General features: G+C 34.7%; 4 protein-coding genes across 6 annotated transcripts; 2 read left to right on the forward strand and 2 right to left on the reverse strand.

The window, feature by feature from the left end:
• Positions 1-20382: 20382 nt before the first annotated feature.
• On the forward strand, positions 20383-30274 carry LOC140822914 (protein SLOW WALKER 2). Its single transcript, XM_073183888.1, has 16 exons — positions 20383-21195; positions 21665-21737; positions 22055-22174; positions 22346-22421; positions 22718-22786; positions 22869-22949; positions 24048-24119; positions 25095-25187; positions 25376-25528; positions 25830-25913; positions 26035-26178; positions 26667-26756; positions 27000-27082; positions 27151-27522; positions 28533-28755; positions 29424-30274. The coding sequence occupies exons 1-16, from the start codon at positions 20529-20531 to the stop codon at positions 30042-30044; spliced, it is 3021 nt and encodes a 1006-aa protein (XP_073039989.1). The 5' UTR covers positions 20383-20528; the 3' UTR covers positions 30045-30274.
• Positions 30275-30373: 99 nt separating this feature from the next.
• On the reverse strand, positions 30374-35602 carry LOC140822916 (hexosyltransferase GAUT11-like). Of its 3 annotated transcripts, XM_073183890.1 has the most exons (3): positions 35508-35602; positions 35002-35342; positions 30374-32515 (listed from the first exon to the last, which is right to left on the reverse strand). In XM_073183890.1, the coding sequence occupies exons 2-3, from the start codon at positions 35155-35157 to the stop codon at positions 31067-31069; spliced, it is 1605 nt and encodes a 534-aa protein (XP_073039991.1). In that variant the 5' UTR covers positions 35158-35342; positions 35508-35602; the 3' UTR covers positions 30374-31066. The 3 variants fall into 3 exon arrangements, with proteins under 3 accessions (XP_073039991.1, XP_073039990.1, XP_073039992.1); XM_073183889.1 differs by having other exon boundaries at positions 35002-35557; XM_073183891.1 differs by lacking the exons at positions 35002-35342; positions 35508-35602 and adding an exon at positions 34423-34995.
• An 18859-nt stretch (positions 35603-54461) lies between these two features.
• On the forward strand, positions 54462-61021 carry LOC140822918 (cleavage stimulation factor subunit 50). Its single transcript, XM_073183894.1, has 14 exons — positions 54462-54710; positions 55196-55279; positions 55390-55514; positions 56314-56386; positions 56509-56592; positions 56669-56755; positions 56936-57006; positions 58846-58897; positions 59009-59066; positions 59200-59300; positions 59391-59545; positions 59703-59811; positions 60335-60391; positions 60642-61021. Exons 1-14 carry the CDS (start codon positions 54594-54596, stop codon positions 60792-60794), a joined length of 1326 nt encoding a protein of 441 aa, XP_073039995.1. The 5' UTR covers positions 54462-54593; the 3' UTR covers positions 60795-61021.
• A 226-nt stretch (positions 61022-61247) lies between these two features.
• On the reverse strand, positions 61248-64707 carry LOC140822917 (small ribosomal subunit protein mL104 (rPPR9)). Its single transcript, XM_073183892.1, has 2 exons — positions 63013-64707; positions 61248-61607 (listed from the first exon to the last, which is right to left on the reverse strand). The coding sequence occupies exon 1, from the start codon at positions 64640-64642 to the stop codon at positions 63059-63061; it is 1584 nt and encodes a 527-aa protein (XP_073039993.1). The 5' UTR covers positions 64643-64707; the 3' UTR covers positions 61248-61607; positions 63013-63058.
• Between the last annotated feature and the right edge of the window lie 4885 nt (positions 64708-69592).

The raw sequence follows: 69592 nt of genomic DNA on the forward strand, positions 1-69592 counted from the left end.
TACGAGAAATCCGTTCGTCAGATTTTCAATCTGACTTCGGTACCGTATTTCTAGCAACGACAGCTACAACTAGACGTAAGTTTTGTTACGTTTAGACATGATTTGAATTTAAGATGTTGCCAGAATTGAATATGATTCAGATATGGTATTTCTACTGCCGTAGATATTATATAATTGAAGTCAGATTAAAGAACAGACTGGTTATGTAATTGTTATGATTTTCGAAAGATATTGACCGAGATTCTATATCAGAATTGTGTTAATATTCAGATTATAAATTGTAGTGACACAAATTATGGGTTCGAGAATTATATTTGTGATGTTCAGATTGACGGGGTTATTCAGATTGTATCGTTATGCCGTCGAAACATCAGTTGATTTAGACTGTTCAGATTCAGATTTGATTTAGATTGTATTTTGTTCAGACATTGATCAGATTATATACTGAATTGAGTATTGATCAGAACAGATTGTGAATTGAATTACACATTGGTACATTGTATTTGATATTGTCATTTCAGACTTGATATGGACAGATTCGACTTCGAGACTTCGTCTTCGTCAGATCGGGACGACAAAGGTATAATTCATGTGATATTTGGGAAGATATAACTCAAATCAGATCTTATTTGAGTTTCCCAACTAAATCACATACTAGACTTATTGTTTATCTTTTGATATGATTATGATTTGTTTATAGAATTGTATTCGAATATTTTGAGATAATTATGCATTGTTTACAGATGGTTATGCATTGCATTTGAGATAGGAAAGTTTGACAGAAACAGTCAGACTTTTAGATGTTCGGTGTATCGTTACATAGGAGCAGACATCGTCCTATTGTAGATTATTCGATACAGATATGACCGAAGTCTAGGAATAAGACGTACGTCACCCCGATTGGGAGGGTATAGTGACAGACAGTGACGTCTTATTCACCTCGGGATCCCTAGAGTTATAGTTGAGTCGAGTCCAGACATGATTTGACTAGAACTGCATGTGTTTATAGATGTGGTTTCATAGACTATGAAACCCATGTTTATTGCTTTCAGTTATGATAGCATGTTTATATGATTTGATTTAAATTGAATGTTTATCTGAATTGAGTTGCATGCTTATGTTGATTTGATTTCATAGATTATGAAATCTATTATTTTTGAATATGTTTATGATAGCATGTTTTATGATTTAAATTGTTTCTATACATGTTTACCATGTTTTATACTGAGATTTATTCTCACCGGAGTTATCCGGCTGTTGTTTTGTTTTGTATGTGTACATGACAACAGGTGGGGCTGGATCAGGGTCAAGAAGACGATAAGAGAAGACGAGTTAGCGTGGTGATTCCGACTTACTGTAGATTTGGTTTATTACTTGAACTTAGTAATCGAACCTTAGACTTAGATTGTACATTATTGTACCTTTATACTGAAATGTAGTTTTATATAGATATGTATATCGTGTAGATGTCATTACCTTCTGCACTTTATTTTAAAAAGAAAAATTTTTAGACCCTGTTTATCTTAATTGATAATTAAATCCCAACGATGATTAAGAAGATGATTAGCGTCCGGGTCCCCACAACAGGTGATATCAGAGCAATAGATCCTTTAGATTGAGATAGTCAGAATTGATAGATCCTTTAGAATGAGATAGTAGAGAATGAGCGGGGTAGATTAAATTGTCTTCCTTGCATGTGATTGCTAGCATGAGATTTATATCAATGTTGACTTGCATGATGTGTGCTAGCATGATTTACTGCTTTCCCTATTACATGTTGTTTGTAGCTGAGTTGATTGCAGCATGTAATTGTTAAGCCTGAATCCGAACCGAGTCTGGATCAGAGATATATGAATAGAGGAGGATTGAGACAGATTGTATAGATTGTGTATTAATTTGTTTGATATTCAGATATACCGCCTCGGAGATTTCCAGAAAGGGGTAGTACTTCAACTGAACAGATATATGCATCAGAAACTCAGATAGAAGCCAAGATGAGGGAATTTCAGTTATTACAACTGCCGATTCTGAGTGGTACCGAGACATCTGAAGATTGTCAGAACTGGTTTGATGATATAGAAATCTTGTTCGATTTACTTGATTGTACAGATGAACTAGAGAGTTAAAATGGTACCTTATCAGTTACGAGAAGTCGCCAGGAGTTGGTGGATTACCAGTAGAAGAATGTGGGAACAGAGAGGTACAGTGATTTCGTGGGAAATAGTCAGAACTGAATTTTATCGACGATTTTTCTCAGCCTCGTACCGAGAGGACAAGAAAGCAGAGTTTGAGAATTTGAGTCAAGATCAGTTGAATATTGATGAATATACCGCCAAATTCTCTACTCTACTGCATTTTGCTCCTCATTTAGCTGGAAATGATGAAGCTATAGTAAATCAGTTCATCAGAGGGTTGAATTCGGAGGTAGTTGCATTTATGAATTTGCAGCGACCTTACCATTTTGCTGACATCTTGAATAGCGCGAAGAGAGCTGAGGCGAGTCTGATTAGACAGCTAGGGAGGTTGTGTGTGAAACAACCCCAGACACAGCAATCCCCTCTCCGATTTGATCGAGGCAGTACGAGTGGAAAGCAAGATTTGCTGAAAGCTCGGAAGAAACCATTCAAAAAACTAGAAAGCGGTTCATATAGCTCCAGCGTTTCTGGTCCAAGCCATACTGGAGTGTATTGCAGGAGTTGCGGAGGGAGACATCCCACCGAGCAATGACAGGGAGTGACTGGCAGATGCAATATTTGTGGACAGTCGGGACACTTTGCTAAAGTGTGTCCCCAGAAGCGTTCCCGAAGATTGTAGGGAACATAGTTCAATTGAAAACACAGATCCAGAATTCATAACAGGTACTATTCTTTATGATTCTATTGCATATGTATTGATATATACTAATGCATTTGTTAAGAATATCTTTGACTGAGTTGCATGGAAATATGCTGTATCTGTTGGATTTGTATGTACTGTAGTATTGACGTCCTTGCTTGTTGATGAAATATTGATATCAGAGATTTCTGTATATATTGTATACTACAGTAAGATGAGAATGAAATCAAGATAGATTATTATGTACTTGTGTTTTCTGATTTGAACGCATTATTGATATGTATATGCTGAACAAGTACAGACATATTATAGAATTTTTTCAGAAATGGTAAGAGTTAGATCAGAGATGACTGATCAGTGGAGATACCACGATAAGGATTCTAGATTTAGAATTCCTTTGATATCTGTATTGTATATGACTCGATTAATACAGAAAGGAACAGATTGTATCCCTATGTATTTAGTAGATCTACTGAAATCGAGCCTAGCATTGGCAGATTTGCCAGTGATATATGAGTGGGCTGATATTTGCCTAGATGAGATTTCAGATTTATGTGATCTCAAAAAGATAGACTTCAGAATTGAATGGGGATTAGGTATGGTTTGTATGTTAGATTTAGTACAGAATGATATTGAATATACAGAATAATAAATACCGAATTGAAAGAGTTGAATATCTGGAGATGGTAGTGAATATTCTGAGAATTAGAATTATTGTATACAGAAATTATTCAGATAAGAATTCCGCTGGAAACAGATTGTATTCAGAGTAGGTGATATCTGAAATTAGTATACAGATTGATTTTGACACAGTTGCGGTTATGATCAGTGACTGAAAGATATGGAGATCAGAAATGTCAGAAATGTCATAAATGTAGTTTGTCTGATTTGGCAGATTATTTTATTCGACTGTTGCTTTATATCTGCTGAGTATTGTTATTGTTCTAAATCAGTATTTGAGACATCTTATATTGTTTTGGGGAGCATATTTTATTTGCAGATAAGATATAGCAGTTGATCAGAATGACATGAAGATATTTACCAGAAATCATTGTTTTATGAGTTCATTGAACTCACTAGATCTGTATAGGTTACTGATATTTTGTATCTGATTTGTTATTACTGTTGTTTTGAATCCGTATATGATACAGATTGTTGTGAACCGTTGAGAATATATACAGTTCAATTGTATCAGAGTTGTTTTCGAAAGGTACAACTATTCAGAAATGTGATCAGAATGTTCAGAACTTGATTTCGACAATCAGAATAGTGTATCGATCAGAGTAACAGATATATGATTCTGTGTTTTGTATTAGGATTGATTATCTTGTGATATCAGAATGTTTCAGTATTGTATAACAGAATTGATATTGGTAGTCAGAGCTGAATATCAGGTAGGTAATTTTTTTTTTTTTACTTTTTATGTTATTAACTGATTTGTTTATATCAGTAGTTCGAAGTTGAAATCACAGATAATGTCAGAAATGCGCTGTAGTGACTTCAGTTGTCATGTTTGTGACTGAGAATGTATGATATTCGAACAGACAGTTTTGATATAAACAGATTTAGCCAGTTGTGACAGATTTGTACTGAAATTTTGGCAGAAATTGTACTGAATTGTACGAATTGTCAACAAATGAAGACAGAAATCAGAAGATTATTACAGATGTGTATATTTCTGAATAGAAATGGGAGATGCATTTCTATGGCGTTCGTAATGAAATTACCGCCATTTTCTCCAGATTGAATTATGATATGATTGTGATTGACAGATTAGTCAATCTATATCTATTAGTTTGTACAAGATGTCGGACAAACAGGTACCAGATGACAAAGATCGTTGTCATAGAAATGGTCAGATGGAACAAAATGTTTAAGTAGATTATATCAAATTGTGATTGTACTTGATTGTGTACTTGTGGCAGAATATACCATAAGTTTTCTCATATATGATCTACCGACTGACAGTTAGTCAGAGGGTACTATCCAGATATTGGAAGATATTCCAGGAGCTGCAGTGCTGGATGCTAGCACTGACTGATAGGACATATGGTCGCTGGGTTATTGTATTCAGATTATCAGATGAATAGTGAGATAGTTACAAATGACATATTGTACAGTGAGTACTGCAGATTTCCTTGGTATAAGGATAATATCTCGGAGATACCTGAGATAAGATCTGATACGGTCAAAGAGGTGACAAAGAAAATGTAGCTAATTCAGAAAAGAATGAAGATAGTTCAGACCAGACAGACTTCATATGCCGACGTCGGATGGTGACGATTGGTATTCGACACTGAAGATTGAATACACCCTTGACTGGGATAAACAGACTTGATAACAACTGATAATAATGAGTTGTTATGAACTGTAGTTTGATATATATATATATATATATATATATATATATATACGGATGTTGTATAGCCAATATTGCGAGATTGATTTTATCAGAGTTATTGTGGAAGCCAGAATCTGATATGGGATTAAGATTTCAGAATGATTTCATAGAGATAAGTTTCTGATTTAAACTCTATATACATTTCTTCTAATATATCTGAATTGATTAATTACGAGTTCGAGGACGAACTCAGATCTAAGAGGGGGAGAAATGTAATGCCCGAAATTTAATCATTATAATCAGACGTTGATTATTGACATGATTAAGGTTACAAGAACTCAAATGACGAGGCCGGGCGTCGTGGCATGGTTAGCCAAGAATTTGGACAGAACCTTCGGCGCTCGAGCGGTAGAAAAAGACCGCCCGAGCGCCAATGCATCGCAAATTGATCTTTGGACAGAACGTGTGGCGCCCGAGCGGTAGAAAATGACCGCTCGAGCGCCAGGGAATTGTAAGATAAGTAACCGGACAGAAGGTTCGGCGCCCGGGCTGGTAACTCTTGACCGCCCGAGCGCCACCTGGAAATCATGAAGTGCGCCACTTGCTTTCATGCATGTCATGGATGTATATATACATATATATACACATGCAAATCCTTCAGAATATTCAGAAGAGAATCGAAAAATTGGGGAAAGGCTTTGTTCTTGAGTTTTGGAAATTAAGTACGAGAAATCCGTCCGTCAGATTTTGAATCTGACTTCGGTACCGTATTTCTAGCAACGACAGCTACAACTAGACGTAAGTTTTGTTACGTTTAGACATGATTTGAATTTAAGATGTTGCCAGAATTGAATATGATTCAGATATGGTATTTCTACTGCCGTAGATATTATATAATTGAAGTCAGATTAAAGAACAGACTGGTTATGTAATTGTTATGATTTTCGAAAGATATTGACCGAGATTCTATATCAGAATTGTGTTAATATTCAGATTATAAATTGTAGTGACACAAATTATGGGTTCGAGAATTATATTTGTGATGTTCAGATTGACGGGGTTATTCAGATTGTATCGTTATGCCGTCGAAACATCAGTTGATTTAGACTGTTCAGATTCAGATTTGATTTAGATTGTATTTTGTTCAGACATTGATCAGATTATATACTGAATTGAGTATTGATCAGAACAGATTGTGAATTGAATTACACATTGATACAGTGTATTTGATATTGTCATTTCAGACTTGATATGGACAGATTCGACTTCGAGACTTCGTCTTCGTCAGATCAGGACGACAAAGGTATAATTCATGTGATATTTGGGAAGATATAACTCAAATCAGATCTTATTTGAGTTTCCCAACTAAATCACATACTAGACTTATTGTTTATCTTTTGATATGATTATGATTTGTTTATAGAATTGTATTCGAATCTTTTGAGATAATTATGCATTGTTTATAGATGGTTATGCATTGCATTTGAGATAGGAAAGTTTGACAGAAACATTCAGACTTTTAGACTGTTCGGTGTATCGTTACATAGGAGCAGACATCGTCCTATTGTAGATTATTCGATACAGATATGACCGAAGTCTAGGAATAAGACGTACGTCACCCCGATTGGGAGGGTAGGTGACAGACAGTGACGTCTTATTCACCTCGGGATCCCTAGAGTTATAGTTGAGTCGAGTCCAGACATGATTTGACTAGAACTGCATGTGTTTATAGATGTGGTTTCATAGACTATGAAACCCATGTTTATTACTTTCAGTTATGATAGCATGTTTATATGATTTGATTTAAATTGAATGTTTATCTGAATTGAGTTGCATGCTTATGTTGATTTGATTTCATAGATTATGAAATCTATTATTTTTGAATATGTTTATGATAGCATGTTTTATGATTTAAATTGTTTCTATACATGTTTACCATGTTTTATACTGGGATTTATTCTCACCGGAGTTATCCGGCTGTTGTCTTGTTTTGTATGTGTACATGACAACAGGTGGGGCTGAATCAGGGTCAAGAAGACGATAAGAGAAGACGAGTTAGCGTGGTGATTCCGGACTTACTGTAGATTTGGTTTATTACTTGAACTTAGTAATCGAACCTTAGACTTAGATTGTACATTATTGTACCTTTATACTGAAATGTAGTTTTATACATATATGTATATCGTGTAGATGCCATTACCTTCCGCACTTTATTTTAAAAAGAAAAATTTTTAGACCCTGTTTATCTTAATTGATAATTAAATCCCAACGATGATTAAGAAGATGATTAGCGTCCGGGTCCCCACACCTCGTTAATTAATTAATTCGTTCGATAGTGATTATATGCTTCCGACAAGATTTCCTATTCAATTGAACACACTCTCTCGAGCTATGCCAAATTAATTCAACTCAATGAAGTAATTAAATGTCTTTAATTATTTATCAAGAGTGAATCGCATTTCGATTTATGAAATCCCCTAGTTTTCGACCCTAAGGACTATAACTATCGGCGCGTATCCAATTTCATATGTCTATGTAAATTGTAGATCCGCGGATTATACTACTCGTTCCTATCACAAGTTATCCTCTCGAACTCACTCGCAATATAAAAACTGTTGTTAAAGTTAGCTACGCTCTAACAACACAATTAAACAATAGTATAATCATAATAACGCAACAATCGAACAGAAATTAATTTAGTTCAAAGTTTGGGGTAGGCTCCCCTTAAATCCCAACAAATATTAAAGTTTAGCTACTAAAATTCATGATTGAAAATAACCAAAACAAAGTTTAGAAGATGAAAAACTAAATTAGAAATACGAGAATTGACGAAAAACGCGAAGAACGACGCCCGGAAAACTTCAAATCTTCAATCCAAGCGCGAAAGTCTCTCCCAAGCTTGTGGCGGCTGAAGAATCCAGTCTCAATATGTTCTGAATCATCCCCAAAATTCGTCCAATCCCCTTCCATATCAGCCATCTCTCCGAAATAAGGAAAAGAATCGGATGCAAAATCTTGCCAAAATTACGTGGCGCTCAGGCGGTAAAGAATTACCGCTCGAGCGCCACACTCTCTGTAAAATACTTGGGGTATGCGACTTCTGGCGCTCGGGCGGTAGAAAAGTACCGCTCGAGCGCCACACTCTCTGTAATTTCTTCATTGTGGATCTCTTCAGCAACTCGCTTCTCGCGCCCGAGCGGTAGAAAATTACCGCTCGGGCGCCAACCTTTCTGTACACAATCTTGTTGGCTTAGCACTTGGCCCCGAGTTCCGTTTTTCCGGCCATTTTTCCTACAAATTCGTCACATCCAAGTGAGACATGATCACATGCAAATGTTTACTCTAAAATGAACAACATGTAAACGAAATGTACGCAAGCACAATGCAAACACACGCAAATTAATGCAATAAAACACGTAAAAATCACACATATCATTCAGTCATAAAACAATAATGGACGTTGCAGCAGAGCTCAAAGCCAAAACATTCCAGAATGGCTGTCGGAAAGTACAGACATATTTCGAGAAACAGATTCAAATTGCAACGAACATATTTGATGAGTCTTGGTGTATAGTCTCATAGCCTCTATAAATAACATACCAAGATCATCAATATATAAGCGTGTGGAAAAATATATAATGTGAAAATCAACAGAGAAGGGAAAGCTCAATGCATATCAGCTTACAATAAGCAATCGGCCCAGATTTGAGGGAACACTTCAAAGTGTTATCAGCTTAGATTAGTAGCACAATTCCCTCAGTGTGTGAAAACATTTTCGTATTGTATTCATAGATCAATTCTCACACACGCACACACAAACACTCACATACATACAGAAGATATAGCGTATAGGATAGCTGAGTGAGTCTTTCACAAAAACAATAAACTTGTGTATGTAATCTTTGACACATAGACGTTAAACAAATGTTGGATGGAAGGTGTTGCCTTCAGTCTGTGCTAGGAGTTCAGTTAGGCAGTAGTGTAAGTCCTAATCTGAGTGGATTTGTACAAGGTGTTGTATAAATCAAAGTCTTCTAGTGGAACTTACCCGAGGTGGTAGAAGGGGTGACATAAGAGCAGTTGAAGTCTCCGAACATTCATAAACATATCTTGTGTACCTAACTATTTAACTATTATTTTCAAATTTATTTGATCAGTATGAGCTGTTATCAGTTCAGTTTTCATCATAACTGAATTAATATATGCAAGAAATGCTCCCCCTTATATAAGTTAATCAGTTTACACAAGGTAAAAGGCTTTCAATCTAGTTAGCTTTCTTAACGAAGGATTATTTCGAGTATTTTCCACTTGGTTTAAAGCCAAACTCGATCTAATTCATCGGTGTTTATATTATTAGAACACGAACTATTGCACCTCATTGAGAATATTGTGTTTGAAGCACCCTCGTATGTGTCAAAACCGATCCATCAATAATTTATATAATAAAACATTTATTATAAAAACATATTACAAATACGCAAAATTTATTATTCAAACAGATTTTAAACATGATGTCTCTTAATAAATGTTTGTAAGATGCCAAGCCAATTTAGCCCCTTTTGATTTTGAAATTATTTATAAGAAAGGTGAAGATAATCACTTACCAGATTTTTTAATTCGTGAATATTTATCTTAATTACATAGATGAGATTACGAGGTCGCAGTGATTCTTCTTATAGAGGAAGAGGTGGTAGGGAAATTGAAGGATCATTTGCAGAGCACCTTGAGGTGCTTCAAACAAAATATTCTCCAAGAGCTACAATAGTTCGTATTCTAAGAATGTATATACCGATAAAAATTAGATCGAGTTTGGTATAGAACCAAACGGAAAACACTCGAAATAATCCTTCGTTAAGAAACACTGATATATTTGTATATCTTGTGTAACTGAATAACCAAAAAAGGCTATATTAATTTTTGCATTCATCAGTTCAATTATGGTGAGAACTGAACCGACGGATGCTCTAACTAGTTAAATCGGTTTGAAAACAATAGCTAAACAATTAAATACACAATATATGTTTATGGATGTTCGGAGACTTCAATTGCCCCTACGTCACCCCTTCTATCACCTTGGGTAGGATTCACTAGAAGACTTTGATTTATACAACTCTTTGTACAAACTCACTCAACTTAAGACTTACCCACTACCTAATTGAACTCCTAGACTCGACTGAAGACAACACCTTTCTGTCAATACTTCTTTAACGTCTATGTGAGAAAGACTACGTTCAAAAGTTTATTGTCTTTGTGCAAGACTATATTTGAGTGATGGTGTGTGTGTGAGAGAGAGAACTGATCTCTGAAATCTACCCGAAAGTGTTCTCACACACTGAGAGAAATATGCTTCTAAACTAAACTGATAACACGTTTAAGTGTTCCCTTTGGGCTGATTGCTTCTTATAAGCTGATAAGTAAATAAGCGTGCCCTTTATTTTGTTCTACACACACTCTAGTATGTGCTCTCTCTCGTTGTTCTTGCTGATGGTCATGAGCTTGTATATATAGAGGCATTGAGACCGTACTTTAAGACTCATCACATGTGATCGTTGCAGCTTTGAATGCGTTCCTTGGTATATGTGTGTTGACTTTTCTGACGTGTCTTCAGGAATCTGTCGGCTTTAATCTTTGATGCAACGTCCATTATTGTACATTTGATCGTACAGATATTTGTATCTTTGTGCGTAGCTGGAATCCAATAAAATAAGCTTGTCTTGATATGCAACTGAATGACTCCTAACTGATGTTTCTAACTGGTCTTTTGAACTGATCTTCAGTTGGGCTGATGAAATCAGTTGACTCGTCAGTTGAACTGATTTCACTCTTTCAGTTGAACTGGTCAACTGGGTTCTTCATCAGATGAACTATTCATCAGCTGACCGGGCTTCTAAAGATCTCCTGCTGAACTACCTATCAGCTGGTCAATCACTTGAAATGTTCTTTAATATGTCAGTTGAACTAATTCAATTTGGTCGATCAGTTGATGTTTTCTGTTTACGTCTCGATAGCTTCAGTTTTACCTTGCTTAACTGATCAGTTCCAGCTACCTGCGCACTAAAGTAAATCATTAGAGACAAAATAGCAAGTTTTGTTTACATCAAAATTAAGATTGCGAACACGAAATGTTTCAACAATCTCCCTCTTTTTAATGATTGCAAAACTTGAACAATTAAAGACAAAAAAAAATTCTCCCCTTTGAGAGAATTAAAGAAATAAAGAAAAGTTTTGCAAGAAAAAATTTTCAGTTCGAGGAATAGCAGAAAGAAACGCTTCCCCTCAACAACTGAATGAAATAATTTGAAAACAGTTTTTCAGTTCGAAAGATAGCAAATTTAAAATTAGTTTTAAAGAATAGCTCCAACTTAAGAACTGAATCAAAAACTCCCCCTCAAAAATATATTCATTTACGAGATTAATGAAGTTTTAGTATCAGTCAAGCACTTTAGGCAACAAGTTTTAAGATAGCAGTTCAGTTATGTGAAGGCAAACTAGATGAAAAAGATGTTTATTTAATCAAATAAGCGTCCCTTATATTATATTTTAACACACATCAACAAATTTAAGGGAATTTGCTACTCCACTAGCAGACTTTAAATAATATCAAACATCAGTTAGTTTACACATAATAGAACTAAATATACTAACAACTGGTCGCCTTGAATGCTTTGACTGCTGCAAAGATTTTGGAGTTTCTTTTGCCAGAAGATCAGCTAATTTGTCTTGGACTTGATCTCTATGCTGGCTAACTAGTCGATCTAACTCAAACTGGACTCAACTGGTGCTGAACCGCATCGATCATGTATATTTGATCTGATATGGAAATGAGGCGGCGACACTTCTGATTATTAAGTTCCACTTAGCTCATCAGTTTCAGCTGGTAGTTGGGTTTCGTCTGTTGATCAGTTGGACTAGTAGACTTGCAACTGAAATTTTGTCAGTTGAGCAGTTTAGTTGAACTCAAAACCCTGCAAGCTAATTAAAACAACAAAGCTCTCCTTATAGCAAACGCATAAAATATTTAAGAGGATTTTGAAATCCATTTTAAAACATAGTTTAAAATATCAAATGTCCTTCTTAGAATAACTAGCTCTGATACCAATTGAATGATCGTTTGCAGAGCACCTTGAGGTGCTTAAAACAAAATATCTCCAAGAGCTACAAAAGCTCGTGCTCTAAGAATGTATACACCGATGAATTAGATCGAGTTTGGTACAGAACCAAGCGGAAAACACTCGAAATAATCTTTCGTTAAGTAACACTGATATATTTGTATATCCTGTGTAACTGAATAACCAAAAAATGTTAGATTTGTTTTTGCATTCATCAGTTCATTTATGGTGAGAACTGAACCAATGGATGTTCTAACTACTTAAATCAGTTTGAAAACAATAGCTAAACAGTTAAATACACAAGATATGTTTATGAATGTTCGGAGACTTCAATTGCTCCTATGTCACCCCTTTCTACCGCCTCGGGTAGGATTCACTATAAGACTTTGATTTATACAACTCTTTGTACAAACCCACTCAGCTAAGGACTTACCCACTGCCTAACTGAACTCCTAGACTGGACTGAAGGCAGCACATTTCAGTCAATACTTCTTTAATGTCTATGTGAGAAAAACTACATACACAAGTTTATTTTCTTTGTTCAAGACTGTATTTGAGTGGTGGTGTGTGTGTGTGTGAGAACTGATCTCTGAAAGCTACCCGAAAGTGTTCTCTCACACTGAGGGAAGAATATGTTTCTAAACTCAGCTGATAATACGTTTAAGTGTTCCCTCTCGGCTTATTGCTTCTTGTAAGCTGATATGTAAATAAGCGTGCCCTTTATTTTGTTCTACACACACTCTAGTATGTGCTCTCTCTTGTTGTTCTTGCTGATGGTCATGAGCTTGTATTTATAGAGGCATTGTGACCGTACTTCAAGACTCATCACATGTGATCATTGCAACTTTGAATGCATTCCTTGGTATATGTGTGTTTACTTTTCTGACGTGCCTTCAGGAATCTCACGGCTTTAATCTTTGCTGCAACGTCCATTATTGTACCTTTGATCGTACAGATATTTGTATCTTTGTTCGTAGATGGAATCCACTAAGATAAGCTTGTCTTGATCTGCAACTGAATTACTCCGAACTGATATTCCTAAATGATCTTCTGAACTGATCTTCAGTTGGGCTGGTGAAATCGGTTGACTCGTCAGTTGAACTGATTTCACTCTTTCAATTGAACTGATCAGCTGGGTTTTTCATCATTTGAACTCTTCATCAGCTGGTCGGGCTTCTGAAGGTCTTCTGCTGAACTACCTATCAGCTGGTCAATCAGTTGAACTGTTCTTTAATATGTCAGTTGAACTGATCCAATTTGGTCGATCAGTTGGTGTTTTCAGTTTACGTCTCGATAGCTTCTGTTTTATCTCTCTTAACTGATTAGTTCGAAGCCTGATCAGTTCCAGCTACCTGCGACTAAAGTAAATCATTAGAGACAAAATAGCGAGTTTTGTTCACATCAAAGTTAAGATTGCGAACATGAAATGTTCCAACAGAAAGACCGTCAAATAGCATTGCACAACATGGAACACAGAGGTTAATAGCTCAAAATATTGCTAGTTCTTCATCTAGTAATAAAATGAATACTAGTAATCCTTTACATAATGAATTTCAGGAATTTTTGAAATCCAAACAGAAAAATAGTTCTGATTCTTCAACATCATATGTCAATATTACCAAAGAAGATTATAATGATTAAGCTTTATACACAAAAAATTCACATAAAAATCTGATTCTTTTTATAGAAGAAAAGGATATTCAATAGGAATCATGGACTATAATGGAAAGATATTTATTCAATACATCATATGTTAATGGATCATACAAACAAAGTGATTTTATGAAAATCATTTATTATCCTCACAAAGTGTAGAAATCACTCACTTTTTCAATAATACTAAGCAGAAAGAAAGTTACAACTTCTCAAAATTTATCATCCAGAAAATTATACATTTTGAAGAATGGGGTATATCTCCATTGGTAGAAAAAGAATTATATTCTTTTATTCATCAAATAAATTTTAAATTTAATTATTGGGATTATATTGAAAGTTTTCATGAAATTTTTTTTATATGAAAATGAAAAGAGAAAACATCTATGGTTCTTAAAGAACTGTGAAAATGTTTTTAATTATTTAATTCCTAATTGGTTTTCTATTTGGTGGAAATCATACGGTCCCTCTGCCAAAAATTTGCCTGAGATTTTTAAATTTAATTATTGAGATTATATTGAAAGTTTTCATAAAACTTTATTATATGAAAATGAAAAAAGAAAACATTCATGGTTCTGAAAGATATGTGAAAATGTTTTTAATTATCTAATTCCTAATTGGTTTTCTATTTGGTGGAAATCATATGGTCTGTCTGCAAAAAATTTCCTGAGATTTTTAACAATCCTATTGACGAATGGATATCATTTGCTCCAAGTGTCACCGCTCAATTATCTCAAAATTAGATCAATGAGAAAAACCCTATGCTTATTCTTCACAGAATTTGGTATTCCATAGATTTGGAAATGAAAATTTGAATCAGGATTCAATGATATTAGAATTCCTAGCTTATGGCTTGTCAATCTCACAAATTTTTGGGACAAAATGCTCCGAGAAGATCATGACACGGGAAAAATCTACGGATATAAGGCTCTTCATCAAATGGAGGAAACAATTCAAACCTCTAAACAAGGTTATTATAAAAAAAAACAAGAATAAAAAAAATGACAAGAGTTTTAAGTCTTTTTAAAATCATTACTCAGAAATATTCTAATATTTACTCCAAATAAAAAATCATTAATTTATATATTCAAGAAATGAAAAAGATCTTTTCAAGAACATTGGCTGCACAAATTCAAAATCCAATAAATCAATGGCTTCTGTAAGGTCCGTGAATTTAATTCACGTAACCTGAATGCATGCAATCTAGGATTTTTATTTTTAATTATTTGTATGCATTTTATACATAATTCATGCATGATAGGTGTTGTGTCCAAAAAATATTCCTTCAAAGGAAAGCCTAGGAGAATAACGGTTGGCCCAAGGAAAAGCACGATGTACCATTACATGACGTGGAAATCGTGGCGAGATCATGGAATGTGGCTGAAACTTCTCTGTGGAGTGTGACAAAAGCAGAAGGATGAACCAGAAAAATGCCCCGACAAAATCAACACAAAAAATCCATAGCAACGCTCTGCAGAATTTCTCTCATTTGTTCCGTTTTTTATTTCTATTTCCAGCAATCTTCTTCTATAGATTTTAATATGTACATCCCAGTTTCATGTAAAAGCTTTGTTCGAATTTATAACAGCATAATAAATGTTGATGTTGTTTATGGATTCCTCCCTTAAATCCATTATATTCCTTATTACGTGTTCACATTTTTGGAGTCATTTCGAGGGAATTAGAACGAACGACCGAATCGAGAGTCGCAACGTTTGATAAAGAAGTCAGGTTATTCTACAATTTTGGCACGAACACGTGCCTGGCACGCCCGCAATTTTCGTGATAAAAAACATGATTTAATTCACGAAAATTTAAAAGTTCATGTATTAGGGTTTTTAGATGCATTTCACGTTCGAACGAGGAACGGAGACGGGATAATTTTCAAGAAAATTATTTTATTACATGATTAATTTTTATTATTTAATATGAAGTGTTTTAAGGGTATTTTAAAAAAAATGAGATTTTATGGGCATTTTTACCCACATAATTTTATTTTTAACGGTACGCAAATTTTATCGAATCATGAGACTTTTTGAGGGTTCGGCTAATATTTTCAAGAACTTACCAACACAAAATATTTTTCAAGAGTGGGTTTGTATTTAATGAGCCTACTTTTAAGCTTTTTGGGCCTAAAACTCTTCTTAGCTTTTAATTAAACATATTAGGGCCCATTAACTAGTTGTTTATTATATAATTAACCACCTAAATCACTCTTTAACCTAAACCTAAAGCATCTAGCCGACACCTCCCCTCTCCCTCAGCTTTCCTCTCGTTTTCTCAACCGCAACTCAATAAAAACCTTCGGCCACTTCATTTCTTGCAAAGGAGAAATTCATCAGTGTCTCCCTCTTCTTGTTTTGGTCATCGATCATCATCAGGCATGCCTTTTAACATCATCTGTGCAGCATCACGTTGATATTACTTATATAGATATATTCTTGCATGAAAACTCTTGATCCAAACATGAACATGATAGATTTTCGGATTTCCATGTGTTTTCATGCATAACACGATTGTTGCTCACGTTCTCTGAATTTTGTGCAAGGGTTTGCTGTTATGTTGATGCTAAGGGACAGTTCAGAGTAGGTTTGTGGTGTCATGGGGCTAGTGTAAGGTTCGGGAGGGTTGGAGCGATTGGCCGATAGGTGTAGCAGTTGGGGGTTTCACGTTTTCTGGGTTCAGATCGGTGGATAGGCTAGGGATGGTGGTGCAAAGGCGACTCTAGATCTTGGATAGACTCTGGTGGGTTTGAACCATGGTCTGGAAATGCCCGAACACTGCTGGTCTCGTCCTAGAAGCTGCAAGGAGAGTCTTGAGCGAGTTGGGTTCGATTGGTGTTTTGGGGAGCGTAGCAGTCGGGTGCTTTACATCTGATGCATGGGCTGGTTCGCGTGGTGGTGAGCTAGGAGCGAAATGTTGGAGAGGTGATGAGCTAGGGCCTCGGGTAGGGCACGTCCGAATTTTTCTAGCAGCGTTGTAGGTGTGGCCGAGGAGTATAGAAGTGTGATCTTGAGGTTTTTAGGGTCTTTTAAGTGTTTTTAAGATATGGTAAAAAGTTGGGAAAATTTTGGTTAAGTTTCGAGTCGATTCGGGCTAAAACCGGGACTTCAGTCCAAGTCTTAAAACTGATCGATTAAGTTCTGATTTTTTTCTCAAGTTTACGCCTATGAATGCTTTTAAATATGTTTTGGGACATTTTAAGGAGTTTGGTAAGCTTCGGGGTCAATTTAAAGGTCCAGGGTAAAATGGAAATTTTTGGGTTTCAGGGGCAAAATAGGTCATTTTGCACCCAGGGTGAGATTTTGGTTATGGCAGTGCCCTGAGCACAAATTAATGATATTTTGAATGTTTGTGCATCACGTTTATGAATTTTACGCAATTATGATAAATACGGTGCATGCTTGGTTTAAATGAAAAATTATGTATATGCATGCTTTTATTTAAGTGGTGAATATAATGACACATTTTTTAAGAAAGTGATTTAGTTGTTACTAACACGATGACATGATGGCGCGATGACACGATGACATGTAGGCCGGGTCTCAATGGGCGAGTAATGATGTCGCTGATGATCCTCACCGCCGGGTACCACGATTACACGTAGATGGATCCATCGACTGACTTGATAATACAAAAGTCACAGCTAATGAACGAAATTCAAATTAAGAACTTTAACATGTATATGCTGATATGATGTTACATGCTATGATTTTGACCACGTTTTGACAGGACATGTTTACGTATACGACTTTACTGCAGACATGAAATGTATGTTGATTATGCTAATTTTCACTGCTGTGTGCTACGTATATGTACTTGTTATTATTGGTACATGTGTGTTGAGTTTTTAGACTCACTAATGCAGTGATCATTTTGAGCAGGATACGGGAGGTGCTGAACTCTGAGTAGGCAGCCATAATGCGGTGATATAACCTGAGGACCGCACGTTTTTCTGCATATTGAGTTATGAATTTTGAGAGGAGTTAAACAATTTTTATACATTGAGGATATTACGATTTTTACATGTTTACGTTGATTTTAGATGACGTTGGTTATTTTTAAATTGATCTACTTTTATTGGCAAATGAATATGATTATGTTAAACTGTAATTTTGTAATTGCGAGCTTTAAAAAAATATTTTCGCACTTTTAAAACGGTAGACATTACAGCTTCAGACTCTAGCGATACTCAATTATCAATTTAATGAAAGCACGTGATGATCAAGACTCTCAAGATCCAGATGATGATATAGGTGAAGATATTTTCATCAATAATGCCTTTGAAGAATTAAAGAATTCATTAAAAGAGCTCTAATATATTTTAAAAATGGGTTCCCATTAGTATTATCATTGTACTAATTGCTTTTATATAAAATCAACATTGTTATTTTTTAGATTTAGAATCCGGGGTTTCATGTTCGACTTTTCCATATAGAAATAGCTTGTATTTTTATTAGAGGGACACAGTTGAGTTTGCTCTCATTCTCTCTCCCTGCAATATATTTAAAGTGTTGAATAAAAGCTCAAAGTTTTGCTGATATATCAATTTGTAAGTTTAATTTTTAATTTTTTTCTTTAATTTAAAATTAAATAATACATAGAGATAGATTAGCCTGAACGATATGCTAAATTATTTGTGCTAAATAATGGCCTTAACATGATATGATCTATATTTATTTGTAATTTGGAATCAATATGAGATAACAAAATATTATTTAAGTTTTGGAATTCTAAGAATTAATATAAGGTTTTTTTGGTTAAAACATAAGGTAAGAGACGAACCAGGAGATGTAAACACGGTGTTCGAGTTTAACCAAGAAATTGTAAATTCATGTTGTAGCTCTTTAGCATGTTTAGTCGAGAAATGATGTTTAAGGAATTTGTAGATGATTTTTATGAATTTATGTTTTTGATGTATATATCGGTAAAATCCTTTGTTGTTTAATTTTTTTGGTATATTTTTTTTAAAGCTTTTTATGTTTTTGTACAACTTCCATATGTAAATCTCATATGAATCATTATTCCAAAAATTAAATGCCTCTTTTACTTAGCTCAATTTTATTCCAAGTCTCAGATATACACTAATATTATTAAAATACTATTAATAGAAGTGTAATTATAATTAATTGATAATTACAACAGAATATATACTAAAAACAAAAAATAATTGTCTATTAATCAATTTATGTATTATGTTAACATGAATATGTTTGAGATATTTTAACTATTTCCGCAATCCGTCAATTATTTAACATAAACATATTTTAGCGAATGAGCGGATAGAAAATTCCCGAGACTATTGATTAAAATATTCCTGACGCGGTCATGCAAGGAGATTACTTAACGCATTGACTAATTCAATTTGCTGGATTTGGATTTCTTTTAGTTATTATACTGTGATATTCAAATAAGATCTTAAAAAATAAGGTGGTTATCCAATTTTTTTTTAAACAGTTTATAAGTTGTTTTTTTAAAATTACCAAACAAAATTTCAGAAATTACAAGCTCTAAAACTATTTCAGAGATTTTATAAGTTCTATCAAACATCATCTGAATATTAAATTTTCAAACATATAATAGCTAATTTCGAGATTTCATATCTGTAAATAAAAACATTAAGATAAATATTCTCGAGTTAAAAAATCAGGTAAGTGATTATCTTCACTTTTTTTATAAATGATTTCAAAATAAAAGGAGCTAAATGAGACTGCCATCTTGCAAACATTTGTTTAGAAACATCATGTTTAAAATCTTTATTAAACATAAATTTTGCAGATTCACAATCAGTTTTTATGATAAACTTTTGATTATATAAATCATCTTGAAATTTTAAAATACATCTTACAATAGCTAAAATTTCTTTTGCTACAGTAGAGTAATTTTTCTGGGCATTATTCCATTTCTCAGAATAAAATCTAATAAGATATTCTTGTTTTGATTGATGATCTATCTGTTTTAAGATACCTCCAAAACCTATATCTGAAGCATCAGTTTCAACAATTTATCTCATTGGAGATTTGCCAACATAAGACAAGGAAGATTTTTAATCTTTTCTTTAATATTTTTTACTTCCTTAGTATGTTTTTCAGATCAAGGTAAATGCTTTTTCTTTAATCTATCATATAAGATAGCAAAGTCGTTTGTTAAATTTTTAATATAAGAAATATAATTTAAACTCCCTAAAAATCTTTGTAACTGAGTTTTATCAGTTATTATATCAGAAAATTTTAAACCAAATTCAATATTTTTTTGAATATGAATTATTTTTTTTTTTAATCATATGACTAAAAAATTTAATATTAGTTTGAAACAAAATTATTTTAGATTTCGATATAACAAAATCATTTTTAATAACAATATTTTAAACATATCTAAATATTTAAAATGTATTTCAATATCGAACTCCAATGGGCTTGACTAAGAATAGAGCTATAATTTCTTCAGCCCAATTTGTTATTCTAAACGTCGCCCATCTGAAGTTGCAAAACCCCAGCCCTAATCCCTCATCGTTATTTTTCTCTTCCTCCTCCGCCACCACCGCCTCCGCTGCCGCCCGACAGGGCTATTTTTCAAGTTCAGAGCCGTAAATGGTGTCTGTTAAGAAATCGAAAAACCTTGATGAAGCTGTGGACCTTCAGTCTGATGTCGCATCATTTGCCTCATCCCTCGGCTTCCCTTCTAGCGGCGCCCCTTCCTCTGGCTTCAACGACGCTGATTTTCGCAAAAAGGGCCCACTTAAACCCCGTACTCAAGCGCCCAATGTTTCCTACCAAAACAGGCCCCTGAAGGAGAAGAGTAGCCAAATTAAGAACAAAGACAGTAAATCATATCCTGGACGCAAATCCGTTCAATCTCCAGCTCAAAACAGTGTTTTAAACAGTAGTAATTTGTTTAGGGAGGACGATAGCAGATTTAAGAACCTCCCAAAGCTTCCGTTGGTGAAAGCTAATGCTTTGGGCGTGTGGTATAATGATGTTGCTGAGCTGGAGGAAAAGGTGATTGGCGATAATAAGAGACCTGAGTTCAATAGTGTGGAGGAATGGAACACTTTGGTGGAGAAGAAGAAAGAGTTGGGGGAACGGCTGTTGGTGCAATATACCCGAGATTACGATTCCTCCAGGGGGAAAAGCGGGGATATCAAGATGCTTGTGGCTACTCAAAGGTCGGGGACTGCTGCAGATAAGGTGTCTGCCTTGTCGGTCATGGTTGGGGATAATGCTGTAGCGAATTTGAGATCAATTGATATGATTTTGGGTAATGTTTGCTTTATATTGGCTGTTAGAATTTTGATCTGAGAAACAGTTTTCTTTTTTTGTTGTTTTGTCATGCATTGGTGAACAGTAAGTTGGATTCAGAAGTGGAGAATATTTATATAACCTTGTGTTTGTGGGGAGAGGGTTGTTTTTTGAATTCTTGGAGGTAGTTAGTTTGGATAGGTAACTTTTCATTTTTATCTGTATTCAGTTTTTGTGGGTATAATTTATGTTTGAGACGATTCCGAGAAGAGCATGTGATAATGCAGATCTGTCCCTCGAGGTAGTGTAGCAGGTTATTAGTTTCAGATGCAAGTTGATCTGTATAAGAAATTATTCAACTTGGGGCATCTCTAACACCGTATTCAGCTACAGATGTTTAGCTTTTCATGAAAAACTATTATTGCCGATTTACTGATGACTCAGCTAATGTCCATTGCCTGATCTTAAAAATATATATATTTATGCAGGAATGGTGACATCAAAAATTGGGAAACGACATGCATTAACAGCCTTTGCAGTATTGAAAGAACTATTTATTACGTGAGGATGCATTTATTCTTTTCTCCCTTTAGTTTTTTCAATAGAAAAAATTTCCATTTATGATTTTTTTCCAATTTCCAAATTATCTTTTGTAATGACATTGAATGAAACAGTATGGGGGCATGAGAAGTAGCATTTATTCTAGAATTGTGAAGCTCTTTGTATTTGTTTGTTGTGTAATAAGAAATTATATGCAGTACCCAATTCAGGCCATGTATGTTTTACGAATACAATCAGATCTTTACCGTCTTTACCATTTATTTGATTACATGGTGGCTCCGATGGTTTATTTGATTGTGGCTCCATTACTTTGCCAGTTTACTACCAGATCGCAAGCTGAAGATGCTATTTCAGCGGCCCCTAAATTGCCTCTCTGATACAAAAGATGACTACTCTCTTTTACTTTTCTGGTATTGGGAGGAAAGATTAAAGGAAAGGTAATATTATCTCATTTAATTCCAAGACAGATACTTGTGATGAGTCATTTTACTGGTGAGTTGTAAAATAGTAAAATAAGATCATGAAAATCCGGGGCAATATAAACTGGTCAAAGTTTTTCTGTTGAATAGATTCTATTGGATTCATACAACTTGCTTGTTAATTTGCAGGTATGGACGTTTTGTTTCTGCCCTTGAGGAAGCTTCGCGTGATGTTCTAGACAATCTCAAGAACATGGCTCTGAAGGTTGCTAATTGATCTACAATTTTTGTTGTAATCCTTGTGGTTTACGCATCCTTGATTGCTCACATGTATTTGCTAGGATTTATAAGATATATAAGCACTAAAATAAATTAATCACGCTGTTTCCTTTTCTTTTACTATACAAAATATAGGGATCCTTGTGGTTTAACTTGCTACATGTAACTGTTTTGTTTTAATGAATTTTTGATGTGATTGGGACTAATATGTATGTGCTCATACTAAATGAAGACAAGTTATTGAATATTCCTTTGTTCTCATGTTTGATCCATTGTTTTTAGACCATGTATTCGTTGCTGAGCAGTAAATCAGAAGAAGAGCGCCGTATACTATCGTCATTGGTGAACAAGGTCCCTTTCTTATTCTCTCATCCAATTACACATGTCATAATGAATATTTTTTGTTATGATCTTATCCTTGGCATTAATACAGCTTGGAGATCCTGAAAACAAAGTTGCATCAAATGCAGATTATCACTTGGCAAATCTTTTAGCTGACCATCCAAATATGAAGGTACTTTTGTAGCCTCTGTACATTAATTTTCTTGAACAAAATAATATATTGCTTATGATGTTTCTTGCATTAAGTGATAGATGCAGTAAGATTATTGCTTTCCCTAGTCTGTACCCTGTCATGCTGCATAGTGATACTCGATAAAGCCATTTCCAAAGGGGCCGTTGTTACCAAACAAATTAGATTCTGTGATTGAATAATCAAATTTGGTATTCTTATAACTCCATTACACTTTATTCTTTGGTTTTAATAATCTATCTTCGTTGTTTTGCAAACTTTTCACTTGTAAAACTATATGTATTGTTACAGGTCTACTTCTGAGACTTCGGTATGAGTTTAACCTGTGTCATTTTGGGTGAATTTTAACTATTTATTGTGCTTCCAGGAATGACATAAAGTATGTTGTTTGTGCCAGTCCAGTGTAAAGATAGAAAGAGTGTTCAGATGCAAATGACAAGTTTGAATAACCAACATTTTCATGTCGATTGATGTTGGAAATGTCTTTTTATGATATAAACTTCCCTTGCAAATTATTTTGAATTATTGAATCAAACATTCGATTGCTATCTTGGCTGGTGGTGAATTTTTAATATTGAGACATTTTATTGTTTCAAAATGGTACAAGAGCAAACCTAGGGGTATATAATGAAAGAGACTGATGTGGTCATTATAGTGGCCCACATTGTCTTTGGAAGAAAGTTTGTACTTTGTAGTTGTCTGTAAGTAGGTGTAATGAACTTCTCTAGCATATGTATTGTCAGAAACATAAATAGGCTTTGGATTAGGTTTATGTTGAGTTAATAGTAAATAATAAATAGTAGATAGTTTATTTGGAAGTGCATAGTGTAAGAATGAGTCTGTGTGTTTTCTAAGTGGTCTTTGGTTGGGGTGTGATTATTGATTCTTTAACCAATAATCGGTGAGGCATCACTTGAGCTTTGACCTTTTCGAGCTTGATGTCTTTTACAATTTTCTTATCAGTTATTATTATCTACCTCATGATTTAATAGAGAGTGTGCATTGATCTGAAATGCTTATCCCATTGTATTTCTAATTTGCTCACTTTAAGGGTAATTGATTTCCTGTGAATTTTTACAGGGAGTTGTGATTGACGAAGTGGATAATTTCCTTTTTCGGCCTCGTCTAGGATTACGAGCCAAATATCATGCAGTATGTTTTAGTTTTTTGGTTTTATTTTTTGCCTCACCTGTTAGCTATTGATATAACAGTATTCATGTGTTCTGTTGTCTGGTGGAGGTTGCATTAAGTTGTTGGAATGCTATCCACAGACCACAACCGCGTGGAATCTCGTGTCTCTGATATATTGATCATTGTAATATGGTCCTAGAAAACAAAATTTCCATCTTGCTCCTGTAAAGATTTGAATTGGCAAGTTTTGAGGGTCCGTTTCATCATTGAATTTTTTTTTGGGCCTCTTATTGCAATTACATTCCTCTTGTCCTCTTTAACCTGGCAGCATGCATACACTAATGAGAGTTTCTAATAAAGTCATCCTTGCTCCACGTGGTTCAGTCTTATTCATTTCTATGCTGGTATGACTGATAAACAAGCGAATGGTCTGATAACTGAAAGAAGATGATTATAGAGTAACATGAGGAACAACAGTGATGTTGCCTACTACACGCACTTGTATCAAGAAGAAACAGCTAAAACAACGGAAGAAGACATGAATATTGAGAGATAATAACTAAAAAATAAAAAAGTAAAATGGACCTCGAAAGGGAAATAAAATGTCATGAAAAATCTGCCATAATTATGTCAATAAGGAAGAGGCAAACAAAACATAGACCGTATTTTCTTAGTTAACAGACGATCCTTGCTTACTTTTTATGATTTGTTTCTCATTTCAGTTTAAAATTAATTCTACCACAAGCACTATTCTTATTCAGCGGTTGAAATTTAAGATTTCTTGCAACTTGTTCCAATTAAATGTCTTACACTTCGCTCGAAATACTGTGTATAATCTGTTTCAAACAATTTTTTGATGTCTAAAGTATTGTTTTTCTGTTGCCTGTATGCATCGTTACACTTTTTTTTCTGTTTCTGTAATAATTAGTTGGTCAATGTTATCTCGTCAATTTTGTCGTTAACCTTGTCTGTATTTTGATGTCTATTGTTGCACAGGTGAACTTCTTAAGTCAAATCCGGTTGGGTCACAAGGGAGATGGTCCAAAAGCTGCAAAACGGTTGATAGATATCTATTTTGCTCTCTTTAAGGTATTGTCAGAAGATTTATGGATTCTGTGAAAGTTTCAGTCCATTTTTTTATGTTTAGGGGTTCTATACCATACCTGCATTTCATCCAAATGTCATCCCAACTATTTTGCCTGATAACATTAACATGGTGACTTTTAAGTCCTCTCTCGCATATGGATTTTAATAGAATTCTAATAATATGTTAACAGATTTTGATTTCTGAGGCTAGTACAGCTCCACCTGTGGCAAAGCAGGGCAAAGAAGACAGAAAAACTTTCATATCCTCGAAAGTGAATAAAACAAAAGTCTCATCAGATACACATCTTGAGATGGACTCACGGATATTATCAGCTCTATTAACGGTTTGTAAAAGCTGTTTCTCTAATATAATTATCTGTAAACCGTGGAAAGTTTCATGTGAATCGACTATTAATGTAATCTATTAGTGATGCTCGAGACTTAACTTCAGAATAAAGTTTCTTTTTAATATTGGATTTTAAGTATTCATTGCAGGCTTTAGAATTGTCTGGTCGAACTCTAAATATTATCAGACATTGACTGAAAGAATCCAAGTAAAAGTAGTTTACACATGCAAGTTTATTGCAGCCTAACACAAGAAATTCCAGATAAGTTCTTACAAGCTCCCTTTTTTTGTTGTTGCAGGGTGTTAATAGAGCTTTTCCTTTTGTTTCCAGTGATGAAACTGATGATGTGATCGAGGTCCAGGCACCACTATTGTTTCAACTGGTATGCCTGAGGATGTTAGGAATTATAATTTTTGGAAGTTGCAGCTGTTAGTTGATTTTTCATAATCCTTATTCAAGATAATAATCTCAGGCTCTCAGCAGATTTGATTTCTGGGTTTCAGGTTCATTCTAAGAACTTTAATGTTGGAGTTCAAGCACTGATGCTTCTTGACAAAATCTCTTCCAAAAACCAGATAGTCAGTGATCGTTATTATCGTGCCTTGTACTCAAAACTACTGCTTCCCTCTGCGATGAATTCTTCCAAGGTCCCTAAATAATTTGCCTTTTAGTATTATGCTATATATTTATTTTGTTTTATTTAACTCTTAACTGAAAGTAACCAGTTAATAATTTTCACTTATGGAATGTTCTTGTATTCCGGAAACCTTTCTGAATGATTTTTTTCCAGAGTTTTGTGCTTCTTTTGTTATTCTGAGAAGCGACTACTTTCTTCAGTTATGGGCTTCACAATTGATAAACCGTATTAAATGACCATCCAAGTGAAAGCAACTACAACGATTACGTGCATGCAACTTTAGAACACTTGCTATCAGCTAGCTTTCGGGTTGATGATTTACACTTTGATATTTACTCACTTCTGCCATTATCAGTTCCTTTCTTCTTCTGCCATTATCAGTTCCTTTCTTAAGGATGACATAGAATTTAGTTGAAAAATGATAACGAATCATCCTAAGGCATGTCTCTTTACTGTTTTATGTATGTGTTATATGATGTTTTGTTTAAAATTTTCCAGGAGGAAATGTTCATTGGGCTTCTATCAAGGTCGATGAAGAATGATGTTAATATGAAGCGAGTTGCTGCTTTCTCAAAGCGATTGTTACAGGTTAGTGAAGAAATGAATTTCAGTTTCAATTCAATTCTTGGTCAATCCATAATTTAAGTGTTCTTGAGCTGCTGTTTTGTGTGGATACAGAGCATCACACCCAGACACAAAATAATACTGTTAGCGGTGTTGCTGCATTTCTACTTTCCATAACTTCAAAAGTTATTAGCACCTTGAAATCAAATTTCGCAATAACATTCAGTTATTATTATTATTTCTATTGACTCCAATGTTGCCAAGTAGGTTGCTCTTCAGCTGGCGCCTCAGTATGCATGTGGATGCCTTTTTATGCTCTCTGAAGTCCTTAGAGCACGCCCTCCTCTTTGGTAAGCTTGTGTGTGTTGATCAAATAAAATGATCTTATTCGAAGTTGAAATCGAAAATCCTTGTGCAGGAAGGTGGTGCTTCAAAATGAAACTTCTGTTGCTGATGAAGATCTTGAGCATTTTGAGGACGTTCGAGAAGATGACGACAATCGTGTCAATTATAAACTGGATAAGACAGACAATAAAGACTCTGTTGTGCAAACGAATAATGAGTGTAATGGTGATAGTGATGCTTCACTCGATGAAGATGATTCTGTGGCTTCTAGTTCCGAATATGATAGTTTGAATGAATCAGATGATTTGCTTGGGAAAGGTGGTCTAGAAAAAGTGGAAAGCTTTAATTTGACATCTGGCAATGGAGCACACAAAGTTCATGGTTTAAATGATGGTCCTGCATTACCCAGTGGGTACAACCCACGTCATAGGGAACCTAATTATTGGTAATTTTTATGTACTTGCTGTTTGGTTCTAGTGCATTTTTAGCTTGAGTGGTTTTACTGCATGTGTACAACTGAGTGATTAGTGGTGTGGCAAGTTTTGTGTGAATGTTCGCTGGTGGAAGTTCATGCATTTTAAGCCCCTCAATGACATACATGGGATCTTTCGCGAGTAATGATGCCTGCTATCCTCCAAAAGTAGGAAAAAATGGGGACAAGATCATAGTTGTCAAAGGCGGAGGCGCCACCAGACTAGGACCCTGCGCCCAGAGATTCACTAAAGCGAGTCCACCAGGCGCAGCGTTTCACTAAAGCGAGTCCACCAGGCATAGCGATTCACTAAAGCGAGTCTAGGCACTCGTCTGGCCAGCCTTGGAAGTTAACGCGCCTGGGTGAATTTTTATAATTACTTGTTTAAAACAAATAAACCAAACCCAAACCCTAGCCACCCAACATCAGAAGAAGAGAGCTCTAATCAGAAGAACGAGATGAGCGAATCTACATCCAAAACAACTAGAAAAAGACCGATTTCACATCTTTTGGATGAAGATGACGAAGAAATTAATATTGATAAAGAAAATGACGAAGTCCAAGAAGAACACAAGTGGGTTCTCTGATGATTCGGTGGAAAAAGATGAACTTGATTTAGATGATTGAAGAATTTTATTCATCGTACTAATTATTATAAACTTATTAATTATTTTTGTTTTACGTCACAATGTGATTTCGTATTTTAATATATTTATTCTAAGGTAAATATATTTTTTAAAATTTAAAAATGTGGCCTGCTTCGGTAAGATACGTGCCTCACCTTGCTCCTCAGGCTCCATGGCCTCGATGCGCCTTGAACCCTTGATAACTATGGACAAGATCTAGTATGTGTATAGTTTTGTTCATGTTAGATAGTAATTTGTCATTATTGTGTCACTTATTTGTGTTCTATTTCAATTTTAACTGGATTAGTCGTCTTTCATTTGTGTATTCTTATATTTTTGAACTTCCATGAGCAACAGTAATGCGGATTTGGTTGGCTGGTGGGAGCTAACGGTACTCGCCTCTCACGTGCACCCATCAGTTGCTGCAATGGCCAGAACCCTTCTTTCTGGGGTCAATATTGTGTATAATGGCAATCCGATCAATGACCTTTCACTTGGTGCTTTCCTGGACAAGTTCATGGAAAAGAAGGCCAGGCAAAATACATGGCATGGTGCGTCGCAGATTGAACCTGCCAAGAAGGTTAGTTATTCTGTGCCCCACATTCATTCACAATAATCACAGTTATTAGTGTCATTATCTATTTTTTTTAACATGTTCTCGTTTTCTTTTTTATGATAAAATTGAAATTCTGCTCCTAATCTTTCATTTATCAATATAACAATTAGTCTAAAGTGTGTGATGTAGTCCATACTTTTTCATGGCTTTTTATTTTGAGTTACTCATCCGAAACTAATTGATCAATTTAGATAATACTGCAGATATTAACTACTAATATTGGGAAACTTGCCTAAAAGCCTTTCTACCATTTCTTTGTATTAGAAAGCCCGGTTTATAAAAATAAACATAAAAGTTCTACGCCATCACCTGTTTTTATTAGAGATTTAATTTTTTATTATAAATAAAATTATAATTAATATCATCTTATCATCAAAGAAACAAAAGGGCATCTCAGAGAAGAAATAGTTAAATTCTGATGAATTGGATTTTTCTTGTTTAAAAGTTGGAGAATGGTTGTAGGATATTTTAGATATGAAAATTTGGATTAAGGTTTTTCCCTATTATTGTTTGTTTTCCATAAGCTTTACATTCATACCAAGTGGATCTTGTAGATATGCCACTGTTTCACGATGGCAAGTTGATATTTTGTTGGTGACACAAATAATCTACAACTTACCTGTCTCCTCCAGCTTGAAATGAACCACCAGTTGGTTGGAGCAGAAATTATATCACTTGCTGAAGATGATGTACCCCCTGAGGATGTTGTTTTCCACAAGTTTTACATGAACAAAATGAACTCCTTAAAGAAACCAAAAAAGAAAAAGAAGAAGACAGCAGATGATGAGGCTGCTGAAGAGATATTTGGTGTTGATGGAGATGAGGATGAAAGTGACAATGAAGAGATTAACAATCTCTTGGATTCTGGAAATCCTTCTTTCGAGACAGAAGGTGGTTATGACTACGAGGATTTGGACAAAATTGCTAATGAGGATGATGATGACTTGATTGGTGATGCCAGTGATGAAGAAACGAACTTATCTTCAGATGTTGCTTATGAAGAAATTGTGAATGCTGAAATTAGTTCCGAGGACAGTGGTATTGATGTTGCCATTGGTGAAGCAGATGATGGGAATATTTATGATGAGCGCTTTGAACTAAAGACAAAGAAACGGAAAACCCGCGAAAATTCTGGAGTCTCTCCTTTCGCGAGCCTTGAAGATTATCCACATTTGATGGACGACGAGGAGCCTGAATCCTCGAAGTCATCCTCACGAATAAAAAAGCGCGAGTCAAAGAAGAGGAAGAACTAAGCATAACCCATCTCTACCTTTTTGTTCAGTAGCTGTAAAAAATACTATAAATGATCGGCTTAGCGTTAGGTCGTGAAATTATATTATAATTGTTTTTTGAGTTCAAATGTTGTTTCTATTTGGACAAGCCAAATAATTGAGGCTGTATCTGCTCGTTGATGTTAAAGACAAATATGACGATGTAATAACTAAAAATTTTACTAAAAACGTGAAGATCAGTTTGACATAAATATAGGCATAAAATTTATCAACTAAAATCGATAATTGGATTACAAGCAACCAGACGTACGATGTTGTCTAAATATGCTATAATTACATACCCTTGTCGGTAAAAATAAAGCAGATTAATGAATACTTGCAAAAATTTAACCGTATCACTTGCAAAAATTTTACAGCATCAGATTTGTTATTTAGTAATATAGAAGCTCAACAAAAGGATACATTCCTTCCCGTTGGCATGATATTTTCTATCATACACAACCAAAATACATGTATGATAAGAATGCATTCAATTCGTAATCTGAACTCTTTAATTGCTTTCAATTACATTCCAATTCCCATATTCGACATTTCAGGTTTTTCTTGAAGGTACGTATGGGAATCATATCAACGTGACTGCAGTAGTTGTACATGAGCTGAAGCGCGTCACTGATGTGTGACCGAAGCCGATGATATCTGGATTGTTTAGTCTAGTAATTACCATCCATGCAACAAACTTCTCATTAAAAAGGGACAATACAAGAAATATATCTTGCAAGAGAAAACTATAGTTAGATCATATCGAGGTGGCATTTACGTGGGAGCTAAAAGAATCCCATCCGCCAAAAATGAAATATCTGGTTCCAAGCTACACTAACAAAAGTTTTATCCTTCAACACATATTTAACTTGAAACACGTGCAAAGAAAAGGCTTCTCCATATAAGTCAAAAAATATCTGTTCTAAACTACAGTTATGCAATCAGATTCCTTTAGAAAGAATAAGAGAGATGATGATACATTACCCTCGTCTTAGAAAGACCATTTATAAACTTGTCGCACATTCTTGAATATAAGAGTGAGTCTGATTCACGTACCGTTCCCATAGAGGTCTATATCTGCCTATACTAAGCTCTAGCCAGGGTTTCATGTTCCCATTGAAGTGAATCACGGCAGCAGTCTCGATTAGGCGGCTGTCAATATTCATGTCGTAACCCAGTCCTAAGACATGCCATCTCCGATCAAGTGGCTCCGTCAATCCATAGAAAGCCAACAGTCCAGGAGGAAGTGTGCCGAGCTTCCAAAGTGACTTGTCGGTATTTTGTTCCTGCCAATGATGATATCTTGCAGTCGCATTCGCCTTTCTCCAAGAAATCAAGTCAAAAACATTCATCCCAAATGCCCATCCACACGCTTGAGGATCAAATTTTGTGCTTATCAGTGGGTTCGAAAAATTGAGGTACTTGTAGTAGCGGTGGAAAGATTCAAGACAAGTTTCAACCGCGCCATTTACATTTCCATGCAAGTCCAAGGAAAAGAGAGGAATCAAATCCTTCTGAACCACAATGTCATCATCGAGAAAAACTACCTTTTCCAATTGGGGATAAATCTCGGGAATGTAGAACCGAAGGTGATTTAAAATAGACAGATACTTGGGATTACGAAACTTTGGATCAAGACTAGTATCTTGCAAACCTCCAAAGAAGTATTTCTGTGAATCAACATCTTGGAGTTGTCTTAGAAGAGGAGAATAGGATGCATTCAACCAAGTAAAGTTTTCAACATTCAGGACTTCAACTGCAGCACCTTTGAAATCATTACCGAGGAACCAAGCCTGCATTGCTCCATATTTTACTCCGTTTGTAACAACATGGAATACAAGTTGCTTTGGATGTTCGGCGTTAGAAACTGTAGAATTAACGACAACTGAAACAGCCAGAATATTATCTGAAAATATACAGAAGTGGTAAAGATTGATGTCTGTTAATCGAGGAGAGTTCCTACTCTCATCTGCAAGCTCCTGGATGGACTTGTTCTGAAGCCAATCGGCAGTGAGTTTAATGTCAATGCAATGAAGCTTCTTGGGTATTGATTCAGCAGCCATTTGTGCAAATACAGTACTCTGAAGAGTTGCGGCATTTGCACGTTCTTCCAGAGCTTGAATATGAGACTTCATGGTCATTATTGTGGTCGCAATATCATAATGGGCATCTTGCGCCTTAAAAATTAGGGATGATAAACTTTTAATGATTGGTTCGGCCTCCTCTAGAGCTATGGGCTCGTTTCTCATTGCAGCCTTGGAGAGCAAGAATTGGCAACTTCTTATTTTTGAACTCAGCTCCCAAGCAAGATGAAGATTATTATGTTCATTGGCTATAACAACATAAGCTTTGGCAAGGGTCATCTGCTCTCCTAATTGTCTGGCATATGATCTGGCACTTGACATATCTTTAGTAGAATTTCGATTGTCATGAACCACACGGTCATTAAACTCCTGGAAAAGAGAAATAAGTTGAAGAAACAAATAAATAGAAACCGTGAACTGTTCTCGACTTGATAGAATTATTCTTTATTTCGTAGTAAATTATAAATTTAGATAAATTTTCAAAAGCCGTTAATTTTTTGGAAACATGCTAAAAACCAAAATATGATGTCAGAGGCATCCAAACATAGGTACATGTACACAACATCTTTCATTGTCTAAAATGGCAAAGTTGTGATAAAAAAATGTAACCTATGCCCAGCTAGGTGCGTGATTCACAACCAATAACTAAAATGACCATGAATTGGAAGTTTAACATTCTCAGACATTTGAAATTACCAAAAATTTATACAAGGTCAAAAGTATCTGAAGAGAGAGGATGAAGTTGTGATAAAAAAATATAACCTATGCCCAGCTAGGTGCGTGATTCACAACCAATAACTAAAATGACCATGAATTGGAAGTTTAATATTCTCAGACATTTGAAATTACCAAAAATTTATACAAGGTCAAAAGTATCTGAAGAGAGAGAATGCAGGAAAACTTCTCTTTTTATTGATTTTTCATGAATCAATCATAACTATCTATAAGCTAGACCTGTCCCTTGTGTTAAGGAAATGAATCAAAAGCAAAATAAAAAATTATAAAATTCAGTGTCAGGGAACTAATTCATTTCAGCTTTTTACAATGTCGTAATTTGGTCCCGAATAACATTTAACTTAATCTATGACCCCCTCGGCCAACTCAAACAGCACTCAAAACAGCCAAGGCTTTGTTTCATTGAACTAGGTCGATGCGGCAAACCTAGGGCTAAATAACTAAGAGCAAAGAATGTCACAGTGCACCCTATCTCTCACAAAGATGCTAACTGAGTCTTGAATTGATTATTCTCAGACGTAGGGCTGGGGAAAGGGGGGATTAGTTCCACCACTGCATAAATAGGGCTCATTTTAATGAATATTTTGATCAAACATTGTCTCTCTCATATTTTCAATGAGTTGCAATCAGTTGCACCATAAGATAGTTGAGTGTGTGCGTGGAGGTGGGGAGACAGAGGTCATGATGCTACTTAATTTCATCTCAGCATAAAACACTTCCAAACAAATATAACAGTGATATTACTCAATGTACATAAAATGAACCTGGACCAGGGAAAAACTGGAAATCAAGAACAAAGCCTTCTTATTTTGTTTATGAAAAAAGAAACAATCTCGAAAAACAATCAAAATGTCTTGAATAATTTAATTGAGTATTTTGAAACAATCACGGAGATGTTTTATTTATATGACCAAGAGTAATCTTATGGAGATGCCTGTATAGGTTAGGTTCAGCCAGAAAATGGTTTTAGGCATTGTATACAAAATTTCTGAACAAGATTCACTTTGACAGAACCGAATATTCACACATATTGTTTGAAGCATTAAAAATACAAATGATACGTGCATCACTATTCATTGTCTTTGAAAAAATAATATGTGAAGTAAGATCCTAATGCGAAAGAATAAAGATAAGTCAGATAACAGATCATCGTCTTGCTATGAAGATCCTCATCTTGCTGTGAACTGAATCCTTTTCCAGCAGAAATGAGGTTAGTTGACAAGACATGCAAAACTCAAAAGTAAAGCAGAAGAATAATTAACTCTATTTCGAACAAATATACACAGAAAATGAATCATTAAACTCCAAAAATGCTGACAATTGTTTTACTCCATCTCAAATTATCAAGTCTGCATAATTATAGTTCAAAAACCTAAAGACACGTGATAATAAAAGGTTGTCTTTATCAACCCACATAATTTATGAAATCTTCGAGCCAAAGACCACAGTTAATGCATAAGAATCAAACAAATGATTTTTCATATCACGTAAACTGCCAGCTGAGCTAACCGACAAAATCTATTTTATTCATAAATTCATACCAGATCAATCTACCATGGTGAGGATGGAGATATCCAAATAGGCTCATCATACATAAGGTGATGCATCAGCAATGCACGTATAACTTGATTCCTCACTCTAGCAAGACATAGAACAGAATGCTTTACGAAATGAAAGTGTTCATGTTTAAAACCTACAGTAGCATCAACCTCTCTATTTCCAAACTATTCCATCTCAAGGACATCCATGGACACAGACTGAACTTGCAACACAAAACTCTAAATTATGAGGTTAACTTCTAACACTTAATTTAGTCATACCCCATACAGGCGTGGTCATTTTTAAGAGCACAGTCTCGAGGATCATGAGAAGCTGCACAACAAACCGAAAACTCTAGTACGGTAGTACCATGGTACAAAACTTCCAACATCAAAGGAAAATAAATGATAATCAGATTCCTAGTTTGAAAGCAGAAGAAAAACCTTTCAACATCTGAATATAGATAACAAAACTCGCATCCAATGAGAAGGGAGATTTTGCACCATCCAAATAACAGAATCAAAAGCAAAAAAGAAACAGAAATGTCAACAACAACAAAAACTGTATCAAACCAATCTTACCATTACCGGCTGTTCCGCAGGATCCTCGTCATTATGGTTATGCTGAACAATGAACAAAAGAAATCCAACAAAAGAGAATACCACGAGAAGTGCGCAGATCCAATACGATAACCTCCTACGGATCGGGCGGCGATAGTCGGCTGCCCGACGCCGCATCGTTCGCCTGAGTATTCCGCAATTCAGCGCCAAATCAAGAACACAAGAAAGGTCCCGATCAGATTGGATCAAGCCAGCCGGCAACAACGAGAAGCTGGAAAACCCACTTGCCTATTACTTCTCAAGCTCGAGAAATCCAAGAAACACCAATGCAGAAGCCTCAATCACCTCCCAACTGATGACCCCTGAAATTAGAACGCAACGATTTTATTAGCAAAGAACTCCTGTAAATCAAGCGTTGCATAACCTGCTGTTTCTTCTGATCGTGACTGCTTGAACGCTCACGCTGACACATGAAACACCAACTCTAGGAGCAGATAAATGTGAATTCTTGCGGGTTTTCAGTTTACCTGAGGGGAAGTAACTTCGGGCAAATCTTGAAAAAAGAGACGCTGGACCTGGCCTGACCTTGTGTGCCACTCTGCTACTATAAATCTTGATTATTATTATTACTATAATTATTGTTATATTTTATTTAAATATGTCAAGTCAATCCTCCAATATAGAAGTATATGAAATGTTTCATTTAAGTTTGAGACGATCTATCAAATTCAATATAATAATAATACAATTTTCATCGGTATTTTTAAAAAATAAAATAAATATTTTAATTATTTGCTGAAGAGTAAATTAATTACAATATTTAATTAGATGATTGTAAATTTATTTAAATAATTGAAATAAGAGTATGTCTCTTTTGTGAGACGGTCTCACGAATCTTTATCAATGAGACGGGTCAGCTCTACCGATATTCACAATAAAAAGTAATACTCTTAGCATAAAAAGTAATAATTTTTCATGGATAACCCAAATAAGAGATATGTCACACAAAATACGACCCGTGAAACCGTCTCACACAAATTTTTGCCCTGAAAAAATAATAAATAATACAAGAGATATTAAAAATCGTTTAATATCAAAGAAACTGATGTTGTGGTATTTAATTTGGAAACTGATATATTGATGTTAAGTATTGAATTTTGAAATTGAAATGTCAATAAGCATTCATTATTCATTAGACACTTATTTTGAAAATCATAGAATAGACTCTTCGATAATTACTTTTATCAAAAGAATGTTGAGATTATGTGAAAAATGAAACAATCAAGTTGGATGAATTATTTTATCAGAGAATATAAACAAAAAAATATTACGATTCTATTGAAACATGTAATAAGAGTAATATTTCTCAGGAATTTATCAAAAATTAGCAATTTTTTTTCCATTAACTTGTCCAATTGTGGATATTGGTCTATTAAGTTTGCAGATTTTGGTTTTGGTATATTAATTTTTCTATTTTGGTCTAATTTTTAATGTCATGACAGTATTTTTCGATATCACATCAGGACTCCTTCGAAATATAACTGAGAGCCAAAAAAATCAAAGTTAGTACGCCGAAACCAAAATTTCAATGTGGTTATTGTTTTAAATATTGATCATGATAACTTGTTGGGGGTGCAATAAAGTAGATCAATTGAAACATAGTGTTTGAGCTGTTGTTTGATTTAAATATTTGAGTATTCCTATCAATTATAGTTTTTGGTAACATGAACAATGATCGGTCCAATGATTAAGGGTGTGCAGTTTGTTATAATATAACAGACCGAACTGAAATTAGCAAAACAGAAAAACTGAATTTTAACCGAACCGATCGATTTTAACAATTAAGATGATAAAACCAAACCAGTAAAAAATTGGTAGCCAAAATAACCGTTTTTTTTTAATTAAAAAAAAACTAAATTTTTCGAAAAAAAATTGTCACTCTTCGTCTAATTTTTTATTGAGTTGTTATCCGATTTAAAAGATTTGAGTAACACAATTATTACAAACTATAATTTTTTTATAAAGCCACAAACGTTCAATCCGTAACTTATTTTATTAGGTATATACATGGTCATTTAGCTTAATGAAAGGTAACTAATAATGCCATAACCGTTCATGGTTATTTTGTCTTTGGTTAGACAAAAAAAATAAATATCCTAACTCTGTTTATGAAATAACCCAATTGGTATTTAAAAAAAAGGAAAAAATTGTTTGGAAAAGGAAGGGGGTCAAACAGCACTCGAAGGTCCATTTCCCATTTTTATCATGAGAGAATTGGAGAAAAATCCTCATCCACAAACTAGTTTTTGCGTTCAGTACCTGAGTCAGAAATTTTTTTACTGAACTCCCTGACCCATCAAAAAACTTGTTTCACAGTCCCTGGTCGGAAAAAAAAAGCGTATTTAGCGACGGTTTAAACAATCCGTCGCTATTTAAATATAGCAACGGATATAAGTACAACCGTCGCTAAATTTGATATTGCGACGGTTTCTGGCTAAACTGTCGTCATTAGCGACGGTTTAATAAAATCCGTCGCTATTTGATCCATTTTTTAAAATTTTTCTCTTACACGATTAAATATATAAATTAAGAATTTGTGCATATATTCTGAGAAGAACTACTAACAAAAAAATACAAACTCATGTCTCGATTTAATAAAGTAAGAGTTGGGAAATCAACTCTTTATCATGGTTTTAATCCACCTAACACAAGTCAGTAGCATAATAATTTCCAGCACAAAATAGGTTAATTCAAGCATACAATCACAATAATTTCAGTATATTTCATACACTATTGAGCACATAAATTGCGAATTTGAGCATATATTTCAAGGAGAACTACTAGCATAAAAAATCAAACTCATATCTCAATTTATTGAATAAGAGTTATGAAATCAACTAATTACCATGATTTTAATATACCTAACAAAAGTTGATATCATAATAATACTCAGCACAAAATAGGTTAATTTCATCACACAAACACAACAATTTTAGCATATTTCGTACTCTAGTAAATACATAAATTGAGAATTTGAGCACATATTACGAGGAAGACCACTAGCATAAAAAAGTAAACTCATATATCAATTTATTGAGTAAGAGTTGGGAAACCAACTCCTTACCATGATTTTAATCTACATAAACAAAAGTCAATATCATAATAATATTCAGCACAAAATAGGGTAATTTCACCATATAACCAAAACAATTTCAGTATATTTCATATTATATTAGGTACACAAATTGAGAATTTGAGCATAAATTTCGAGGGAAACCACTAACATAAAAATGCAAACTCGTGTCTCAATTTAATGAGTAAGAGTTGATAAACAACTCATTACCATGATTTTAAGCTATTTAACAAAAGTAAATATCATAATAAAATAAGTTGATTCAAGTATACAACAATAACAATTTCAGTATATTTCGTACTCTATTGGGTATATAAATTGAAAATTTGAGCATATATTACAATGGAAACCAGTAGCATAAAAAAGCAAACTCGTGTCTCAATTTAATGAGTAAGATTTGAGAAACAACTCATTACCAAGATTTTAAGCTATTTAACAAAAGTAAATATCATAATAATATTCAGAACAAAATAAGTTGATTCAAGTATACAATCACAACAACTTCAGTATATTTCGTATTCTATTGGGTATATAAATTGAAAATTTGAGCATATATTACAAGGAGAACCAGTATCATAAAAAAGCAAACTCGTGTCTCGGTCTATTGATTAAGATTTGGGAAGTCAACTCATTACCATGATTTTAATCTACCGAACAAAAGTCAATATCATAATAATATTTAGCACAAAATAGGGTAATTCCACCATACAACCACAACAATTTCAATATTTTTGTATGTATTATATTGGGTACATGAATTGAGAATTTGAGCATAAATTTTTAGAGAAGCCACTAGCAAAAAAATGCAAAATCATGCCTCAATTTTAATGGGTAAGAGTTGAGAAATCAACTTTTTATCATGATTTTAGTCCACCTAACACAACAATTTCAGTATACAACCACAACAATTTAAGTATATTCCGTACTCTATTGTGTACATAAATTTAGAATTTGAGCATATATTCTGAGAGGAACTACTAACAAAAAAATGCAAACTCATGTCTCGATTTAATGATGTAAGCAGTTGGAAATCAACTCTTTACCATGGTTTTAATCCACCTAACACAAGTCCGTAGCATAATGATTTCCAGCACAAAATAGGTTTAATTCAGCATACAATCACACTAAATTCAGTATCTTTTATACACTATTGAGCCCATAAATTGAGCATTTGAGCATTATATTCCCCAGGAGAACTACTAGCATAAAAATCGATACTCATTAATTGAGAATTGCAATTTATTGAGTAAGATTTAGCGCAAATTTCAATTAACTTACCAATGATAATTTATATAGTAAATGTTGGTAAAAATAAGTAGCTGAATATTATAATATTACTTTTAGTGATTAAAATATGGTAATTTCCCAATCCTTACACAACAAATTTATAGTATATTTCTACTCAATAGATACAAAATCGAGAATTTGGCACATATCTCAATTATTAGCTAATGATAAACTATATAAAATTGTGAGAAGTTTGGGAAAATTAACTATTTTAATCTTGAGTATATCATTATATATCAACATTAAATAGGTATTCACATAAACAAAACAATTATTTCCTAATTTACTCAATAAATTGAGATTTGAGTTATGATTGTTCATTTTGTAAGAGTTGAAACCACTAGCATAAAAATGCAATTCATTTTTAGAGAAAAAACTAGCATAAAATGCAAATTCATGCCTCATTTTAATGGGTAAGAGTTGAGAAACCAAGTTAGTTTTACCATGATTTAGTCCACCTAACACAACAATTTCAGTATACAACCACAACAATTTAAGTATATAACGTGCTGGAAATCATTATGCTGCTGACTTGTGTTAGGTGGATTAAAACCATGGTAAAGAGTTGATTTCCCACCTCTTATTTCATTAATCGAGACATGAGTTTGCATTTTTTTTGTTAGTAGTTCCTCTCAGAATATATGCTCAAATTCTGAATTTATGTACACAATAGAGTACGAAATATACTTAAATTGTTGTGGTTGTATACTGAAATTGTTGTGTTAGGTGGACTAAAATCATGGTAAAAAGTTGATTTCTCAACTCTTACCCATTAAAATTGAGGCATGATTTTGCATTTTTTTGCTAGTGGCTTCTCTAAAAATTTATGCTCAAATTCTCAATTCATGTACCCAATATAATACATAAAAAAATATTGAAATTGTTGTGGTTGTATGGTGGAATTACCCTATTTTGTGCTAAATATTATTATGATATTGACTTTTGTTCGGTAGATTAAAATCATGGTAATGAGTTGACTTCCCAAATCTTAATCAATAGACCGAGACACGAGTTTGCTTTTTTATGATACTGGTTCTCCTTGTAATATATGCTCAAATTATCAATTTATATACCCAATAGAATACGAAATATACTGAAGTTGTTGTGATTGTATACTTGAATCAACTTATTTTGTTCTGAATATTATTATGATATTTACTTTTGTTAAATAGCTTAAAATCTTGGTAATGAGTTGTTTCTCAAATCTTACTCATTAAATTGAGACACGAGTTTGCTTTTTTATGCTACTGGTTTCCATTGTAATATATGCTCAAATTTTCAATTTATATACCCAATAGAGTACGAAATATACTGAAATTGTTATTGTTGTATACTTGAATCAACTTATTTTATTATGATATTTACTTTTGTTAAATAGCTTAAAATCATGGTAATGAGTTGTTTATCAACTCTTACTCATTAAATTGAGACACGAGTTTGCATTTTTATGTTAGTGGTTTCCCTCGAAATTTATGCTCAAATTCTCAATTTGTGTACCTAATATAATATGAAATATACTGAAATTGTTTTGGTTATATGGTGAAATTACCCTATTTTGTGCTGAATATTATTATGATATTGACTTTTGTTTATGTAGATTAAAATCATGGTAAGGAGTTGGTTTCCCAACTCTTACTCAATAAATTGATATATGAGTTTACTTTTTTATGCTAGTGGTCTTCCTCGTAATATGTGCTCAAATTCTCAATTTATGTATTTACTAGAGTACGAAATATGCTAAAATTGTTGTGTTTGTGTGATGAAATTAACCTATTTTGTGCTGAGTATTATTATGATATCAACTTTTGTTAGGTATATTAAAATCATGGTAATTAGTTGATTTCATAACTCTTATTCAATAAATTGAGATATGAGTTTGATTTTTTATGCTAGTAGTTCTCCTTGAAATATATGCTCAAATTCGCAATTTATGTGCTCAATAGTGTATGAAATATACTGAAATTATTGTGATTGTATGCTTGAATTAACCTATTTTGTGCTGGAAATTATTATGCTACTGACTTGTGTTAGGTGGATTAAAACCATGATAAAGAGTTGATTTCCCAACTCTTACTTTATTAAATCGAGACATGAGTTTGTATTTTTTTGTTAGTAGTTCTTCTCAGAATATATGCACAAATTCTTAATTTATATATTTAATCGTGTAAGAGAAAAATTTTAAAAAATGGATCAAATAGCGACGGATTTTATTAAACCGTCGCTAATGACGAAAGTTTAGCCAGAAACCGTCGCAATATCAAATTTAGCGACGGTTGTACTTATATCCGTTGCTATATTTAAATAGCGACGGATTGTTTAAACCGTCGCTAAATACGCTTTTTTTTTCGACCACGGACTGTGAAACAAGTTTTTTGATGGGTCAGGGAGTTCAGTAAAAAAATTTCTGACTCAGGTACTGAACGCAAAAACTAGTTTGTGGAAGGGGATTTTTCTCCAATTCTCCCTTTTATCATACTACTAATATTTAAATTATATATTTGACATTAAAGTTCATATGGTTTTTGTTTTAACAATTTATTTGTTAAATATAATGATGCGATCCTGGCGAAATGGGTGAGCTGGGTCGGGTGCTCCACCGGATCGAATCAATAATTTATAAAGGAAAATGAGCAAGGTAGATGAACCGTGAGCTATAGCTTCGACTATGACCTGCAGACAAGGAGAGGAACTCGTGAATGGGCGTCGGAGGGGTGTCCGGCGTGACCACTCCGATGCTTAAGTCAGCAGATGAAGATGATAACCAGTGTAGCTTTTAGAAAATAAAGACTACTGGTGTAAATATGTGTGATAACATATGTGTAAGGGTGAATTCTCCAGAGAGAACCAGAGAGGGGATCCCTCAAATGAGAAGTATACCTGCTTATTTATAGGAGAAAATGAGGTAGGTACCTCGATTCCAGTGCCACCTACTAAGTATGGCACGTCGGTTGTCCATACCCTAGCTTCTGATGACTTCTAGGACACTCCAAGCCCAAGTTGTTCTGACAGATTAGACGGCCTGTATCAATTATACTCGAGTGTGGTTCAATTCTCGAAGTGGCCCGGTTAGAATACCTCCTGGGGCTTTATATGAGAGCCCGGGCGTCTGGTTGCCCGGGGAGTAGAGTCCGAGCTTGCACTTGCTCGCCTTCAGAAGAATCTATCCTGCAAATTGATCCTGATTTGGGAATCCATTTGATATCCCGGGTCATTCATGACCCAGGCTCTTACAGGGGTATCATTACCCATCCCTTAAATAGTCGGGCTAGAGTCATACTCGCTGTCCCGATTTAGTCATGCTTGGATTCCCAAAGAGATGATCAATCTAGTTTATAAAAGCATCGGGAGCTTCATGTCTCCCAGAGATGGGATGAGGAGTCGGAGTCTCGTGTCTCATGGACTTGAGATAATACGCCAGGAACTTTCAATAAGTAGTCGGGATATTGAGCTCTAAACCGGATAAAAATCTCTGTACTTAGTAGATGACCGAGGTTCGGTTCCCTGGGCCAGGGTACGGGTCTCTAGACTTACAAATAACCAAGGCGCGGAGCCTTGGGCCGGGGAGCATGTCCCGGGACCTAGGAATGGTCGAGGTGTGTGGCCCCGAGCCAGGGTGTAGTGCCCTGGGCTTTTAAGAACCAAGATGCGGAGCCTTGGGCCGGGGAGCATGTCCCGGGACTTGGGAATGGTCGAGGTGTGTTGCCCCGAGCCAGGGTGTAGTGCCCTGGGCTTTTAAGAACCAAGGTGCGGAGCCTTGGGCCGGGGAGCATGTCTCGGGACTTGGGAATGGTCGAGGTGTGTTGCCCCGAGACAGGGTGTAGTGCCCTGGGCTTTTAAGAACCAAGGTGCGGAGCCTTGGGCCGGGGAGCATGTCCCGGGACTTGGGAATGGTCGAGGTGTGTGGCCCCGAGCCAGGGTGTAGTGCCTTGGGCTTTTAAGAACCAAGGTGCGGAGCCTTGGGCCGGGGAGCATGTCCCGGGACTTGGGAATGGTCGAGGTGTGTGGCCCCGAGCCAGGGTGTAGTGCCCTGGGCTTTTAAGAACCAAGGTGCGGAGCCTTGGGCCGGGGAGCATGTCCCGGGACTTGGGAATGGTCGAGGTGTGTGGCCCCGAGCCAGGGTGTAGTGCCCTGGGCTTAGATAATGGTGCCGAGGCGTCATGCCTCCCGGTCTTTAAATAAGAATACCGGGGCCTCATATCTCCCGGACTCAAGATACTGTGTCGGGGCCTCGTCTCTCCCGGACTTTAAGATAATGTGTCGGAGCCTCATATCTCTCCCGGACTTTAAGATAATGTGCCGGAGCCTGATATCTCTCCCGGACTTTAAGATAATGTGCCGGAGCCTGATATCTCCCGGACTTTCAAGAAGGTGCCGTGGTGGCCTGCATGGTATGCCCGGGTGCTCTGGTATGTCTGCCCGGGCTGTCAAGAATGTGTCGGGGCCTCATGTCTCCCGGACTTTCAATTTTTCCTCTCCTCCTGTTATATTAGTTTTATTAAAAACCAAATCACTAACCTGGAAATACTGAATCAGAATTCATTCTCGGTAGAGTGAAACTTCTCTGGTTGAGCTAAATTAGTTGACTAATATAGTTGTATGCTACTGAGTGCATAGCAAATGCTTTTCCACGGCAATCCGGGATAGCTGCTGAGCTTTGAGCCCATATAAAATCCACATACAAGATCTGAGTGACGCGCTGGTCGGACTTGTATGTTTGCCAAACAGAGTTGGGCTTACTGAGGTGCCGAGCAAAGTTGGACTTGTTTTTGAATGAAAACCATATCTTCGTCTCGAGCTCAAGTTTCCCACAGACGGCGCCAATAATGCGATCCTGGCGAAATGGGTGAGCTGGGTCGGATGCTCCACCGGATCGAATCAATTTTAATCTATTAATTTTTTAAAGAAAAATGTCATTTTTATCGTGTGTATTATTTTTTAAAGCAATCAATTTTATCGTATGTGATACTTTTAATGAGTAGGTCACTTGTGAAACGATCTCAAAAAATTTTTATCTGTGAGACAGATCAACCCTACCGATATTTACGATAAAAAGTAATACTCTTAGAATAAAAAGTAATATTTTTTCATAGATGATCCAAATAAGAGATCTGTCTCACAAAATACGACCACTGAAATGTCTCACACAAGTTTTTGTAATTTTTAATTATGTTGTTTCGTTGAATCAACTATATTCTTGTAATTATGTTGTTCTGATCAATTTTAGTCATTTTCGCTAAAATCATGCAGCTACATAGCTAATATATTTGATAAAATTTATAATTAGTTGTCAAATATGTGTGCATATCTAGAAATTTTTTTAACTATATATTTACAAAAATTTAACAATATCACAATATGACATTTTAAAATTTCAATCATTATTTTGTTAGGTAATCCATATATATCACGTTAATAGGTTTATAGTGAGACGGTATCATAAATCTTTGTCTGCGAGGCCTTACTCATATTCATAATAATAAGTAATAATTTTGGGATAAAAGGTAATATTTCTTTGTGGATGAGCCAAATAGAAGATCTGTCTCATAAAATTGATTTGTTACACCGTTTCACAAAAGTCTTTGTGTTATCACATTGATACACTTGCATGCATACAAAAGAGTATGTTTGGTGGCGGTTTATCTACACGAGAAGTTATAATTATCTTTCGAAACGATGATTGTCTTTTCATATGTGAAGCGTGCATACATAATAATATATATAGATAATATGAGAATTTATTAAAATATGTTTAGTATCATTTTTTTATTAAATAAAAGATATAATATTTTGTAGTTTGAGGAAAAAAAACATTTTTGATTTATAAAAAATACAATGACATTAAAATTAGTTATTTTAAGTTTCTTGAATTTTTTTTGAATGGCATAGAACTCGCTGCAAGTATCCTTTGTTGTGCAATAAGTAAACTCACGGGCTAACGCTATAGTGTATCATCACACTAGCTAAGTAAACAACACTGGTCAAGCACTGTGTGACAAGCCCAGTCAAGAAAGTATTGGTAGAGAGAATCAAAATATCGGAGTTCTGACAATTAGCCAAGTACTTACTTACTCCATCAACTCGAACACTTTTTGAGAGCGCACCATCAACTTTAATAATAAAGCATAGGTATGTATAGTTTCCCATTAAATTTCATTAAACCAATATTATCAATGGATTCTTAATTATTTGGCTAAGGGTCACCCGTCGATTTCTATTAGCCCAACTGGTTGAAAGAAGACGGATAGTTAGCAATAATATTATGATTTATAACGCAATTAAAGGTTTTAAATGAATTGTCAATTGATCGCAAGTCGGTGTTTTCAAAATCAAATCAGAGTAGACTTGTTGGTTCGACTAGGAACCCGTCACGAGTCCAGTTCGAAACATCATAAAAATTCATTTAGCGATCAAAGCGATCAAAACTGATCAAAAACCGGTCGAACCGGCTATGAACCTCGATTTTATATTTATTTTTAAAAATAATTTTTTAAACCTTAAATTTAATATTTTGTTATTTATATACATGATTATTTGAAATTTGGACTTCGTTAGACAAATTATTTTATTAATAATATAATTTATTTAATTTACTTTTTTGTTTTCAAATATATATAACTATAATTGTTATTTTGAATATATGCGTATAGTTAAGTTATTTAGGGTTTAAACTTTGGTAAATAATTTTTTTGTATATCTATATACATTTTATACGTAAGTTTAGATTTTAAACGTGGATAACTATATCATTTTTATTATTTACATACACATTTAAAATATTTATAATTTAAATTATATATTTATTATGTTTTATTAATATTTTATACAATATAACGATTTTTCAGTCCGATCCTCGGTTCAACCGACCAGACCGATTGAACTGAATCACCGGTCCGATTATGAAAATATTATAAAGAAAATATAAAATAATATATAGTTGAATGAATTGTCTGGAATTCTTGCAACATCTAAAAAAATTAATTATTCACTTTATATTTTACACGTTAAAAAATCAATTTTTTTCCTTAACCCGAATTTTGTTTATGTTCAATTTAATTCACACCCTGACATTAGTTTCATGTCGATTCTGATTCTTCATAAAAGATTTCGGTATTTGATAGACAATTATAATTTATTCTGGACACACATACCTTAATATTTTAGTCGAATCCAAAATTACTTTTCACACCATTTACAGTTCTCAAACTCTATCTTTTACAAGAGTAATATCTCACATGTCTTATTCACATGACGTTATTCTTTATAATTAATGATTAAAATTTTTAACTGTTTCACATCCGTTGGATAAAGTTATTGGGAGTTATATATATATATACACATGGACAATCCTCCTCACTTGAGCTAGCTTTTGAAGTTGAGCTAAATATAAGTCTCAATCAAAGTTAGTACATGGAAACCAAAATTTCAATATGGTTGTTTTAAATATTAATCATGATAACTTGTTTGGGTGCAATAAAGTAGATCAATTGAAATATAGCGTTTGTGTTGTTGTTCGATTTAAAATATTTGATTATTGTTATCAATTATAGTTTTTGGTAAAATAAACAATGATTGGTTCTATGATTAAGCGTGTGCAGTTGGTTATAACATAACAGAACGAACTGAAATTAGCAAAACAAAAAAAACTGAATTTTAATCGAACCGATCAAATTTAGCAATTAAGATGATAAAACCGAACCAGTAAAAAATTGACAACCAAAATAACTGATTTTTTTAAGTAAAAAAAAAAAACTAGAATTTCAGAAAAATTTGTCACTCTTCGTGTAATTTTTTATTGAGTTGTTGGCTGATTTAAAAGCTAATGTATTTGACAAAATTTATAATTATGTTGTCAAATATACGTGTATATCTAGAAATTTTTTTAACTACATATTAAAAAAATTTAACAATATCACAATATGACATTTTAAAATTTCAATCATTATTTTGTTAGGTAATCCATTTTTATCACAAGTAGGTTTATAGTAAGACGGTCTCACAAACCTCTATCTGCGAGACCTTACTCATATTTATAATAATAAGTAATAATTTTGAGATAAAAAGTAATATTTCTTTAAGGATGACCCAAATAGAAGATCTGTCTAACAAAATTGATTAGTTACACTGTCTCACAAAAATCTTTGTGTTATCACATTGATACACTTGCATGCATACAAAAGAGTGTGTTTGGTGGCGGTTTATCTACACGAGAAGTGATAATTATCTTTCGAAACGATGTCTTTTCATATGTGATGCGCGCATACATAATAATATATAGATGATATGAGAATTTATTAAAATATGTATAATGTCATTTTTTATTAAATAAAAGATATAATATTTTGTAGTTCGAGGAAAAAAATCATTTTTGATTTATAAAAAATACAATGACATTAAAATTAGTTATTTTAAGTTTCTCGAATTTTTTTTGAATGACATAGAACTCGCTGCAAGTGTCCTTTGTTGTGCAATAAGTAAACTCACGGGCTAACGCTATAGTCTATTATCACACTAGCTAAGTAAACAACACTGGTCAAGAACTGTGTGACAAGCCCAGTCAAGAAAGTATTGGTAGAGAGAATCAAAATATCGGAGTTCTGACAATTAGCCAAGTACTTACTTACTCCATCAACTCGAACACTTTTTGAGAGCGCACCATCAACTTTAATAATAAAGCATAGGTATGTATAGTTTCCCATTAAATTTCATTAAACCAATATTATCAATGGATTCTTAATTATTTGGCTAAGGGTCACCCGTCGATTTCTATTAGCCCAACTGGTTGAAAGAAGACGGATAGTTAGCCATAATATTATGATTTATAACGCAATTAAAGGTTTTAAATGGATTGTCACTTGATTGCAAGTCGGTGTTTTCAAAATCAAATCAGAGCAGACTTGTCGGTTCGACTAGGAACCCGTCATGAGTCCAGTTCGAAACACTTTAAAAATTCATTTAGCGATCAAAGCGATCAAAACTGATCAAAAACCGGTCGAACCGGCTATGAACCTCGATTATTTATTTATTTTTAAAAATAATTTTTTAAACCTTAAATTTAATATTTTGTTATTTATATACATGATTATTTGAAATTTGGACTTCGTTAGACATATTATTTTATTAATAATATAATTTATAATAATTTACTTTTTTGTTTTTAAAAAATATATAACTATAATTGTTATTTTGAATATATGCGTATAGTTAAGTTATTTAACTTTGGTAAATAATTTTTTGGTAAATAATTTTTTTGTATATCTATATACATTTTATACGTAAGTTTAGATTTTAAACTTGCATAACTATATCCTTTTTATTATTTACATACACATTTAAAATATTTATAATTTAAATTATATATTTATTATTTTATATAATATAACGATTTTTCAGCCCGATCCTCAGTTCAACCGGTCAGACCGATTGAACTGAATCATCGGTCCGATTATGAAAATGTTATAAAGAAAATATAAAATAATATATAGTTGAATAAGTTGTCTGGAATTATTGTAACATCTAAAAAAATTAATTATTCACTTTATATTTTACACAGTTAAAAAATCAATTTTTTTCATTAACCCGAATTTTGTTTCTGTTCAATTTAATTCACACCTGACATTAGTTTCATGTCGATTCTGATTCTTCATAAAAGATTTCGGCATTTGATAGACAATTATAATTTATTCTGGACACACATACCTTAATATTTTAGTTGAATCCAAAATTACTTTTCACACCATTTACAGTTCACAATATACTATCAAACTCTATCTTTTACAAGACTAATATCTCACCTGTCTGATTCACATGACGTTATTCTTTATAATTAATGATTAATTTTTTTAAATGTTCCACATTCGTTGGATTAAGTTATTGGGAGTTATATATATGTACTTGGACAATCCTCCTCACTTGAGCTAGCTTTTGAAGTTGAGCTAAGTATAAGTCTCAATCTTATCATGATATCAAAGCCAAGATTCACTGTTATGTGTTGGACTGATTTATGAGTCACCCAATAAGGTCTTGTAAAAACTTCATGATCCAGTCGTTTGTTCTTGGGCACGAGGATGTGTGTGTTAAATGTCCCACATCAGCCTAATTAAATCATGGAGAGCTGTATATATGAACTTGAACAATACTCCCCCTTGAGCTGATTTTTGGGGTTGAGTTAGATTCAAAACTTAATCTTAACATGATATTAGAGATAAGACTCGTAATTATGTGTTGGACTGTCCTATGGGCCACATAATAATGTCTAATAAAAACTTTACATTCTAGTTGTTTGTTCCTAAGCGCGAGGGATATGTTAAATATCTCACATTGGTTGAATTAAGTATGTTATTAGGAGTTGTATATATGGACTTAGGACAATCTTCTCATTGAGTTAGCTTTTTTGTGTTTGAATTATGTTTAATTCTCAATCTTAATATGATATTAGAGACAATACTCATTATTATGAGTTGTACTGCCCTATGGTCCACCCGATAATGTTTTGTAAAAACTTCACGCTCTAGTTGTTCGTTCCTAGACGTGTGAAGAGTGTTAAATGTCTAACATAAGCTTATGAGATCGGTTAGAGGGATAATCGTTGAGCTACAATAGCTCGATTCTTGAAATATTGAACACCGATTAATTAAATTGAGTTTGATTTTCAAATCAAGAAAAAGACACTCGAAATAATCCTTCATATAAACCGATTAAATATTTTGTAAAGTATTTAAAATATATGCAAGTTGAATGAGTAAAATATTTTGGTTGAAGCATTTTATCAAATATTTTGTATGCAATATTTTGATATTTGAAGAACACATAAAATGGCTCAATAATGCATATTTAAAATAATGGAATGATAGTAAATGCAATAAACAAATATACACAAATTTATTTATGGTTGTTAGGAGATTTCAAATGCTCCTACGGCATACCTTCTTCTCCTTGGGAAAGATCCATTAGAAGACTTTGATTTATACAACACCTTGTACAAACCCACTCCATAAGGGTAGCACCCAACTAGAACTCCTAGCACTCAAGATTGCATGTAGCGCCTCACAATCAGCATATTGTTTAATATCTCATATGCAAAGACTACAAACATATAGTTTTATGTGTTTGTGTGAAGACCCATTCTATTAATATTTGAAGTTCAACTCTCTTGTATATGTGTGAATGATTGTGTGTGAGGAATTTATCATTTACAGTGTACATCTCAAATATATCCTCACACAAGGGCTTGTTCTCTCAACTAGGCGGTTTCTTCATGCTAAATACACATGCTTTGAATCCTCTTCAAAAGCTCTTGTTTGATCTTCAAGATATTGTATTTATAAGCTCCAACAATGATATATATGTTAGATACAAAAATATGACCGTTTGGAAAGTTTATGTACTATTTCTGAAATTGCAACGGTCAAATTCGCTTTTCTGAACATTTTCCCGAGTGGTCAACTCCGGTCAACTGGTTCAGTTCATCTGGTATGCTGAAATCAGCCTAGCTGATTTCAATTTGTGCAGAACCAGTAACTTCATCGTCATTTATCAGCATCTTAAGCTTCGATTTAGACTTTGACTTTTGAAGATGATTTGTAGATCATCGTCTTATGTTTCCAACGTAAACTGAATCACTTCATTTCAATAAACGAGCTGAGAGATATGAAAAAACTACGTCAATTGCTCATACCAAACTGATTGTTGTTTTCGTGCAATCAGTTTGGTAATTTAGCGATCAGTTATACCTTGATAACATCCGATTTTGTCCAACTGACGTGAAATACGACTTGTTCCAAATTGAGTTTTCTGATCAGTCCAATTCGCAGATTGTAATTTGAATAATCCAGATGAGAGACATCATCAAAACACCTCATCAATACAGTTTAGAAGCCGCTTTCTCTCAGTGTGTGGAACATTCTTGTTCAGTTCTCACACACACACTCACTCTCAAAACCACTCAAATACCGTTTTGCACAAAGACGTTAAACTTGTGTATGTAGTCTTTCTCACATAGACATTAAAAAATTGTTGACTGGAAGGTGCTTCTTCAGTCTAGTCTAGGAGTTCGGTTAAGGCAGTGGGTAAGTCCTAAGCTGGGTGGTTTTGTACAAGTTGTTGTATAGATCAACGTCTTCTAGTGAATCCTACCCGAGATGGTAGAAGGGGTGGCGTAGGAGCAGTTGAAGTCTCCGAATATCCATAAACATATATTGTGTACTTAACTTTTTAACTATCGTTTTCAAATTGATTTAATTAGTTAAAGCATCCGTTGGTTCAGTTCTCACCATAACTGAACGAATGAATGCAAAAACTAATCTAGTCTTTTGTTTATTCAGTTACACAAGATATACAAATATATCAGTGTTTCTTAACGAATGATTATTTCGAGTGTTTTCCGCTTGGTTCTACACCAAACTCAATCTAATTCATCGGTGTAGACATTCTTAGAATACGAGCTATTGCAGCTCTTGGAAAATATTTTATTTGAAACACCTCAAGGTGCTCTGCATTAGATCCAACAGTATGTCATTTCTATGCATATTGATATGTATAAGTGCCAGCATGCTGAGTTATATAAATTCACGTAGCTCATGTATTACAGGATCAAGTAATGAAGGTGAGTAAGATGTCGGTTCACCAATGGATTCCTGTGAAGTGTCTTACCTGGACATGTATTGTCATGGCTTCCGCATATATGCATTATGGTTTATTTTAAGTTAGGGTTTGAAATAAATTTTATGTTGTCTATGTCTATATATATAAAGCTGAAGGTGTGTGTTCATATATAGAATGGATTGAGAAAAACCGTAGAAAAATATTTGTCTTATGATCATGTTGATGTAGATGTGTTTATGTTATATAAGTAAGTTGTAGGATATAATTTATGCAAATTTAATTATTGCTTGGATTTTGAATCGTCCGAAATACAGAGAAATCATGTCAAAATTTTTATAAACCATCAAATTAGTGCTCATATGTTAGAATGTTCCAGGATATAGGTATATCCATCAAACTCTATTTTAATTATGAGTGTATTTATCATTAGTCACGTCAAGCATAGAAGAAGGGTGTTACATAGGTTGAAGTTGTAAAACGAATTGGCAAATTAGTCGAGGAGCTTAAGTTTACGATTAAGAAATGTTTATGGGTGTATTTTAAGGTGTTATGTTAAGTTTGGATAGATTTGAATTGTCGTTTTAAGGTCCAAGGGTAGATTATGAAAGTTAAGATTTCAGAGGCAAAATTTTAATTTCAAACCTGAAAAATTTTAGACATCCTGGTAATGCTCTGAATGCTGTAATGAATATTAAAATGTTTATTTTGAAATATTATGAAATTTTATGATGGAAAATGATAAATACTAAAAGACATGTTGTATGCTTGGTTTAAACAAAATTGATATTATTGCATGTATTTTTATAAAGTGATGGAAACAAGGAAAAATGTTTTGGAAGGAAGTGATTTAAGTGTGACGGTAAGGAAATGAGGATTCGTGAGAGACGAAGCCCCGGTGGAACCCGTTTATGGGACGAAGCCCCGGTGGAACCCAACGACCAAATTTCCATTGAAAGGATATGATGATATGTAAGGCCATAGCTCAGTTGAAGGACGAAAGTGTTGCTGATGTCCCCGCCGACTATAGGCCAAGGCACATAACGGAAAAGTGGTTAATGTTGCCTCGCCGCCTGGTACCATAGATACAACTGAGATTGATCGATCGACCGAAAGATGAAAGGATAGTCACAATTGAAGAAAGGATGATCACAATTAATGAACAGAATTAACCTTAAAAGGAATTTATATGTATATGTTTACGATGAAAGGAAAAAAGTTTAAAATATGCATATTCATGAAAAGTTATTTTTATTAAAAATATTTTCATTGTCGCATGTGAATGTATAAGTATTACTTGTTATCATGGTTAAGGTTTGTTGAGTCATTAAACTCACTAGGTGTGATCGATGCATTGAGCATGATTTTGATGATGTTGGAGACTTGATGGTTGAACTAGCTGGACTGATGATGCACATAACCCGATGACATTTGCTAGTTATTCCGCATTATGAGTTTTATGTTTTTGAAATGTTTTGAGAGGATTTAAGATTTATGGTATTTTTGAAAAATGCTAGTTTTAAGTTTGATTTGACGGTTTACGACTTTATGTTTTGCACTGCTTTCTTTTGGATTTTCAAATAATATGTTGGTTGGTTTATTTTAAATGGAAAAAATTATATCTATGTATATACTTATAGTCAGCCGAAATCATAAAGAAGAAGAAAAAAATCTATTATATTTTAAAGAAACATAAGTAGTAGACGTTTCAAGAACTATCCGAAAAAGGCTAACATGAAGCCTTTCTCTTCATCAAGTTGAGAAGACCAGATATGAACATTCAGAAGTTCATCAAAGATTTTCTGGAGAATGAAACACCATTTGTTTCATCACTCATTAAAAAAGACATCTCCACTAGGCGAGCATGTGGATTATGGGTCTGTCTCACATATATGGAAAAAGTCAAGTTTTTATTTAAGTTTTATTAAAATTCTGTAAATGAATCTTTTCTGTTAAATATCAAGCTTTGTAGAAGAAATATTTGAAGAGAAAAAATTATTATGTGGAACAAGAAATGGTCAGAATTAATATGCATAGAATGAACAAACTAGAAAGTGTCAGAATTCACGAAAGGTTTTGGCTCATATCTGACCAAGAACATAACGCAGAGACAACTCCAATTGGTGAAGGCCCACACAAATAACGTTTTCCCCGAGGACCATACAAAATTAAAAGATTCCAAGACAAAGATAAAAAATGAATGTGATCCAACACTCCATTAGTGGAGGATGAACACTCAACCGTCACAATATGACAAATCATTAATTAGTGTACACCAACTAAAAGATGTGGTCGGCTACAACTGGTAAAACAATTCACGAGTTTGAAGTTCGGATTTCAAATATAACAAGACCTATCTATTAAACTAATTTTTTATGGACATAGGAGTAAAGCCTAATTAAAAATAAGATTTGAGGCCCGACAACACAAAAATAAATATACAATTCTCCTCAACTCAAATATTCAAAATTAATAATCAGCCAAGCTACATGGCCATGTTCGAAATAATTCACAATCCGTTTCAGCCAAATCTGCCGATTGCTGCTGTAGGGTTTTATAAAACCCTAGGAAAAGTTGTGGGAGAGACAATTCCCAAATGGATAGCAGCGGCCTCAACGCCAGTGGATTGGAGAAGACATTGCAGGACGGCAAGCTTTACCGCCATGTCAATGCGCTCATTGTTGCCCATCTCCGTGACAACAATTTCAATCAGGTTGCTATTTCTTGCGATTGAGTTCAATTATTCGGCGATTTCTGCAGATATACTTAGTTGTATAGCTACTAGTAATGATATTCTGAGTAGTTGGTTTATATATTATGAAAGTAAGCAATTTCCAGCCCACATGAACTGCTAACTTGCAAGTTTCCTAGATTGGCATGCTACGTATCTTTTATGTTGCTTTGAGTTAAGCGTGAATTTGGGATGAAAATAGATAAACCAGAATTGTTTGTAAGAATTCAAAATGCCCTGGCAGACTGATTGAGGAAATTGTCATCGCTGTTTGCTGCTAGTACAAAGGTCGCCGCTGTTATTGCTAGAGAACTCTAAGATTTACTTCCTCTTGGGAGCATGCCCATAATTGCGAATGATATACATCTATTTTTGTGCATGATATTCCCGTAAAAAGTTTTTCTGCTCAATTAACACATTCAATTTTTTAATAATTTTTTATTTTACTTTTTCCCCTTCTTGTCCAGGCAGCAAGTGCAGTTGCATCAGCTACAATGACACCACTAAATGTTGAAGCACCTCTTAACAAACTCCAGGAGTTGGTTGCCAAGGTTAGTTGGTCTTGTGAATTATTGTGTTTTATATCACACAATCACAAAATTAGAAAATGAAGTAGTAAGAGATTAAAAAGATAATTGTTATGGTTCTATGTTTTCAACAGGGTCTTGCAGTGGAGAAAGATGAGATGCTGAGTGGGGGGGTATCTTCCACTACTTTGTTTGATTCAAGCATACCTGCAGGATATGGCTCAATACCTGCTCCTCGAGTTGTTGGTGTAGATTTCAGGTGAATCATTTGATCACACTGTTATGATATGGTATTGACGTGCATGTCTTAAGGCATGCTTGTTTGATGTGAAAATGTTGATTCCATCCCTCTTATATTGAAAATATAGATCTTTAGTGAATAAGATATTGATTCTGTAGATTTAACCTGCACAGAGCTTGGTATTGATGTCTTCCACCATGTATAAGAATGGTTGTAAGCTTTATATATCAATAAATAATCAGTTTAGTTTTCGGTTATCAGCATCACGGCACTACTGAAATCAACTGAGCCGTAGGGACTATAATCCAACGAAAAATGTGATTAGTATGTGAGTGAAAGGTTGTCGTTTCCTAGAGGAGCTCCATGGGATGTTAGGGTTAGAAAATCTATAAGATCAACAGTTCCAACCAATTGCGAAATTCTCTTTATAACCATAGATTCATAATGCTCAGAATAGTTCGTTATGTGATAACCATGAAAGTGATGCATATCTTCCTGTTTTTAAATAACTAGATATAACTATAGGTTCATAATGCTCAGAATGTAATGTTCTGATATCTTCTTTTGTTCCTCTATTTTCTTGTTTCGGTGCATATGACATCTTTGCAGCACCAGATAAAACGTCTGCTCTTGTTGTTGCCATTATATTAGTTGATCGAGGTTACTAATCTGACCAGTGGCGGCACTTTTACGTAGAAATAGAAATAGATTTATTATTCAACACCGTTGATCATATTTATTTAATTTGGATTTTTTTATCATAGGGATTTGTGATATTTCTAAATGATGAGTATTACAAATGTTTTGTGTTAACCAGTGCTTTGCATGATACAAAAGGAGCATCAAAGACCTTTCCAAAGCATGAAACACGGCATATTTCAGAACACAAGGTAAACAATCCTTGTAAAGTTTAAATGTAGGAAGACTACTTCTATTTGGGCAAGAGCTTTTACTTCACTGGAAAATATGCTTGAATAATCTCTTTCCGTGAAGTTAAGTTCTATTTATGTAGAATGTTGCTAGATGTGCAAGGTTTAGCCCTGATGGAAGATTTCTTGCAACTGGAAGTGCGGACACGTCAATTAAGCTCTTCGAGGTGTTGATTCCCCCCTAGATACTGACCTGCTCAATCAATTTTCTCCTGCTCATTGATTTCTGATTTTGTCTCGCAGATATCAAAAGTGAAGCAAATGATGCTTCCGGATACAAGAGATGTTCCCGTGCGACCTGTAACTTGGACATTTTATGATCACTTACAAGTAAACATTCAAAATATATTTATCTTAATATTCAGCCACATGAAACAAACATATGCTTATATGTGCAATATTATATCTCCGCGATGTATTTGATGACGACATTACTTTCTTACTGAGATTCTCTCTCAAGTAAGACATGTGCGTTCCTCCATTTCTAATGGCCTTATCTTACGGCTGCAGCCTATCAATGATTTGGATTTCCATCCTCAAAACCCTGTTTTGATTTCTGGTGCCAAGGATCGCACAATAAAGTATGTTATATTTGTCTTTGAAATTATTTTGGTGCTCACTATGGATTGAACAAATTTATTGGTCTTCACATCTAATGAAAAAAGTTTAAGAGAGGGAGGGCATATGTGGATTTGGGATCCTCGCCATGAGTAATATATACAATGATAAACACTATAGGTTTAATTAGACAAAACAATTTTTGTTTTCAGATTGTGGGACACGTAGTAGGTTGTTTACAAATTTTCTTTCAGCAAGTAGCCAAATACCTTATGTTCCTGTTTTAACCAACATAGGACTGGTTAATCCTCAATCAGGATTCAACTTAGGACCATAGCATGCACATGTCATTTTAAATAGCCACCTGTTTTCTTGCCCAAATTTGACGTATCTAGGGTGATTGACTTGGATTTCACCTCCAATTGCCTTTCGATGTCAAATGTAACATAAATAATTTCCTATAAGTATTTTCCATGTCAAATAATCTATCAAATTAAGTTAACACTACAATTACAGTTAAATCCTAAAACCCATAGTTAAAAACAATAAAATCACTTCAAAGCTACCAACAAATTATTAATATGTACTAATCCAAATGTGAGTTAAATAACCTTTACCAACTTTATGGTCGGCATCATGCTTTTGTGCTCTAGGACACAACTTAACAATGCCACGAGACTTGAGGAAAAGCATGAAGTACTTTTATTGTGTTGGATGATCAATCCAACAATCAAAATAATAGAACTTTTGGGCGATATCTTTGGTGAATCCCAATGCGCATATTTGTAAAAACGATTTTGTGCTGCTTAATCAAATTTTGGCATGGTTCTCCAACAAGCTGGAGTATCCCAACAATAGCCGAAATATGCATACTACTGTTGTATGTGTGGGTGTGGCCATCTATAATTTAATGTAATATCCCCAAAATACATGAACACCAGAACACATATATCCAACCGACATAAAGCATACATGCAGACACATGTATGTGTGTGAGGGACGGGACATATAAATCTCCAAAAGTTTCGCAGTGAAGCCATTGATAACTACAGCAGTAGTAACATTTCTTTTTTTTGATAAGAGACATATATTATTACTTACGAAATAGATGTTTGGTACAAAAAGCGGATAAGACATCCGCTAAATAAGAAAGTAATCCAACGAAAAATTAAAAGCAAGTACAAGACATCTTAAACTAGAACAACATTCCAGTCCCTGTAAACTTGAGAGACACTCAGATGTTCGTAGTCTTTCTGAATCTTCACCCAACATGCAACTCTAAATTTCACTTTGTCCCATAGTTCTTCAACCACCTCCTCCTTATCTTCGAAAATTCGCCTATTCCTCTCCATCCAAATGGACCAAAAGATGCAGTGGACGACGGTGAACCAGAATCTCAAGTGTTTCCTTCCATTGTGCAAGCTCGGTTCGACTGTGTACATATCCTTTGCCTTATCCGGTACAGCCCACACCAATTCCAGCTCTTTAAAAGCTTTGGACCAAATCTGTGCAGTAAAAGCACAATGTAGGAGAAGGTGATCTTGGCTCTCTGCGTTGGTGCGGCACAGACTACAGCAATGCGGACACAACAGCAGTAGTAACATTTCTCAATGCAAAAGGGTACTACAACTGCTCCTAGTCCACCTGCTATTACCAATGCTAGTCGACTTCCAACCCTTGTCATAGACTCCTCATGAACAGGATTGCCGCCTTTTTACATTTTGTCAGTATTCATACCGATACTTATATGTCAAACTACCTTAAACACCATGACCACCCAATGATAATGGGTGTTATAGAGGGAGAGAAATTTAGGGTTGGTGTGCTGGAAAAGACATTTATACGACGCTTTGCAATACCAGGTTCTTTGATTTTTCAAGACCAGTTGCGAGGAAGGCATTCAGAATTATTCAGGTTATCATTTCTTATATTTGCCCATATGTAAATATGGTGCTTGGTTGTGAAGATCGTAATTATTGTTATGTCTTTATGTTTGTCATAATGAATTTTCTCATCGTTCAACAGGATACTCACAATGTGAGGTCTGTATCATTTCATCCATCTGGAGATTTTCTTTTGGCAGGTTGTTATTTTAATTTTTGTTGCAACAGTGGGGTTGTTGTTATTTGACTCTGTAAACTGTTATGTTTTTTAATGAACACGTTGTGTGTTATGGTTGAAAAATGGGTATCTTATAAAGCTTCAGTTAATTACAGGAACTGACCATCCAATCCCACACTTGTATGATGTTAACACCTTTCAGTGCTACCTTCCAGCAACTGTTCAAGAGATTGGTGCCAGTGGAGCCATAAATCAGGTATTATCCTTAAAAAGATGAAGGATCCAATCTTCCATTGTGTTTCCTGTCTCAGTTGAGCTGTATCTCTCAAATTGCTTTCTTATGCAGATCAGGTATTCATCAACAGGTGGCATTTATGTTACAGCATCAAAAGATGGTGCCATTCGTATTTGGGATGGGGTAACTGGTCATTGTATCCGTTCGATTCTGAATGCACATGGAACAGCAGAAACCACCAGTGCAAATTTCACGAAAGATCAAAGGTAGAGATTGGATGATATTATAGTCTGTATGGAGTTCTTGTCCTTGTGAACCGCAACTCTTTCAAGAGATGCATCATCAATATTACCACATTTTTACTTATTCTGGGACCTGTGTGCATAAATTCTGCTTAATATCTCATTTTGAGTTTTTTCTTAGGTATCTTCTCTCATCTGGAAAGGATTCCGTCGTAAATCTCTGGGAAGTTGGCACGGGTAGATTAGTCAAACAATATTTTGGATCCACTCGTACACAGTTGCGGTGCCAAGTAGGTTATTTTTCATGATTGTTGTGGCACTACCCAATGTCCTTTGCATCAAATGTTCCTTCTGATATGTAGTTTTATTTTTCTGCTTGTCGACATATATCTACTGGCTGGAAAGCTTTACAACTATTGAAGTTTTTGCAAATTATTTTTGGGCTCTACTCCCTTAATGCCGTGGGCTCTAGAACAAGATTAGTTCATATTTTTGTCAACCAACTTTTATAAATAGAACTTAGTGAAAATCCCTTCCTAGTTGCATCAGAGCAGGGTCTAATTATTCATTTTTATTTGCTGCTGGAGTTTGGACAATCATGCGTGGATACCTTTTTTTAATGAAAAATCTGTTTTGGAAGATAAAGACAAGGTAATGTCATGCATCGCAAAATGTTTTATCACTAAATTTCAGTGTTTATTATTATTGCTGCATCGATTGAGGTTATGCATTTCAAACTTAATAGTCAAATTATGGTACACTTGTACATTGATTTATGTTGATTAAGTTCCATCAAAACATTTTATGTCGCAGGCTGTCTTTAATGTAACGGAAGAATTTGTTCTCTCCATCGATGAAGCGAGCAATGAGGTTGTTTCCCGTATGAATGTTAACAGTTTATTCAGGTTCTTTTACACTACACCCAATGATATACGTAAAGGTGTTATCGAGAGTACCATTGGATTATATACGTCTTGTATTGGTCTTATCAACTTATGCATGTCCCTTGTGATAATGCAATGGTAATCAGTGCACCCGGCGTATATTGGCGGATGGGGGTGTTGGTATAGAGAGTTCCGAATTCTTCCCTTCGTGATTGGTGATATTTTTTGCTCTGCAGATTGTTATATGGGATGCTCTTACGACTGAGAGAGTAGCTAGATGGCCGTCAAACCATATTGGCATGCCTCGTTGGCTCGAGCACTCCCCCGTAGAGTCATCATTTGTCACATGTGGAACTGACAGGTCATTGCGATTCTGGAAAGAAACCTGAATGAACAAAGTTAGAAAAACTCCCACAACTTGAATTGTTAGGTGGTTTACACTCGTTACAGGTTGTGATGAGAGTTTTGGGGACGTCCAATTAGTGCAGTTGTTGAGTCCTAGGTTCAATCTAGATACATCATGCAATGTAAAATCACCAACACATCCAAGTTTTGCACAAAAGCATGTATCATTGTTAAATTATGCTTGGTTACTTGGAATTGAATGCTTGGAATATGGACTTTACCCTTCAAATTTGGATGCAATTGCTTTCAAATTTTGATAATTTCAAGCTTTTATTTCCCTTTGCAGATGCTGCATCTCTCGGCTAAAGCTTCTTTAAATGACACTAAAGAGAGAATAATAAAATTAAGAGCTGATGGAAGTTGCCATTATGCGAGTAACATATGCGTAGCGAATTTGAGAATCAACATCTTACAATAACTGTTAATAAAAAAAGAAAAAGAAAAATACAATCAATTATCGTTCTTGAAAATGATGTGATTTTAATTATTAACATCAGCTTCAAGTGCTGTTGCGTCCAAAGTAATTCAACATAATAAAATAACAATCCCATTTTCCTCCACAAATCAATTCCAACTATGGAAGTGAGATGATGAACTAATACATCCGGTGTGAAATTTTATTTCATTATGGAAACAAAAAAGTGGACCTTGTGACTACGCCCCAGATTCATGTCAGAAACAAACTAAGAAGCGTCTCAAAGTTTAGCCGTGAAAATGTAATCAGAATCCGGATTGTCTCCACCTTTCAAAATCTGCACTTGGATGGATTCATGGAGGAAACCGATGAATTCGGTAAGCTGCAGACAATGGTTGTAAAGAATAATCAACATAGGGTAACCATCAATCATTTTGATACCAGACTGTTGCGAAAAAACGAACAGGAAACAAACCTTCCATGCATGGAAACAACTACAACTTGTAAATTTAAGGACATTTTTACAGTACCCGAGCATGCTACTCTAAACACAGTCATCTAAACACGTCGCTATGTTGATGCGAAACAAATATGTTTACACATCGTATGTCGTGATTGAAATAAACAAATTGATCTAAAGAAACTAAAGTAATTGCTATCGGTGGTACATATTATAACAGCAGCTATGGCAAGAAATTGTACAAGTATGAATCATTCTGTGGAAATTTAGAACCACTCGAAACAATGAAGGTTCCATTAAAACTTTAAGACTCCCAAGTCCAATGCAGGTTTCAAACAAAATTAAACCATTAGACTTGCTGGAGCACAAATGGCACAGATTTTAATACAGTTGACTGAAGAAAAATTCATCCTCAACCAGGACCAGAACCTAAAACAGTACTCAACCAATCTCTGGTAAGTATATAGTGATATCACACTGAGAGGGATATTGATACAACAGTATTAGCAAAACTTTAGTTTTTACATTGAAAAGTAAACAATACAGAAGAGTATCTAGTGCAAGTTTGGATCTACACCAACCTTCAGCCAAGTGTCATCCATTAGAGAGAGATTCAGTTCCAAAATATAAAGATGAGGCTCGCTAAAATAGCCACACGATGGGAATACATTCAATTTGGATGCGTACGGAGAATCGGAGATAGCTGAAGTGGTTTAACTGACTATTTGTTGATAAAGCACTTGAATCGTTTAAACAAAAAAGTGCAAGCAAAAACAATAAAATGTTTTTTTTTTAAAAAAGCATATAATTTTTATGACATGCAGAAAATACTGATACCACCGTACAAAAGGAGGGAAGAACAACTCAGAATGCAGAAACAGGTGGACATAAAAATGTAATTGAACTCGTGCTCGTGAACAAAGTATACATCACTTCACCAAAGATAGTGTCCAGACCACAAAGTAGCACCCACTAAAAGCACGTGGCAAGCCTTATTGAGGACATCCAAAAAACATAGAAACATGAGGACCTTTTATCCCCTTATGATTCACTCGATTTCTCAGTTTCTCTCTCTTTGTTTTTCTTTTCCCAATTCATATGATCATCACATAAATAGATTCAGAACTACACATATCTTACCCGAGAAAGACCGCACAACACAATTTTCCGAGGAAAATAACATGCAAGGATATCACATAAAGTGAGATTTTCAACAAAAAGAAAAAACATAATTACAAATATAGTGGACTGTCTCAGAAGTTATAACAAACTATAAACTTGATAAACAGATGAGAAAGCTGATAATAAAGAATTTGATCCACTTTACCTCCTCCAAAATTGTTTGTCATACACTCCAATGCTAAAGAGATTAACTAATAAGCTCGACGTGTTGCCCGCTTTGGCTTCTTCACGAAACTCAACCTGATCTTTCTAAGCCGTCTTCTTTTCCTAGCCATCTTCTCGGGCAGTGTCTCCCTTTTCTTCTCCTTCTTTGCAGTGGTAGCTTTCTTCTTCACAAATCTAGGATCCACCTTGTATGCTTTTGGCTCAACAGGTACCCCATTGCTCTCAGCTTCTTTGTAAAGTATATTCGCCTTATCCAGACGTCCATGAGCACACAATTTTCCCATGAGCAAGTCGAAAGTCTTAATGCCCAGTTCATGACCCTCCTCCTTCATCTTTGCAAAAACACTCATAGCATGATCTATTCTTTCGATCCCACACAAAATCTTCATAAACTCATAATAAGACTTCTTATCTAGAGCATATCCAGCAGATTTCATTCTATCCATCATCTCATCACCTTCCCCAACTCGTGCAGCCTGATATAAACTCTTAATTAGCACAAGGAATGTAGTATCATTGGGGTAACATCCCCATTCCCCCATCCTAGAGAAAAGTTTCATCGCATCTTCAGTTTTTCTAATCTTACATAAATTAGTAATCAGCACATTGAATGTCTCCACATCACGTGGAACACCCTTTCTTTCCATTTCAATCAACACGTTTTCTGCCTCGGATTGAAGTATGAATGGATCCTTCTTTCGGCAAAGCCTACAAACACAATCTAACATGGAGTTGTACGCATATGTACCAATCTCAAATCCTCCCCTACGCATTTCATCAACCAATCTTTTAGCTTCATCAAATTTCCCAGCCACGCACCACCCATCTATCAGCGTGTCACATATGTACTCATCTGGAAAGAATTCACTAGCCAAACTCTTGACCATTTTTTCAGCATAATTAGCATATCCATGCTCACATAGACTCGTAACAATGAACTTCAATGAATCCACATTCCTGGAGAATCTATAATCTTCTTCCATTCTATCAAACAATGACACTACGTGTGTTGGCCTGCCAGCCCTAACCAGCCTATCGACCAGAGCCTCGAGACATTTAATCCCAGCTTCTCCACGGCCATCAACAAGAACTTCATGGGCCGCCTTGAAATCTTTCCTTCTACCAAAATAATCAATAAAGTAGGAATAAACCTCATCGCCGAGATGAAAATCAGGTTTTGACTTAGCCCACTTGAAAAAATCAAGGGCCGCTCGCCCTGCATCAGGTGAAATATTCAGTGTGTCAAGGATCAGCGCGGGGGTGATGGCGATGTGAGAGAAGGAAAGATCCAGTCTTTGAGGCAAAGGGAGAGGCTCCTCGTCTGGGGTTTTCAGAAGCTCAGCGGAAAGATCTTCTGCAACGTTTTTATTTTCCTCTTCATTCTTCTCTACGTTATTATTGAAGCTCCCGCTATCATTTGTAACGGAAGAGAAAAACCTCAATGAAGAGTGCCGTGGGGAGAAAAACTGGAGACTAGAGGCAGCCGAAGTCGACGTGGGAAACGGTCGGAGGAGCGGCGGAGGTTGGTGGAGAAGATTTGGCCGCGCAGAGAAGCAGCGAAGTAGTTGGCGTAATTGGAGTGGCGTTAATGGTGATATGGGCTTACGCATTTTCAGAGTGAGAGAGGACAGTAAAATGGAATCAGGGAATTTCAGGGTTTAGTTGGGGGAAGACTAGCAATCTGATATGGCGAGGTGCACAGTAGTTAAGGTGGGGTTCTGTATTTGAACCCTTAATCTATCTGTAGACCAAATTACCCTTCTTTTTAAAAAATTCTAAAAACATAAAATTGACTAAAAAATATGAATATCGTTGTGAAAAAGTAAACATTTATGGTAAAAAGTAAAATGTGAAATTCTCAAAATTTACTAAACTACATACTTTATAATATTTTTCTCTGTACTCAATTGTGTATTTATTCACAAATGGTGAGGCTATTTATAGAATTTATTTACAAATAATCCAAAAATAAAATACATCATTACCTACATCATCACACATTAATTTTCAATATTTACAACTCTTATTTTCAACATTCAAATATTAAATACACACATTTTAAATATTATTTTTCAACACTCCCCCTTGTGATGATGATCATAATGATTGTCTTCATTACGTGTTTTTATACCGCCTCGTTAAAAACCTTAATAGGAAAAATTCATTGGGATAAAAACAATAGTAAAGAAAAAAGAGTGCAGTCATGTAAACTCCCCCCATGTTGATACGAACAATTCTTCACAAATTTAGTAGATTGCGCATCTCAATATTATATAAGTGCTTTCTGAATATTGTCGTAGGAAGTGCATTTGTGAAGAGATCTGATGAGTTTTCACTTGATTGAATGTAACGAACATAATACATTTATTCTTCTCAAGCTCCTTAGTGAATGCGAAGAACTTAGGAAGAATATGTTTAGTTCTGTCGCTTTTTATGTATCATTTCATTTGAGCAACACATGTAGCATTATCTTCATATAGTATCACAGGCTTCTCGTCGAATGATAATCCGCATGAGATTTGGATATGTTGGGTCATTGATTTTAACCACACACATTCACGACTTGCTTCATGTAGTGCAATAATCTCGCCATGATTTGATGAAGTTGTTACGAGCGTTTGTTTCTGTGAACGCCAAGAAATTGCAGTGCCTCCACGAGTAAATACATATCCAGTTTGGGAACGTGCCTTGTGTGGATCAGATAAGTATCCAGCATCGGCATAACCAATTATACTTGGATTAGCATCTTTTGGATACAAAAGTTCCAAGTCTGTCGTTCATCGTAGATAACGGAATATATGTTTAATTCCGTTCCAGAGTCTCTTTGTTAGATATGTGTTAAATCTTGCCAACAAATTTACGGCAAAAGATATATCAGGCCTTGTACAATTTTTAAGATACATAAAGGCACTGATAGCACTTAGATATGGTACTTCTGGACCAAGAATATCTTCATCATCTTCACATGGACGGAATGGATCCTTTTCTATGTTTAATGATCTAACAACTATTGGAGTACTTCAAGGATTTGATTTATCCATATTAAAATGTTTAAGGATCTTTTTTGTATAATTTGTCTGGTAAACAAACATCTCACATTCTTTTTGTTCAATTTGTAAACTCAGACAATACTTGGTTTTTCCAAGATCCTTCATTTCAAATTATTTCTTCAAGTATGACACAACTTCTTGAATTTCCTTATTCGTTCCAATGATGTTTAAATCATCAACATATACAACAATAATTATGCATCCGGATGTTGTTTTCTTAATGAAAACACAAGGACATATTGAATTATTTACATATCCCTTTTTTCATCAAGTGATCACTCAGTCGATTATACCACATTCGACCGGATTGCTTTAACCCATATAATGATCTCTGTAATTTCACATAATAACATTCTCTTGGTTTTGAACTTTGTGCTTCAGACATCTTAAATCCTTCAGGGATTTTTATATTACTATCAAGTGATCTATATAAATAAGCTGTAACAACATCCATAAAACGTATTTCTAAATTTTCAGATACCGCCAAGCTAATCAAATACCGAAACGTAATTGCATCCATCACGGGAGAATACGTTTCTTCATAATCAATTCCAGGCCTTTGAGAAAAACCTTGTGCAACAAATCGAGCTTTATATCTTACTATTTTTTTTTTCTCATTTCGCTTTCGAATAAAAACTCATTTGTATCCAACAGATTATACACCTTCATGTGTAAGAACTATAGGTCCAAAAACATTACGTTTATTTAGCGAATTTAATTTAACATGGATGGCTTCTTTCCATTTTATCCAATCTTGCCGATTTTTACATTCACCAAAAGATTTTGGTTCATGATCTTCATTATCATTTATGATGTCGATTGCCACATTATAAGAAAATATATCATCAATATCTTCTATATCTTTTCGGTTCCATATTTTTCCAGTATTAATGTAATTGATAGATATTTCACGATTCTCGTCAGTTTGTGTTTCTGACAGAACATTTTTATCATCATGTGTTTCTTCAGGAACATCATTCTCTATTTTTTGATTATCACGTGTTTCTTCAGTAACATCATTTTCTCTTTTGTGATCATCGTGTTTCTCTATGAATTTTCTTTTTGCGAGGATTTTTATCCTTGGAACCGAATGACCTTTCACGCTTCAGGCGTTTAATGACATCATGAGTATCTTCAATTTGTTTCTTCGGAGTTTCAATTCGAGCAGGGGCATTTGCAGCATGTATATATGATTTAGTTATCCCTTTTGTGTCTGTAAATGCATCTGATATTTGATTTGCTATTCTTTGCAAGTGCACAATTTGCTGTACATCTTTTTCACATTGTTTTGTTCTTGGATCCAGATGTAACAATGATGATACATGCCATGTAATTTCCTTTTCGGTATGTTTCTGTTCTCCCCCTAACTTTGGGAAGATTTCTGTAACGCCCCGTAAATTTTAAAGTCCACGCAAACCACGTGCATGCAATTATTAAATTCTTTGTATTTTAATTTAATGTTTTAATTGCATTAATTAATTATGTTGTGCATAATTGCATATTTAAAATATATTTTTCTATATTGTTGCATTAAAATATATTTTTAAAGGTTATTCGAGTTGCGATCGAGGAACGGAGACCGAGGGCTGAAAAATAGAAAATGTTTTTAATAAATAATTGTTTTTAATTATTTAAGTTAAGGGGGATGATTTTTCCTATTTTTAAAAATAATGGGTTTTGAGGTGATTTTATACGCCGGGACGTAAATTTTATCGGTGTTAGTTTTTCAACTAAAATACGAGCTTTTTGGCAACCCGGCTATTTAATTTACAAACTAGTTTTACCAAAATCATTTTAATAGTTTAATTAAATACTAATTAACTACTAATGGGCCTAATTATATGTTTAATGGGCCTAAGCCTAATTGGTATGCAATTAACTATATAATATGTTAAAAATCCCCACCCCAACACCCTAACTGAATCGGTCACCCTATTTTAATTCTCCAAAACTCCTCCTCAGCCACGATAGCACACGGCACACACAAAATAAAAATCAAGAGAAAAGCTTTTAAAACTTCAAGGAAATTTCTAGCCAAGGATCTTCGTCGCCGTTCTTCTTCGTCAACGTTTATTCGTGCGTTAAATACGCAAAGGCACGCCTTAATCTCCTTTTACTCATCTTTCACACCATATTATGTGTTTGATTCATGATTGCATGAAAAACATGATAAACTTTATTTAATTTCGTTTTTATGGCTATACATGCACAAAACAAGAGTTTTTCTTTTTTAAAACTCCTCCTATTGATGCACAAAGGGGCTGCCGTGGTAGGGAAACTTGAAGGGATGTCTTTCCACATGTTTGAGGGTCCATAGATGAAGGTTTAAGGGCTGGAAATTAGGGTGAAGTATGATGAACGAAAATTGGAGATGCATGGGCTTAGGGTTTCGATTTTTCTTACTAAGGGAACACGGCTCTTGTCTACTGTTGGGGGGCATTCAAGGGACCTAAGAGAGGCTAGCCATGATCCTAGGTTGACCACAAGAGGGCTGGAACGAAGGCTGTGCACGAGTTGCTCCATGGGAGCCGCACATGGCTTGTTCGGGTATGGGTGAAGGGACGGCTGCTGTCGGGGTGTTAGCGTCTGTCCAGGAGACTACCTAGGGTTCATTTAGGATCCTAAGAGGGTGGCCAAGGGTCTGGTCATGCGGCTAAGGGGCTGGGCTCGAAGCTAGGCTAGGTTTGAATCACACTAGAACTAGAACTCTTTGTGCAGAAATTTCAGTAGCTGATAGGGGTGTGTTCCAGGGTCATAATTAGCTTATTTTGGGTTGAAAAAGGTTTAGTTATGTGTGAGGAAGCTTTGGTTCAAGTTTGGTAAAGTTTGGTTAAGTTTCGAGTCCAAACGAATCAAAACCGGGAAGTACGTCTAAGTTTAAAAAATGATTTGGGAAACGCCAACTTTTAAGCTAAATAAAAATATGAGAAAATTCATGTAAGCTTAAATAATTATTTGGGATATGTTAGAGTCATGAAATCAAGAAAAGAATCGAAAACGTAAAATGTCGAGTCCAGGGATAAAACGGTCATTTTACACCGAGAAATTAGTAAAGGCCATGGCAGTGCCCTATTTGCTGTTTTAAATGCTAATATGATTATTTTTAATGTTTATGAATGTTTACAAGTTAAAATGATTATTTTATGGTTTTGAATGTTAAAACGATGATTTTAACTGTCTATGGATTTTTATGACGAAACGATAACGTTAAAAGACATGTTGCATGCTTGGTTTAAAATGAAAAATGTTATATGCACGTTTTTTTTTAGTAATGATAATGCGTTGAAGGATGTGAAGGGATTGTGACTAACACGATGATATGTTGGAGATATCGTGAGGGTTATGGTCCCAGTGGGAGCCCGACGATCGTATTTCCTTGGATACGGATATGTATATGTATATGATGATACGATATTACGCAAGGCCAGGGCCCAGTTGACCGGTGAGAGTGTTGCTGGTGTCCCCCGCCGCCCAGTACTGTGGTTACATGTAGATGGATCCATCGCCTAA

Source organism: Primulina eburnea, chromosome 2 (assembly GCF_022965805.1).
Source record: "Primulina eburnea isolate SZY01 chromosome 2, ASM2296580v1, whole genome shotgun sequence".
Classification (NCBI taxonomy): Eukaryota; Viridiplantae; Streptophyta; class Magnoliopsida; order Lamiales; family Gesneriaceae; genus Primulina; species Primulina eburnea.

What these genes read in the sequence shown, in the direction of transcription:
- LOC140822914 (XM_073183888.1), top strand. Translation starts at nt 20,529, where the DNA reads ATGGTGTCTGTTAAGAAATCGAAAAACCTTGATGAAGCTGTGGACCTT. An exon ending in TACGAGCCAAATATCATGCA is followed by an intron (nt 24,120 to 25,094) that starts GTATGTTTTAGT and finishes ATTGTTGCACAG; the next exon opens with GTGAACTTCTTAAGTCAAAT. An exon ending in TCTCAAAGCGATTGTTACAG is followed by an intron (nt 26,757 to 26,999) that starts GTTAGTGAAGAA and finishes GTTGCCAAGTAG; the next exon opens with GTTGCTCTTCAGCTGGCGCC.
- LOC140822916 (XM_073183890.1), bottom strand. Translation starts at nt 35,157, where the DNA reads ATGCGGCGTCGGGCAGCCGACTATCGCCGCCCGATCCGTAGGAGGTTA. An exon ending in CTGCGGAACAGCCGGTAATG is followed by an intron (nt 32,516 to 35,001) that starts GTAAGATTGGTT and finishes TCTCTTTTCCAG; the next exon opens with GAGTTTAATGACCGTGTGGT.
- LOC140822918 (XM_073183894.1), top strand. Translation starts at nt 54,594, where the DNA reads ATGGATAGCAGCGGCCTCAACGCCAGTGGATTGGAGAAGACATTGCAG. An exon ending in TGGAGATTTTCTTTTGGCAG is followed by an intron (nt 59,067 to 59,199) that starts GTTGTTATTTTA and finishes AGTTAATTACAG; the next exon opens with GAACTGACCATCCAATCCCA. An exon ending in CCAGTGGAGCCATAAATCAG is followed by an intron (nt 59,301 to 59,390) that starts GTATTATCCTTA and finishes TTTCTTATGCAG; the next exon opens with ATCAGGTATTCATCAACAGG.
- LOC140822917 (XM_073183892.1), bottom strand. Translation starts at nt 64,642, where the DNA reads ATGCGTAAGCCCATATCACCATTAACGCCACTCCAATTACGCCAACTA.